We start from the raw sequence: 72,089 nt of genomic DNA on the forward strand, positions 1-72,089 counted from the left end.
ATTTTGTTGATGTTTGTCATTTTTACCAATATTTTCCGCATGCTTTCATCATAGAAGTTATGGAATTGGAGTTGAGGTTAAATAACTTGATATGTATCATGTTCTTCCAATGTAGACAGTTGGAGAAGATTTATTGCATTCCTAATTTGGTTTTATAATGTGTGCACTCTTTGAAACCAAACTAATGGGAGATGTTGTGGTCTAGCAGATAGTGCACTTTGGTTACCAGTAGAAAGGACAACAAGAACTCACATAAACATATGCAACATAAGGATAGAAGAAGAGACACAAAGTAGTAAAGAACCAACAAAGAAATCCTTTATATTATCTTCTCTTGAAAAGTTGATCAGAACCAATACATTGATGCATGCATTATCATATATATACTTTGTCAAGACAGTGACAATAGTTTAATTATCAGAACCAACTCAACCTGTAACACCTTCCACCCACATCTACCCAAACAACGGGCCAGTCGGGGTAAACATGTGGCAAGAGGCCACTATGATATGATTCGACCTCCTAAGTCACATTAAGGAAGTGGAACCGACGGAAACACACCATACAGACATTAACCATCAGTGACATGACCCTCAGGAACCAATCCAATACTTGAGACAGCTTGCCTTGGGGTCCCATTGATCTTTTGGACAACTTAAGTCTCAGTTGCTCCCATGCTATAGGCATGAGGGTGACCAGAAATGCAAAGTTGCTCTCATAGGCTTGTCTGCCAATGACTAGAGACCAAAATTGGCAGTGCTATGCCAGTGACTCCGGGATTTGACCCACTTTTTCAGGCCCAGAGGCCAGGTCATTGCCCAGAATTGAACCATCTCTTCAAATCAGTAAAATAACATGGCAATGATAGTACTAAAGTAAATACTTGTTCAATACCTTGACTGGACCCCTATTAGGCCACGACAGACATTTCGTCAACATATTGCAAATGTGTAATCTACATGTGTAATTAACAATTATGAGCATAGGGGTCTCATACTTAGCTAAGAATCGTTAAGAACCATTGACTCCTCAACACATCAACTGTCATTCCATCCATTAGGTCATTGATACATTGATCATTCAATTACAAGTAAAAATATGATGAGAGCCACACATAGATGCTGTCATAAAACATGTAAATAAACGACATAATATGGACAAAATTATCCACAAAATCACAACCATATAAACCACATATAATCCATCATAATACTCATAGAAATGCAAGGAGAAATAACCTTTCATTAATTATGAAAAATCCAAACCCGGGATGGGACTTCCACATTCCACTCGACCATAGAATGGTTGAGCCAAATCTCTCTTTAGCCATTCACCCTCGTGCTATATTCCAAGCATGAATGTGGGATCTTATAGAAAAAATCAATCAAAACTCATCCAGGGCTTCCAAAGGCCATCCACCTCAACCCATCAAACAGTGATTCCACCTCACAGCCGAACATCACAAAACCAACGTTAGATTGGTCTCTATCCCAGCCTTCCAGGGCTCCAGAGTGTTTGTTCCAACCCAGCTCCCAAGACTAGTAACTCAACCTGCAACTTACACCAGGCTCCAAAGCGTTTGCCCAACCAAGGCTCCAGGACTAGTAACTCAACCCACAACTTTTACCAGGCTCCAAAGCGTTTGTCTAACTAGGGTTATGGGACTAGTAACTCAACCCACCAAGGGCTCCAGAGTGTTTGTCCAACTAAGGCTACGGGACTAGTAACTCAACCCGAGTTGTTATAGGGCTCTAGAGCATTTGTCCAACCAAGGCTATGGGACTAGTAACTCAACCCCAGCCATTACAGGGCTCCAAAGCATTTTTACAACCAAGGCTTCCAGGAACTAATAGCTCAACTCAAGCTAAGGAAACATGAGAACCAACCAGAAAACAAAGCAAATAAACCCACAACACCATGGCTAGCCAGAAAATGTCAAGGCTAGAAAATCTGCTGTCAATCTCGTCCATCCTCCATGCCAATGACAAATCATAACCAAGAAACTGCATGCATGTGCCATGCATGCCAAAACTAGTGAGGAAAACATACATGCAACTCGGTATCTACAAGAAAAATTGTTGTAGCTATTGATCTCGATGTCATCTTGCGCTTTCCTGCTCTTTCTTTACCTTCTTGCTCCAAAAATCCAAGTATGCCACACCCTCTAAGAGTGCTCCAAGAAAACTCTAAGTATCCAAGAGTATGAGAGAGAGAGAATAATGAGAGAGCTCCAAAATTGAACTGATCAAGTTGTCCACTGATATTCAGAAGCATTTTTATTAATGAGGTCTTTTTCCTTCATTTTCCTCCTCACATAAAACATGTGACCGTTCACCTTCATTTTCTCCTAATTTCCATTATTTTCATAAATAAAATTTCAATAAAAGCCTCATGCATTTGCAAAGTCTTTACCATAGCCTTCGCCAATTTCCTTATCCATAATAAACCGAATCAACACCCATTAGGATGTTTCGCCCACCATTCAGCTTGGAATACGTGTCCCATCACTGTAGCCTTATATATATTTTTACATGGAATTTTCACCAGGGTTGTTACAGAACCCTCCCCCTTGGGGAACACCATCCTCAGTGTTCAACGACACCTATAATGTTAGGTCCCTATACTACTAGTGTAACCCCTTATTGCTATTAGTACAATCCCCTTATTATATTGTTGTGCCCATGTAGTCCCATATTGTTATTATTGTGCCCCATAGAAGCCCACTATTGTTATTATTGTGCCGTTACATTATTATTGTTATACCGGCTCTGATTATATTATGACCCCTTAGACTCCTATATATAGAAAGGAGGTCTTGTCATTTGTATCATCCAAGAATTGTTCATTTGTGTAATGTAAAGGAGGTTTCCCCCTCGAAGAGGCTTATTTCTAAGGCGTTCATCTATCTTTTCTATCTTTTTGTGAGCTGGTTTCATAACATTTGGTATCAGAGCTTTGGATTCTAGGGTTTCACTGCTCCAAACAGGTCATCGTCGCATTTGTGCTATAACTTTTTCCCTGTGACGTCTCAAAAGCGAAAAAAAACCCATTTGAGACGAAATTGCGCTAAACCTCGGGTCCAAATTTCAGATCTTGTCTCGCTATATTTTCAGGGATATGATCTGAGGAAGTTAGGGTTTTTGCAAGCTCCAAAATTTCATCTAAAACAGGTCATCATGGAATTTTCGCTATAACGTTTTTGCTATGAAGTTTCAGAAGCTAAAAAAAGCCCATTTGAGAAGAAATCGATCTGAACCTGGTGGTGAGCTCCAGTATTGTAGCAATAATGCTACAACTCCTAGGGCTTCCTGTCTCTTAATTTTATCAACCCGGTAGTTCGTACAAATTTGGAAGCGACGGTGCTGTATGCACAAGTACTAGCTCTTGTCGCAGCTGTCACTTGGTCAGCTGGCACAAGTCCGCTAGGGCTCAAGCCAACTTCTATAGGCTCTCAGAAGAAGCTTGCTAATTGATGGATGAAAGCTATTCTCAAAGGAAAGCTACTTTACTTGACAAAAATGAACTGAAAGCAAATCAAAGCATGTAAACCTAGGAAACCCTAATTTGACTAGTCTAACCTCTACAATGCAAAGAATGTGAATAAAACTTCTACCAATGTTGTCATTACCTCTAATAAGTGAAAATGCATGGATCTAAGCTACTTGCATCATAAAAGACATGTTTTTGTATTTTTCCCTTAAGTGTGTGGAATGATTGTGATTTTTTGCTAACTAGGGTTTGATTGTGCAGATGGGATGGAGAAGGAAGGAAAGCGTGGGACAGGTTGGGGAGGCTAGGAGAGGTCCCTAGGGATCCTTAGCATCCATCCATAGAGGTTCCTCACATTCAGAAGCTCGGCAACCGAGTGAGTGGCCTCCTACAGGAAGTCTGCAGGGGATCCTACAGGATACTCTGGTTTCTACATGATGTCTACAAACGGCTACAGGATTACCTACCGTGAGTGTTTGGCATGATGGAGGAGTGATGAAATGGTAGGGGGAGATGTGTAAGGTAGGAATGAGGCTGGTGATGGCTGTAGAAGTGAAGGAATAGGATGGGGAGTGAGTGTAGGGAGTGGGTTGGAAGATAGAGGGTTATGTCAACGAAAAGGGCTAGAGAATGGAAGTACGAGAGGAGTGAAAGACTTTGGGAGATAACAGAGTGGAGCAGAGGTCAAAGATGTGTTTGCATGCATGATCAAGATGGAGGACGAAGTAATGGAACGAGAGAAAGCAGTGTAAATGGAACAAATGCTTGTGACTATCACCAAACCGAAAATGCATTAACTTAGACTACCTGTGCTTATAAATTCAATGAACAGCAATCTAAACGCGAAGGAGAATGTGCATGAAGTTGTGGTAAAGGAGTGTGGTGCAAGTGTGAATCATGTGGAAGCATCTAACATAACGTGACTGTGTTTGCAGCTTTCATGGAATAAAGAAATGCGTATTTTTGGTGGTTAGTCATGGACTGCACTCCAATCCCAGATGAGATGGCAGTGAGCCTTAACAACCTTTTTGTTGGAGCTCCAATCGATTATACCTATCCTCTGCTACGCTACGCAAGTGGAAACAAATTCACCATAAGCAACTCCTATCTAACTCATGAAAAAGACCAACTTAACAACCTGTAATTCGAATTGCATGTGCAAATGAAAAGCTCAAAGTGCTGAAATGAACTGGAAACAACACTACAGCAGAGGGGACCTATGGCTCTCTTTTAATGCCAAAACCTGGAATCACAATGCATTAGTCACGTAGATAGAGTGCCTACCCTTCTTCCTACAAACAACATGAATAAACTAAGAAATGCATGCATAAGCAGTAAAAAATGAATGGTTTGAGCAAGTAGAATAGGCCAAAATGAGCCCAAATTGTACCAAAATTGGGGCTCATCATCACCCCCCAGCTGAACCATTTGCTCATCCTTGAGCAACTTAGTCAAGATCCTCATCCTTCATGGCTTTCACTGCTCCCCTTACATCCCAAGCTTCTGTGGTGATGTCTTCTTGGTCGATATGAAACCCTGCTGTGTTTTCCACTTTTTCCCATTGTGCCTGGTCATCCTTTCCTGTACTTCCTTCAACCAATCCTAGCAGCAATGGAGGGCTGAGTTTAAGGCCAATCCAGCTGGCCTGAAGTCTTTGCACGGATTTATTGTAAAGGTCCACTCTTGCCAATGCTTCCCTCATTCTGGTCGGGGTATGGTATTCCCGGATCTTCAAATTATGTGCCAAGGCATGCCACCTACGTGCACAAGCTTGGGCAGCAGTTTCTCCCAATAATCTGTCCATGTCTTCAAAGTGGGCTATTGCTTGGGCTTGCTGGTCCATAAATTTCAAGGAAGCTGTGGGATCATTGTATAACTGTTGGCGGGCTGAGATGAGGGCAACCGGATCCTCTGGTTCTGCCCGAATGTACAGTGGCTCACTCACTTCTCGGCTCATGACCGATTTTTCTTCAGTGGCTCTCTGATCCTCATGATTCAGCCATGAAGTAAAAGCCATCAACTGCAGATCGCCCAAGGCGATATTGGGATCCCAAGAGACCTCATTGGGCAAAACTAGATTGTGGAAGTAGAATTCTGCTAGCTTGGCTTTGTCCTCTGCTGAGCTAGTATTGCATATTTCAGCAAATTGCCGTGGGTTATTGATTTGCTCAATACCTCTTTGTGCTAGTGTGTTTATCTGGAACTGTAGCCACTGATCCTTTAAGTACAACCCATAAGACTTTGCAGGATGTCTGCACTGCAGGGCCTCCATGGCCCAACTGGCCATGCAAGCCAATTGTGTTTCCTTTTGTTGCAGCTGTTCCTTTAAGGCTTGCACTTCAATTCTTATCTGCTGTTCTTCTTCTTGTAGAAGTGTCTTTGGCCCTTCAAGATTGGTGGTCAGCTCCTTCTTGCCTTCTTGTTCATTTGTGATGCCCTTGGAGGATGTTTCTGCCCCTGCCTTGAGTTCTTGTAGCTGCAACCTTAACTTCTGGTTTTCTTCCTGTAGAAGTGCCTGCTGGCAACTAGCCACATGTTTGGCCATGGTGAACTCGCTCCTGACCTCCCTGAGCTGATCTTGTAGAGGGCCTATGTCCCCCACCCCCTTTGATTTGGCAATTTGCATCCATGTATGGGAGCGGACTCTTTCTTTCTCTAATTCAAAGAATAGGGGTACAGTAAATTTTTGTGGGATGACCTTGCCCGCCTACAAGAAGGTATAATATGAATTCAGATTGGGCGAAGGGCTAGGTTCGGGTATATGTTCTCTTGATGTTTCTTCAGGTAGTTCTGCCTCATCCGCCCTTGGTGATGAGGGTCCTCCTTCTTCTCTTTGTTCGGTTTCCTGTAGTCGAGCCAAGGTATCCTGTAGGACGTTTTCAGCTTCCTGTAGCCTGGTTTTCTCGTCCAACAGGTCCACTCGGTCTTGCCATGTGCTCTTCTTCGGGCTTCCCTTTTCGTAGGTAACTGTGACCTTTGAGGGGGATTTTTCTTTGGGAGAAGCAGGGGTGTCCTCAATGACAATTGGGCTGCTGGACTGCTGCTGTGGTTTCCCTGTTTTTATCCGAACACTTCTCCGTGCTTTGAAGTAGAGAGGAGGGTCCCTCTTCCTCTTTCCTTTTGGCTTAGGTGGCGTACTGAGGCCAGCTAATACAGCCGCTGCCTCTCTGGCTAAAACATCCACCTTCTGCTTCTCAGATTTTGGTTTTGCATGGCTTCCTGTAGAAGCCTGTTTTTGCACTTTTGTGCTTCCTGTAGAAGCTGTTATCGGGCTTCCTGTAGAAGCCTTGGTCTTTGCTTTTGGGCTTCCTGTAGAAGCTCGCTTCTCCTTTCCTGTAGTGGTAGGTGTCTTTACTTTTACTTGCTTTGCTGCAGGGGTTTGATCCTTTTGTTTGCTTGTGAGTGCTGAAGAGGTAATTGGGCTGACATGGCCTGTCCCAACTTTGTCTCTTCTGCTTTTTGACCTTATTTCTCTTGCTGACAGGATGGGGGAGTCAGCTTTTTCTTCAACCTTCTTTTCCTCAGCCACCGCTTCCTTGTCTTCAGTGCTGGAGGAGCCACTATCTTCGATCAACATTTTAATGTCCCCATCTCGTGTTAGATTCCTAAATGACTCCCAGGAGAGGGGAACTTTATATGAGTGCAGTGCATCCTCCACAAGCAATTTTATTAACCCATGATGGGCTATCTGATCAGGGATGCCCTGTCTTAGCTTTGTAGCACACTCCATTAGGGACTGCAGGAGATAATAAGGGATGCTTAGTTTTTGCTCTACAGGAAGGTCAATTCTGTGCCTTAACTCAGTGAGGAGCCGGAAGTGATATGCATACACGATACTGAACCGGCCTTCACAAGTAATATATTTCATAATGTGCAAACTGACTTCGTTCCATGGTGGTGACAGGCTGGTCCTCCTCACCCCGTTTTTATCCTCAGAGAATTCTTCCTCAGGTGGGAAGAACTCCTTCTTTGCTTGCTGGCTCTGCTTCCGCTCTTCTTTATCCCACGGCAGACCCATGGGCAGTTCTGTGATTCGACTTATATGCTCTGGGGTGAGTTGGAGGCTGAGACCTCTGAAGCTTACTGTGGCCAGTGTCTGGGATTTAGGCTTCAATGCCTGCAAGAATTCCTCGGCTACTTCATCATCGTAGCCCTGTAGTTTATCACAAAAAGGCATCCATTGTGCTCTAGTGAAGAGCTCAACCACTGCCGGGTTTCTCCTTAATGTATTTGAATCAGTGGGCTCTCGCCTGATAAACCCACCAGGCATGATGAACACAGTGGTTTTGACCAAAGGCGGTAGATACAAAGGAAATTCGGTCTTATAGACAGAGCATGCAATGAATTCACAGACCACAGTCTAATTATACTGCTATCCTGTAGAAGCGATAGTATAGGCACGACAATCCAATATTTTTTTATGACCAGACTGTGAATAATGACCTTGCCACCTTTGAAAGCCAATTGCGGAAGGAGTTTCAGGGTTACCTCTTTTCTGCCACCTTTTCTTACGTGAAGACTTCACCTTCCTGTAGAGCTGCGTTCCTGTAGAAACTGCTTCCTGTAGGACTGCGTTCCTGTAGAAACTGTTCCTGTAGGAGCAGTGCGCAGGCTTCGGGGAGAACGGTAGTTGGACTGCGGTTGAGGTGCGCTTCACTGGTGTTCAGTCGGCCGAAAGCTTGGCGTATCAACATGCAGAGGTATTCAGAAGAGTTACTCAAGTTTTGAAGTGGAGGTGGATGGATATACGTGCACAATCTAGCCGATTAGATTTTGAATCGGCGCAGCTCGTGGCGCGGAGGGTGAGCTGTCCCCGCCGGACCGTTGGGTGACGTCACCCATCATCCGCCTGCACATTCACTTGCTGCCGCATTCATTCCCACAGATCTGCCGCCGCCCTTTTCGGTTAAACTCGTTTCTCGGTTGACGGGACTGATCTTCACATGCGTGCTGCGTGTTCCCTTTGTCGTGGCTGCCACCCATCATCTGACTATCCCTTCACTAGCCAACGTGGCCAGTCAACTGGCCTTACGGCCGCTCAACCATTCATTTCTACGCCATGCAAACAAATCAAAGTGATACTCATGCGATTTGATGGAAGGAAGGATTAGAACACTTACCTGCGCGCGTCTGCACATGATTTCCAGTTTTTGGACGACGGATCTACCTGCTGCATGTGGCTTACACAGTCCCGGAGGCTCGTGGTTACAGGATGCTGGCGCTGTAGTGGACGCTCTGGTTGCATGCGCCCGTGTGTTGTTTGCAGATGGCTGGGCGATGAATGGTATCCACTCCTGCAGGTTTGACTGCTACAGGATTCCCGCGGGGTGCCTTGTAACAGTCTCACCTCCTTGGGTGCATGCTACTTGACAATGGAGATGACCTGCTAATCGCGCTCCCGAAGCTTCTGATGCTCGACATGGACGTGGTATGAGCTCTCGGTGCTCATTTTTCTCTGACAACTGATTTTTCCACGAGAACTCATTGATCTGGTTTGCTGGTGCAGGGATCTTGGTTGCATGGCGACGAGGATGGTGGAGCAAGGTATCAGCGTCGTGCATGGGCCCAAAAGAGGCTTGCATGTGTCCACACCAACCCGTAGTCATCAGATCTGCTCATGAAACGCATTCTGGCTCGTTCTGAGCTTCTACAGGAAGTTTCCTGTAGAAGTACAGAGCTTCCTGTAGACAGGCAACTCTTCCTGTAGAAATTTGCACCTTCCTGTAGAAAATCGCACCTTCCTATAGAAAATCTGTGTCTTCCTGTAGGAGACTCAGTTTATAATAAAAGTGCACATACCTTGAAGAACATAGGCATTCTTGGAGGAGGTGCTGGTGAGGTGTCCTGGCTGCATGATAAGGACTTCTGGCTTTGAGTTGAGAGGCTTCCTCTCCTCCATAGAACACCTGCAATCTGCATGCAAATTTCACATAATGACTTATTGATCTTGTTTTTTTTCTTGTTTTTTTTCTTTTTTTTTGAAAGATAGCAGGGGCGCCTCAATGAGGTTTTCACCCCTACCACCTGCCTTAAGCGCCTCAGAGAGGTTTTCACTCAAGGATCTTTATCTCTTTTTTTTTTTTTTTTTTTGAAAGATAGCAGGGGCGCCTCAATGAGGTTTTCACCCCTACCACCTGCCTTGGGCGCCTCAGAGAGGTTTTCACCCAAGGATCTTTATTATTTATTTATTTTTTTTTTTAGATGCTTCAGGGTGTGCCCAAAGCAGGGGCAGGACCCTTCTCTATGACCAATACTGCCTTCTCCATTGTTTTGATGAACTCTTGTCTTGAGGGAGGCTTCCTGTAGATCTTCAATCGATGCCCATTGACAAGCATGGGAATGGCTTCCTCATCAATGGTTCGAATGAGGACAGATCCATTGTCATGACACTTTTCCACTGAATATGGTCCTAGCCATCTGGTTCTCAACTTCCCCTTGAAATCTTTGTATCTGGAATCATACAACAAAGCCCAATCTCCCGGCTGAAATTGCTTGTCATGGAGATGTTGGTCATGCCACACCTTCCTCTGAAGTTGAACCACTTCTGAGTGAAGGAGGGCCTGCATGCGGTGCTCATCCAGTCCATTCAGCTGCAATAACCTTTCTTGCTGTGCATGGCTGAGATCTAGGTCCAGCTGAGCTGCCATCCTCAAAGTGTTATACTCAAACTCAATGGACAACAAAGCTTTCTTCCCATAGACCAGCTCATAAGGTGTGAAGCCGGTGGTGGTCTTCCAAGTGGTGTTGTAAGCCCATGTGGCTTCAACCAGGCGATCTGCCCAGTCCTTTCTGCTGCTGCTCACCACTTTAGTCAAGATCCCTTCTAATGCTCTATTGGTGACTTCCACCTGCCCATTTGCTTGAGGATGATAGGGGGTGGAAGTCCTATGCTTGATCTTGTGATGAGCTAGTAGATCTTCAACCAAGTTGGATGTGAACTGGCTCCCTTGATCGGTCACCAGCTCTCTTGGGTAGCCAAACTTGTAGAAGATGTTCTCTCTTAAGAACTCGACCACCTTCTCTTCTGTTGCTGCTTTGATTGCTTTAGTCTCTGCCCACTTTGTCAAGTAGTCAGTACACACAATGATGTAGGATCTCTGCCTCGAAGAGGGATTGATTGGACCCACAAAGTCCATGCCCCACTTCTCAAATGGCTCAAGAGTCACTTGAGGTTGGAGAGGCATCTCATCCCTTTGGGTCGGTTTCCCCATTCTTTGGCATTGGTCACACTGGCTGACATATCTTCTGACATCTTGATGAAGTGTGGGCCAATAGTAGCCTGCCTGCAGGATCTTGAAGGCAGTTCTCTTTGCTGCAAAATGTCCTCCACAAGGCCCATCATGACAGGTGAGGAGGATGTCAAAGACTTCCTCCTCCCTTACACAACGCCTTAAGATCTGATCGGGGCCAAGCTTGAACAGATTGCCCCCAATCCATGTAAATGAGGCACTCTTTCTGATGATTTTGCTCTTCTCTTTTGAAGAGAGGTGCGGAGGGAACTGAGCTGAAACAAGGTAGTTTGCTATATCAGCAAACCATGGAGAGAGTACTGAGATAGCAAACAGATGCTCATCAGGCATCTGGTCATCCACCGTCCCATCTTCATCTGCAGACAAATCCAATCTAGACAAGAAGTCAGCAACAACATTTTCTCTCCCTGGTTTATCAACAATGGTTAGATCAAACTGCTGCAATAAAAGTAACCATCTAATAATACGAGCATTCACATCTGGTTTATTCATCAAATATCTAATAGCAGCATGGTCAGTATGTACAAAAGTCTGGTAACCAGTAATATAATGTCGGAACTTGTTCAGTGCATGAACCATAGCTAAGAATTCCTTCTCGGTTACAGTGTAATTCAGCTCTGCTTTGGACAAGTTTTTGCTAACGAAGTAAATGGCATATGGAAGTTTTTGCTCAACTTGTCCTAAGGCTGCACCTATGGCTTTGTTCGAGGCATCAGTGTGGATGTGGAAAGGTAGGGCCCAGTTTGGACCTCTCAGGATTGGAGCTGACACTAACTTGTCTTTTAATTCATTCAAACTCTTCTGACAATCGTCAGTCCAATTAAACTCCACATCTTTTGCCAACAGACCAAACAATGGTGAGGCTAACTTGCTGAAGTCCTTAATGAATCTCCGGTAGTATCCTGCTAATCCCAAGAAACTCCGGACATCCCTTACTTTTTGAGGAGGTGGAACCCTCTTGATGAGAGCAATTTTGTTAGGATCCACCTGCAATCCTTGGGAAGAAATGGTATGGCCTAGCACGGTCCCTTCAGTCATTAGGAATTCACATTTCTCAGGGCTAAGGGACAAGTTCATCTCGATGCACTTGGTTAGGACCTTTCCCAAGTTGGACAATGCTTCCTGGAAGTTGGCCCCATAAGGAGTAAAGTCATCCATGTATATTTCCACTGCATCATGGACCAACTCCGAGAAGATGCTCAAGAAAGCTCTCTGAAAAGTAGCAGGAGCATTACATAGCCCAAAGGGAAGGACTCGGTAGGCAAAGGTACCCCAAGGACAAGTGAAGGTGGTCTTATCTTGGTCTTCCGGGCTGATTTGGATTTGATTGTACCCGCTAAACCCATCCAGGAAAGAGAAGAACTTCTTTCCTGCCAGTCCATCCAACACTTGATCTATGAAAGGTAGAGGGAAATGGTCTTTCTTGGTAGCTTTGTTCAGCTCACGGTAATCTACACAGATCCTCCACTTCCCATTCTTCTTGGGAACCAACACTAGAGGGGACACCCATTCACTATCTGAGATGGGGTAGATGAATCCGGCATCCAACAGTTTTTGCAACTCTTCCTTGACAATGTCCTTAAGGGCTGGATTCATTCTCCTCTGGGGTTGCCTAACTGGTTTACAATCCTCTTTGATGTATATATGATGGGTACAGACCGAGGGATGGACTCCTTTCATCTCCTTATAGCTCCAAGCAAAAGCATCTAAGTGGCTGGCCAATAGGCTACACAACTCCTTCTCCTGGGAAGGAGATAGGGAGGAGCTGATCTTTAATGCTCTCTCAGGGCCGAACTCCACACTTTTGACTCTGGGAGTGACAGGGCTGGTTGTACAAAGGTCCACTAAGGTGCTAGCTTGGGCATCCTCCACCAACTTCTCTAAAGATAGTGCACTGGAAGGTGGATTCTGGATCAGGGTCTCAATCAAATCATCCTCGGTAGGAGGGTCTCTTCTAGTGGTATCTAGGGTGCACAGAGGTGCAGAGTACACCTCGTCTTCCTCTCCGTCCTCCAACCAGAGTGGTAAATCATGCTCTAAAGAAGGTTGGGCAGGAGGGTATAGGACTAGCTGCTTGGACATGGGACCATTTTTGATGGTCATGTTTCCTGCCCGACAACTTATGTAAGCATCTGCAGTAGCTAACCAAGGCCTTCCCAAGATGAGAGGATATCCAGTAAGCTTGGCCTTTGGTTGCAGAACCAGGAAGTCTGCAGGGTATTCCCAAGAATCAATAGAGACCAAGACATCCTCCACAATCCCTTCGGGAGTCACGGTGGAGCGATCTGCTAATTGCAGTACTGTCGAGGTCTTCCTCAAGGAACCCTGAAGATTGAGTTTAAGCATGGTATCCCTGGTCATCACATTGATGGCCGCCCCCAGATCAATCAAGGTGTGGGGGATAATGGTGCCATTGATGTGAACATCTACTACAGGACTTCCAGGATCTAGGTACTTTGGGCAGATGACTTGTCCTAGCATAAGGTCAGACAGCTGTCCTATGACATTGATAGTTGAGGCATCTTTCTTCCGTCTGCCTGGGTGTTTGAAACACTTCTCCTTAACCAGCTTGTTATATATTGGCACATCCTTGATGGCTTGGAGAAGTGGGATTTTTACACACAACTGCTTGAGCTCACCCAAAAGCTCATCTTCTTCTGGGTTAGGTTGTGTGGTGGCTGTTAGTCTCTCAGGAAAGGGTGGAATAGGCTTTGGTTCACTCTCCTGATGGTTTTCCTCATCCTCTGGGGGAGGAGGTTGGCGATCTGGAAGAGTCTTTCCAGATCTAAGATTGATCTCCTGGATCTCCACAGCATAGGTAGGGCATGAGGTCTCCCCAGTATATACCTGCTGAGCCTGTCTATTGTTGGGGTTCGGGTTCGGTTGAGCAGGCATCTGAGGTTGCCTTGGAGGAGCAGGAGGTAAAGGCTGAGGTTGAACTGGTGGTGGAGGCAAAATGGCAGGAGGAGTGTTGTATTGGGGCCTCCACCCCGACTGAGGAGCACTCCATTGAGGCTGCGACTGGGTATGTGAGTGATATGGATGAGAAGTAGGTTGAGTAGGGTACTGAGGTGGATAAGACCATGGAGGCGGCATGGACCAAGAAGGATGAGCAGGGGGACCCCAGGAAGGCATGGGAGTCGAGTGGTTGGGGTTGTAATAAGCTTGAGATGCCCCTTGCATCCCCTGCTGATAAGGTCTAGATCCTTGAGGCCTCCTTTGGTTGATGAAGTAGAGAGGTTCAGTGGGGGCTTCGGTTCCTTGGTACATGGCTTTAAACCCAGGTAAGGTTGGACACTGATTTGTTGGGTGGTCCTCCTCACAAACGAAACACACTTCAACCGAATGCAATGGACATTCGTTCTTAGGGTGTCTTCTGGTGCACCTAGGACAGAAGACAGCCAAGGCTCTCTCAGCTTCTTCTTTCTTCTGCTGGATCCTGAATGTGTCCAGCTGCATGGCAATGGTCTGTCTCACCTCACTCTTAAGATCTTCTAATTGGTTTGTAAACTCATGTTTGGAGAAAGGGACACCGGTGGAGAGGAGATTTCCTCTACCTCGTTTTCTAGCTGCCCTGGAATGATTTCGAAACACAGTCTTGATGTCCTCATAAGGCAGTTGGTAAATGTCCCCCCCAGCTAACATGTGAAGGGTGTATAAGAGATCTTCAGGGACTCCTCGGAGTAGAACCAACTTGAGGGATTCAGGGTCAAGTGTGCACCTGGCCCGTTTATAGCTAAGTTGGAACCTCTCCTCATAATCCTCTAAAGACTCATCATTCCCCATGGTCATTCGAAAGATCTCTCCCTTGGTTTCCTTGGACCTACAATAATCCCTATACTTGGTATTGAAGGCTTGCTGCATCTGAGCCCAAGTAGCGATGCTATTCCCAGGTAATCCCATGAACCAGCGTAGTGCTGCATCCTTAAGAGTGGAAGGGAAAAGCTTCAGCTTTTGCTCATCTTCAGTATAGTCATAGGTTCTACAAAGGACAACAAACTCAAACAAGAAGGTATCAGGATCCTCAGTGGTCAGTCCATGGAAGTGAGGCAAGGCGGAGGGGCTAATGTTTTTCATTTTCATATCTCCATTGGTCTCTCGGATGGGGAAAGCTCCTTCTATTCTCTCATCTTCTCTCCTATTATCAGCCATGGCTTCAGATGGAGTGGTTTCTAACTCTTCTTCTTCTATAGGGTCTTGGTATATCTCAGGATGTTCACCTATAGGTTCCTCTGGGTCACTGTCACCAAAGAAGAGAGAAGGGTGACTCAGTGATGTGGTGGGGGTGTTTGGTAGGAATTTGCCTGATCTATCTCGGTTCCTACGAGGCATGAAATGGAAAGGACTTTTCTTTTTTGAGTGCTTTTGCTTTTTCTTTGGTACCTGCAAAACTGAGACAAAGTGATCTACAACTAACTATATTGCTCAAATGAAATTGCAGAATTGGAAAGCTAATCTAGGAAAGCAAGAAATATTAGTCTAGGAAAGCAAGAAATATTAATCTAGGAAAGCAGGAAATGCTAAGCTACTTTTGCAGAATGGAAATGAAATAAACTACTGAGCAGAAGTAAGAGTACGAAAGTAGAAGAAAAGCAACAATTACTAATACTCTGACGCTTCCCCGGCAACGGCGCCAAAAAGATGGTGAGCTCCAGTATTGTAGCAATAATGCTACAACTCCTGGGGCTTCCTGTCTCTTAATTTTATCAACCTGGTAGTTCGTACAAACTTGGAAGCGATGGTGCTGTATGCACAAGTACTAGCTCTTGTCGCAGCTGTCACTTGGTCAGCTGGCACAAGTCCGCTAGGGCTCAAGCCAACTTCTATATGCTCTCAGAAGAAGCTTGCTAATTGATGGATGAAAGCTATTCTCAAAGGAAAGCTACTTTACTTGACAAAAATGAACTGAAAGCAAATCAAAGCATGTAAACCTAGGAAACCCTAATTTGACTAGTCTAACCTCTACAATGCAAAGAATGTGAATAAAACTTCTACCAATGCTGTCATTACCTCTAATAAGTGAAAATGCATGGATCTAAGCTACTTGCATCATAAAAGACATGTTTTTGTATTTTTCCCTTAAGTGTGTGGAATGATTGTGATTTTGTGCTAACTAGGGTTTGATTGTGCAGATGGGATGGAGAAGGAAGGAAAGCGTGGGACAGGTTGGGGAGGCTAGGAGAGGTCCCTAGGGATCCTTAGCATCCATCCACAGAGGTTCCTCACATTCAGAAGCTCGGCAACCGAGTGAGTGGCCTCCTACAGGAAGTCTGCAGGGGATCCTACAGGATACTCTGGTTTCTACAGGATGTCTACAAACGGCTACAGGATGACCTACCGTGAGTGTTTGGCGTGATGGAGGAGTGATGAAATGGTAGGGGGAGATGTGTAAGGTAGGAATGAGGCTGGTGATGGCTGTAGAAGTGAAGGAATAGGATGGGGAGTGAGTGTAGGGAGTGGGTTGGAAGATATAGGGCTATGTCAACGAAAAGGGCTAGAGAATGGAAGTACGAGAGGAGTGAAAGACTTTGGGAGATAACAGAGCGGAGCAGAGGTCAAAGATGTGTTTGCATGCGTGATCAAGATGGAGGACGAAGTAATGGAACGAGAGAAAGCAGTGTAAATGGAACAAATGCTTGTGACTATCACCAAACCGAAAATGCATTAACTTAGACTACCTGTGCTTATAAATTCAATGAACAACAATCTAAACGCGAAGGAGAATGTGCATGAAGCTGTGGTAAAGGAGTGTGGTGCAGGTGTGAATCATGTGGAAGCATCTAACATAACGTGACTGTGTTTGCAACAATCATGGAATAAAGAAATGCGTATTTTTGGTGGTTAGTCATGGACTGCACTCCAATCCCAGATGAGATGGCAGTGAGCCTTAACAACCTTTTTGTTGGAGCTCCAATCGATTATACCTATCCTCTGCTACGCTACGCAAGTGGAAACAAATTCACCATAAGCAACTCCTATCTAAATCATGAAAAAGACCAACTTAACAACCTGTAATTCGAATTGCATGTGCAAATGAAAAGCTCAAAGTGCTGAAATGAACTGGAAACAACACTACAGCAGAGGGGACCTATGGCTCTCTTTTAATGCCAAAACCTGGAATCACAATGCATTAGTCACGTAGATAGAGTGCCTACCCTTCTTCCTACAAACAACATGAATAAACTAAGAAATGCATGCATAAGCAGTAAAAAATGAATGGTTTGAGCAAGTAGAATAGGCCAAAATGAGCCCAAATTGTACCAAAATTGGGGCTCATCACCTGGAGTCCAAATTTCAGATCTTGGCTCGCTCTATTTTCAGATATATGATCTGAGGAAGTTAGGGTTTTTGCAGACTCCCGAATTAAATCCTAAACATATGACCTTGGGAAAATCATCATAACTTTCGTTTTGAGCATCAAATTGAAATTTCGTCAGAAGTTACAGAAAGAGGATGGACTGTATTTTGTTTGGGTATAATTTTCAGAACCTAAGGTTGAAACAGTGATACGTGGCACGTCGTACAAGTTAACTCTATTGAACTAGTCTATAATTAGGTCATCGCGGGAGATTGGAAATACATCTTTCTTCAGGAATCCAATTGTGATCAGACTTGTGGAGTTAGAAAGAGGATTCAGAGGGCTATTGCAAACCAAAATTTCAGAACTTAAAGATCCGAAAGTACAGAGTTACAGTTGTTTCAATATCGAGCTCTTAAAATCAAGAAAAAGCGAGATGAGGAAGTTTGATGGCAAGGATCTGGTAAATTGGATACTACAGATGGAGAAATATTTTGATCTACATGGTGTACCACTGTTACAAAAGGTATGTATTGCATCTAATTATTTAGAATCAAATAAATTTTTATGGTATAAAGGGCTTTTTTCTCGTAAACCACTTGTCACGTGGTCAATTTTCACGGAGGAAATGATAGTACATTATGAGGATACAAAGAGAAACACCTTCTTTAGCCAATTGATAAATCTCAAACAAAAGGGTTCAATGGTACAACATATTGACGACTTCCAAAAATTGAATATAAGGGTAAATGATATTCCAGAAAAGAAAATGGTTGATGTCTTCATAGGGACTTTAAAGGATAACCTTCAACACGAGGTTTGTCTTTGGGAACCTGATTCATTAGAGAAGGCATTCAGGGTGGCAAGAAAAATTGAAAGCGAAATTATGGGAACAAGGAATCCCACCACTCACGACTATAATTATGGAAGCGTTTTTTCTCCTAGCCTTCCACAACCTACAAGGTTTACACCACAACAATTGGAATAAAAAAGATAAAAAGGGCTTTGTTACAATTGTGATAGCAAATACACTAAAGGTCATAAGTGTGCTGAGAAGAAATTATTTTACATAGATTATGAAGAGGAGGAAGAAAAGGATCAAGAGACATCAAAAGAAGAGGATATACACCAGGAACCCACTCCAGAGAAAGAAGAAATGAATCCGACCATATCTTGTAAAGCATTGGAAATAATTACCACTCCTCAAACTCTCAAGATAGAAGGGCATATCAAGAAGAAAAAGGTTCAAGAAGTGAAATTTCACATCAAAAAAGAAGAAATGAATCTGACCATATCTTGTAATTCATTGGCCGAAATTACCACTCCTCAAACTATCAATATAGAAGGACATATCAAGAAGATGTTCAAGAAGTGAAAGATGACATCAAGCATCAAGAAATGAATCCGGCCATATCTTGTAATGCATTGGAAGAAATTACCACTCCTCAAACTATCAAGATAGAAGGACATATCAAGAAGAAAAAGCTAATAGTGTTGATTGATTCGGGCAGTACCCATAATTTTATTCATTGTAAGATAGCCAAGGAATTGAATTGCTTCCTATATCCAACACCAGAGTGTCAAGTGAGTTGCAAGTGGAGGAGCCATAAATTGCTCTGGAAAGTGCCATACTATCAAGCTATCTATGGGAGAATATGTATTGAATAGCCCAATGCTTTCCATTCCAATGGGTGGTGTTGATGTTTACTAGGAGTCTAATGGCTACGCTCTTTGGGTACAATAACTTTTAATTTTCAAGAACTTTTCTTGAAATTTTTTTGGGAAGGAAAGGAAGTTGAATTGAGGGGTATCGAAGGGAAACCGGGAAAGATAATCAACTCTAACAACATGACAAATCTTCTAAATAAAGAACAACGGGGTGTAATTGCACAATTATGTTCACTAGAGGATCCCACATCGAAATCATGTATTTCCCCAGATCTCCAAAAGGTTTTGGACAATCATTCCAAGGTATTTGAGATTCCCAAAGGCCTCCCACGTATTCGTGATCATGATCATGCTATTCATTTGATTCCAGGAAGTGTTTCTCCAAACATCAAGCCTTATAGATATCCATATGCCCAAAGGAGTGGGAACTCATTCAAAAGTTGCAGAAGATCCTAGTTCAAACAGTATCGCGAGAACTTGACAATGAAGGAAAAATCATATTGGAACCTGAAGCAGTCATAGAACCGAGAAATTGATAGCTACGAAATAGATCAATTTCAAAGTATCTCATCAAGTGGAAGAACTTACCCGATGAAGATTCCACATTGGAGGACAAGAATTTATACAGAAGCATCAAGAACTACTCAAGCGTTGAGGACAACACTTGTTGAAGGAGAGGGGCATGTTAGGTCCCTATACTACTAGTGTAACCCCTTATTTTCATTAGTACAATCCCCTTATTATATTGTTGTGCCCATGTAGTCCCCATATTGTTATTATTGTGCCCCATAGAAGCCCACTATTGTTATTATTGTGCCCTTACATTATTATTGTTATGTCGGCTCTGATTATATTATGACCCCTTAGACTCCTATATATAGAAATGAGGTCTTTCCATTTTTATCATCCAAGAATTGTTCAGTTTTGTAATGTAAAGGAGGTTGCCCCCTCGAAGAGGATTATTTCTAAGGCGTTCATCTATCTTTTCTATCTTTTTGTGAGCTGATTTCATAACATATAACCAACAAGACTGCTGAAAACAAAACATACTTCCAATGGAGCTTTATAGCATAGTTCGTTGCAGTATTTACAATGACCACTGTTGAAACATGACAAACATACCGTTTACTGGAGCTTTATAACACAACTCATTACGTTATTTACAATAACTACATATACACATACATGTTTGCTTCAACCAACAAATAACTATACTATCTATGGAACTTTATAAATCCATCTTGATAAAGTATTTACAATAATATACGTAAATGCACATTTGCTCAACCAACAAATAAAAATATACGATCCCTGCATCTGCAACAAGGGAATCCAGAGGCTCACACCTCCACCCTCAAGTAATACCAAGATTCACCTCCTTCCCAGGAAGTCCAGAATCCACTGCCATAGTCAAACTGCATCCATTGTCCAGCGCTATAATCTTGCACCACTTGTCCTCTCAGTGAACAGTTATCAGCTCATTGTTCCAGGGTGCACTCCCAATGTGCATATGATTCCATCTGGAAATGATAATGACCAAAACAAATCCATCCCCGGTCTTCCCTTCTCTGTTACACATTCTCTCAAGAAATTCTGTCAACCCCTTTGAACAGTTATCAGCGCATTGTTCCAGGGTGCACTCCCAATGTGCATCTGATTCCATATGGAAATGATAATGACCAAAACAAATCCATCCCCGGTCTTTCCTTCTCTGTTACACATTCTCTCAAGCAATTCTGTCAACCCCTTCCGTGCAGTCACTCACCTTCCAAGTTCCATTGGCACCCCCATCTCGGGCAGTCCATCCCTTGGCAAGGCTTCCTCGCATCAGAAGATACAAAAACCAAGGCATATCCCTGCCTCAAAACCATCATACTAGTCATATCATGCCCTATTCCTAAATGCTTTACTAGAATACTACTGCATTTTTCGATTCCTTTTGTTGTTGCAAATTCTTGCAGTCGATTTCAATCACCCAACCGGGCATTTCATGCATTCCTGTACCAAGCACATAAATTTCATTAGATTTAAATAAATTGAAATAAATTCACATCATACCTCATTGGTAGCTCTTTAATAAGGTATATTTGCAATCTTATTCACTTCTTGTCACAACAAGTCAAACTAGCATATTTGACCAAATCAACATGTATAAAAATATCTCATCAGGTTAGCTCAAAACATAACCATTATAGATCAAAATCATAAATCATATGTAACCATCATAAACCAGAATCATAATTCACATGTAATCATCATATACCAGAATCATAAATCACATGCATAATAAAACTGAAATAATATACCGATACTTATCCTTTAATCGATCCTTACTTCTGCCTTTGTTCTTATTTTGTACGTGCACTGGATCGGTTGCCACACCTGACAAACACACAATGCCTTCTCCTCAATCAGGTGCACATATACATAGTTTGCATCATACACATATGACCACACACGACATACAACTCCATGTAATAGATGCACTTACACCTGACATACAACACATACACCTACATCCAGTGTATACAATACAATACATACACCTATATCTAGTGCATAACATAATACATACACCTACAACTGGCGTACAACACAACACAATACATCTATTCCCGATGTACAACACCACAAGATACATGCACCTACACAATGCACATATATAGTACCACGTGCCCTCAACGCAACATGTATGACATGCACACAATACCACACGTGCATGAGTACCATATGTACAACATGTACACAATACCACTTGTACACCACACCACCTGCACAACGTGTACACATCATTACATGTACACAGCGCCACCTGCACAACGTGTACACAATGCCACATGTACACTACACCACTTGTACAATGTGTACTCAATACCACATGTACATAGTACCACATGCACGACATGTACACGATACCACATGTACACAACACCACATGCACGACATGTACACAACACCCCCTGCACATAGCGCCACTTGTACGACATGTACACATCACCACATGCACACAACACCACTTGTACAATCATGCACACCACACCATGTACATAGCACCACATGTACAACATGCACGCAACACCACATGTACATAACATTGCATATCCAACATGTACATAACATCATATGTACACATCACTACATATCCAACACGTGCAGAGCACCATATGCATACAACACCGCATATCCATCATGCACACAGTACAATATGTACACATAATCGTATATCCAACATGTACATAACATCATCTATACTCAGCACTGAATATGCAACATTCATACAAAACTATATGTACTAACACATTGTACATAATACTGCATAAACAACATGTACACACACTACATATGCACAATATTGCATGCACACAATCATCACAGGTATGACATGTGCACAACATTAATACCACACATTTGAAATTGCACTACCTCTACCAAGCAACCTTGCTTCTAGCGTCTTATCCTTACTTGTCCTAGCATGTCGCAGACCACACTGCTTTCATTTTGCTAATGTATCCCTTGGTATAACATAGACATAATATAATCACATAATATCAACTCATAACCACATGATATTAACCTCATATATTTTCCATGACTACTCTTCCCAATTGATTCCTCGTAAGACCAGGAACCTCTAAATGTCATTTTCCTACGTAAACAGTCATTCCTCCACAAAAATGATTCTTGATGACCTTGTCGGACAATGACATAGATACATAGACACATACATACATATACATAAACATTAGCATAAAACAATCATGATCCATGATGACCCTGTCAGATAACAACATACATACATACATATATGCATATAATCATTAGCATAAAGCAATCATGATCACAACATAAATACTAGATATCAAGGTCAAGGTTAAGAGAACTTCCTTTATTCATGCACAACATTGAGAACCACCATTCCCAACTTAGTCAAGCCATCCGACATCTCAGGTCCATTTACTTTACCTTTTCTGGTTACCTTTCTCTTGCCTATCCTGCCATTGTCCATTTACACCAATGGACCCAACCAGTCCAACTGGTTGTCATAGTCTTACCCTTTGCTCCGCTTACTCATATATAGCTTCATCAGAATCTTACATTAACTTTTGGGTACCACACATCTCTCTCGAGCTCCATCAACGTTTCTCTTTCCAAAACAATTCCCAAGACTCGAAACATAAAAGGAAAGACAAGAAACAACTAAGAAGAAAACCATGAAAATAAATAACAATATGACACCACAAAAAAGTGGAAGGCCTTGCACTAGACATAAACAAAACCACAATCAAGCTCAACAATTCATAAAATACCAAAAGCACAAGACTAGCAACAGACACCATGACTCAATCCCCATGGTTCCCAAGGAAAGCTCAACCTGAGCCTTCTTCAAAATTTCATGGCAATTTCTTTTTCCATGCAATCCCTTGCATCATACTACCATAAACACATAACTGTTAGTGTATATATAACATAACAATACACCAATTACCTTATCTTGTTATGCCAAGCACGTTGCCTTGTAGTTGAACACATTTGTGCCATGTCTCAAGGGACTCCAATTCCCTTGACAGATCTACCTGTAACTAGAAACTAGTTGATATACCTGTCAAATACATGTCCATGAATATAACACATATCCACATAATGTCAGATGAGATTAAGGTTAAGAAGACTTCATGTACGCAAATCACTCATTCACTTGGAATTAGGGTTTCCAAACATAGCCAAAGGAATTCTTGCCCAATTCCTTCCTTTTACCTTTTTACCTTGTTGCAATTGAGGCTTACTATGTGTTGTCACATCACCCAACTGTTAGTTATGTAAACACATCAATTGATATCATGTCACGCTAATACAAAGCATGTTTCCTTCAATTGTTTACACTTGTCAACCACATGTTCCAGATATCAAGACAATCATATCTAACAATTTGAAATCAACCTTTATCAAGACTAACCATCACATCATAATACATAGTCAACTCAAAGTTATTAGACATAATGCGACAATTATCACCTACTATACTCTAGTACATATCAATTTTCTTGACACATATGTGTTAGTAAAATCATCTTCAAACAAGATCATTGGAACACATACTCGTATTATGCAACTCATCAAACTTTCAACCAACTTGCAAACATACCATGTTAAATAAATCAACTAAATGACATAATAGACTCCAAACACTCAACACAAAATAAACGACATAATCAAGAAGGAAGCACCAAGTATACTACATAAGTAAACTCATACCTTATTGTACCTCATAGGAGGCTATCTTGTTTGCATAGTCAATCTAGTTAGCAAGATATAAATTTACAACATGTCAACTCAAACATAAATAAGATCATGATATCCATAACACTAACTAACTAACATGTTCTCATCATAAACTCATAAGAATTTATCGTTCATGCATAACAACCACGTGCTCAAATTCATCACAAATATGTTGGCTCATACCTGAATATCGTAACCATAAACATCTGCATAGTCTAATCCAATTTAGCATGACACATTTAACATCAAGATATTAATGTTATAACCCTAATCTTCAAGTTAACTAACATATAACAATAATAAGTTGACCTATAGCATACTCATCAACAACATATAACATGATCATCAAGTTATCTATCATAAACAAAAATATCAATGCATACAACCATGGGTTACTATGTTTCATGACTATCTGACACATGTGCATGACTATACTAATCAATTATCATCTATCATGAATGTAACCATAATATCAAAAGATATGTACATAAACCTAATGTATATAAACCTAATGCATATAGAAATCCTTGGCTTACATAACTGCATGCCAAACATAGAATACCTGTATGATGATATGCTCTTACCCCAAAGTCCAATGTTTCAACCTCATTATGATGATCTGCATCTCCTGTTTTATCTCATCCAACACATTAGCATCATAAAAACCAATATCACCATGATGACCTAAATTGCATATAATGACTTCACAAGGCATGTTTGCGCTACTATTCATGCATAACTATAGCCAAGATCATACATGCATAACAACTTCATAATCAACCATTCACACATGAAGACATACCCCACGTCAACACCTTCAACTTTCACATGGAGACATCACTACAACCATGATCAACACCATGAAAATTCAACAAGCACATGGATTAAAAGCATAAAGAACACGTATGCAACCAACATGAAAGCATGATCATCACACAACACAAGGAGATTGCAACCATGCTCTGATACCACTCTATAACACCCTCCTCCCACATCTACCTAAGCAACCAAATAGTCGGGGTAAACATGCGACGAGAGGCCACTATGATATGATTCGACCTCCTAAGTCACATTAAGGAAGTGGAACCAATGGAAACACACCATACATACATTAATCATTAGCTATAGGACCCTCAGGAACCAATCCAATACTTTAGACAACTTGCCTTGGGGTCCCACTGATCTTTTGGGCAACTTAAGCCTCATTCTCTCCCATGCTATAGGCATGAGGGCGACTAGAAACCCAAATTCGCTCTCACAGGCTTGCCTGCCAGCGACCAGAGACCAAAATTGTTAGTGCTATGCCAGTGACTCTGGGATTTGAGCCACTTTTTCAAGCCCAGGGCCCAGGTCACTGCCCAGAATTGAAACATCTCTTCAAATCAGTAAAATAAGATGGAAATGACAGTACTAAAGAAAATACATGTTCAAGACCTTGAGTGGACCCCTACTAGCCACGACAAGCATTACGTCAAACATAGTGCAAATGTGTAATCTACAGGTGTAATTAACAATTATGAGCATAGGGGTCTCATACTTAGCTGAGAACCGCTAAGAACCATTGATACCTCAACACATTAACTACCATTCCATCCATTGGGTCATAGATAAATTAATAATTCAATTACATGTAAAAACTCGATGAGAGCCACACATTATTGCTGTCATAAAACATGTAAATAACCGACATAATAAGGATAGAATTATCCATGAAATCACACCCATATAAACCACATATAATCCATCATAATACTCATAGAAATACAAGGAGAAAAAACATTTCATTAAGGATGCAAAATCCAAACCTGGGATGGGATTTCCACGTTCCAGCCGACCATAGAATGGCTAAGACAAATCTCTCTTTAGTCATTCACCCTCGTGCCATATTCCAAGCATGAATGTGGGATCTCATAGAACACATCAATCAAATCTCATCTAAGGCTTCAAGAGGCCATCCACCTCAACCCATCAAATAGTGATTCCACCTCATGGTCGAACATCACAAAACCAACATCAGATCGGTCTCTATCCTAGCCTTCTAGGGCTCCAGAGTGTTTTTTCCAACCCGGCTCCCAGGACTAGTAACTCAACCCATAGCTTACACTAGGCTCTAGAGCGTTTTTCCAACCAAGGCTCGAAGACTAGTAACTCAACCCACATCTTTTACCAGGCTCCAGAGCATTTGTCCAACCAGGGCTACAGGACTAGTAACTCAACCCACCAAGGGCTTCAGAGCGTTTGTCCAACCAAGGCTACAGGACTAATAACTCAATCCAAGTTGTTACAGGGCTCTAGATCATTTTTGCAACCAAGGCTACGAGACTAGTAACTAAACCCAAGCCACTACAAGGCTCCAAAGTGTTTGTCCAACCAAGGCTTCTATGAACTAATAGCTCAACCCAAGCTAAGGAAACGTGAGAACTAACCAAAAAACAAAGAAAATAAACCCACAACACCATGACTATCTGGAAAATATCAAGGCTAGGCAATCCATTGTTAATCCCAGCCATCCTCCATGCCAATGACAGATCGTAACCAAGAAACCACATGCATGTGCCATGCATTCCAAAACTAGTGAGGAAAACATACATGCAGCTTGGTACCTACAAGAAAAATTGTTGTATTCGATGATCCTGATGTCGTCTTGCACTTTCCTGCTCTTCCTTTGCCTTCTTGCTCCAAAAATCCAAGTATGCCACACCCTCCAAGAGTGCTCCAAGAAAACTCTAAGTATCTAAGGGTATGAGAGAGAGAGAGAGAATAATGAGACAGCTCCAAAACTGAACTGATCAAGGCTTGCCCACTGATCCTCATAAGCCTTTTTTATTAATGAGGCCTCTTTTTCTTCATTTTCAATTATTTTTCTTCATTTTCCTCCTCACTTGCAGCTTGTGACCTTTCACCTTCCTTTTCTCCTAATTTCCATTATTTTCATAAATAAAATGCCAATAAATGCCTCATGCCTTTCCAAATCCTTTGACATTTCCTTTGCCAATTTCCTTAGCCATAATGAACCGAATCAACGCCCATTAGGATGTTTCCCCCACCATTCAGCTTGGAATACATGTCCCAACACCGAGGCCTTATATATATTTTTACATGGAATTTTCACCAGGGTTGTTACACAACCTATGCGACTTAGACCGTCGAATTGATTAGAGAGTCAATTGATTGTACAATATAGATTTCCGACTCAACTGGGATAGTCGACTAAGTCGACTAGCCCCTCCAACATCTCCCCCACCCTCAATACCTTCTTCATCCCGAAGAAGGGGAGATTTGGAGTCTTACAAAATGCATACAAAAAATATTACAATATAAGGAAAATAAAAGAATTAGTTAGAAAAGAATTAAAGTGCTTCTTGGTGAGTGGTTGGTTGATTAGCGGATATGGTTGCATGGTCAACTAGTGTTTCTTGAACTAATTTTTTTTGGATTTATAATGTGAATTCATCTTCTTTATCTTTCCCGAGGTGACTAGTTAGAACCTTCAAATTAAATTTCCTAATTTTCAAAGTGTTGTTCAGAGGTCAAACCAAATCCTGAAAAACTTGGCTCAAAGAAACTAAATATAGGCTATGGCAGAAAGGACGAAGATATTGAGCTAATGTAGGTGCTAGTTTTGGAGTTTCACGATTTTTTTTTTGATAAATATTTGGTGCAAGCACCTGCTGATGTTGATAAAATATATACCATTCTCATACAACTAACCTTTCTTGGGCATCAACTGGTAGTTGTTGTTCCAATTATTGCACTTTACTGATAATTCCCTACAAATATTCAACATCATTGGAGGCTTATATTTGTGTTTTCTTTCCTTCTCTACACCATTGTCTCTCCTCCTGCAATAGTTGAGCATGAATATTTTTCTCTTGTATAACTTGATTTTCATGGGCGACCTTTTCTCGAGGTTGTCACTTGTCATGAGCACAATTAACGGATTATAATTTCTTGAGTCTTTATTTAGTTACATGTAGATGCTATATATGTTGTCCAATTATTAAGAATTATGCTAAGTGTAGCTTCGTGATCCAATGTTTTATCTAACTCTTGCTTTGCTTGGGAAAATTCTTGATAAGTCTTCTGAATTACAATGGGATAATTCCTGATTTCCTTGAACTGTCACCCTATCTTGTATTTCATTTACTTGGGCATCCACTTTCTCATTGTGGCCGACTAGTTGATGGACTAATATTTGAATTGTAACAAGTGGATCATCAACTCCGGTTGGAATGTTGATATTAAGTTTTTATGTTTCCCGGTTTTGACATTCCATCCATATCTCCCTTTCTTTTTGCTAGCTTTATTGAAGCTTGTTTGTGTCCATTTTCCATCTTGTTAATCTTTTCTTAGTTGCTCTCACAAAATTTTCCAAATCTTCAAATATTTGTTTATCAAAAGCATGCATCAGGTTGGGTGTATTTCTGGGTGTGTCTGTCAATTCTCACTTTATCTCTGGAGCATAAGCACTAGGTGTAATCGAGTGTGCTAGTGGAGCTTGTTGATGATTTTTCGATGCAGTTAAAGTATCTTTTGTTTCTGGATTAATTTTACCCAACATTCCCTTTATTATATCATTTGACCTCGTATGTTTTGACAAGAATTCATGTGTATAATTCTGTTTGAGCGAGGTTTTATCCTTCCCCTCCTTTTCTTCTACAATTGTTGTTGGGGTCATAGGGGGTGAATCAGAATTCAAGACGATATACAAAACTTGATCCTTCTGTTTTCTGGTTTCACTTGACTATCCTTGGTCCTGTGTTTGTATTGAACTTCCATTTTCTATGTTGATCTTTGATGGAGTCAATTGTTGATGCATCTATGTTTTCTGATCTACCATCAGTTTCTATCTTACAGTTTCAATAAATACATCTTTAGCATGTCCATACGACAACAAGATTTTTGGCCCAATAGATGATGCTAAGAATTGTTGCGATTTTATGGGCTTCTTTGTTGTTTTACCCTTTGCTTGGGTATTCTCAAAAACTTCTCGAGAAATTGTGTCTAGCTTTTGTTGTTTTTGTGGTTCCTCAAGTCTAATACCTGTCAAAATTTCTTGCCAATTAATACTAGATGTTGATGTTCCAGTCAGATTCGTACTTCGCAATTCTTTACTTGAAATTTTCTTGGGAGATTTTGTGATCGATACTGTGAGATCGAATTTAGCTGACCTTGTATATAATTATGCTTCCCTTTATTCTTTGTATTAAACATTTGAAAGGGATAAAACTATATCTCTCGACTCTTCTTGAGCCTAAGGTGGAATTGGGAATGTTGTGTTGTCTTGTCAACTTAGTTTTGTAAATATCTAATCGACTGTAGGTTGGTATGGAAGCTTTTGAGGGTATACTTCCAAAGAGTTGACACACCAAACTTTGGTTATGTCGAGGCACAATTGAATGTGTGGTGAAGGAGGAAACATTCAATGAATTTGTTGAGGTACCCTCCATCTGTTTGACAATGCTTTTATTTTCAACAACCAATTTCCAAAGATTTCTTGGGGGCTAACCGACTCTAGTTTCCCCAACCAAGCACGAGAAAATATTTTGAAGTTTTTCATTAGGGGATTGGCCTCTTGATGGATGTTTTCTCCCCAATTGGTGAGGTTTCTTCCATGTCTAGCTGAATTAACAAAGAGGGGAACCAAATGGACTTACCTGAATTTTAACATTTGCAGCAGTTCATTTTCACTATGTCAACAACATGCTTCTACCCAATTGTAGACTTTCCCCATCTTAGTCATTTGTCCAATTTCTTCTATCATATTTAGTTTAACGTTGGAGGCTCTCTCGACTAGAGTAAGACATCATGCGACAATGATTCATGCCCATTTCACCGTTGGATTCTGAACATGGCCAATAATCAAACCCTTTGAGTGTTTGGTGGTTGTTCCTCCTGTGAATTCTTGGATCCAAGTGGTAGTATTGAATGTCTTTGGGATTTTGTCGCCATTGTAGGGGAGTCCAGTGATATTGTATATGGTTTTCTATGTAATTGGAACCAATGTTTTGAGTTAGAGAAAGCCATTATGAAACCAAATGACAAGAAATTTGGCAGCTTCCTCTTTGAGGCCATGCATGTCCACAACTAAAGGAGCATTGAGGATATGAAGAATAATAATTGGGTTTAGTATCTTTGTCTTTGGAATCCACTTTTTATTTACTTTTCCCCAATTTATGAAAGATTCGTTATGCTTTACCCACAAGGGTTCATCCATCTTTGCTTGTTTTATGTTGTGAATTTGAATTTCCAGTTCTATTGTAGACAGCAGGTTGAATATGGCTTTTGTTCTTGGCTCAATGATAATATCTTCATATTTAAAATGAACTTGCTTCCTAGACATTTAAAAATCATTTTTGAATTATTTAGTCCTTAAGTAATCGAGAAATTTAGAATTTGAAATAATAGGGCTTGGCAAGTCTGCAATTTCCTCAAGATCAAAGTCTGTATTTAGAGAAACTTCTGGAAGAATGGTGGAAATTCCAGAGGTTCACTCAAGTTTATGGAATTGAATTAAATGCATCAAAATTTTCGTCCACTGCCACCTTCCTCAAATATCTCTTCGTGTAATTAGTCAAATTTTCCATATTGTTTAATTCGTGTGATCCATGTGGTCACCAAAGGAATACTTTTCCCTTTTATCCCATTTATTTGTAGCATATTTCTTTATAATCTCTTGTAATGGTTTGAAAATCTATGCATAGCCATAGATGAACTTGTGTAGGAAATTTATCTTCCCCAAGAAATATTGCACTCCCTTCTTGTTTAGAGGAAAAGGGCTTTGAGAAATAGCTTTGACCCTTTCTAGGTCAACCTTAATTCCACTCTTAGCAATGATATGTCCTAAGAGATTACCTTCAAACACACCAAAGTTTCTCTTTTTCAGATTCAATGAAATTCCATACTTGCGACGTTGCTTAAAAATATGCTTAAGATGACGAATATGATCTAATCTCTTCTTTGAAATACTGTTACATCATCCAAGTAGGCGACTGCACTTTGACCGATCAATCCACAAAATGTGATTTCCATGGATCGTTGAAAAGTAGCACCAACATTGATAATCCCAAATGACATGCACTTGAAAGCAAAATTTCCCCACTTTTTCCTGAACGTGGTATTTAAATGATCTGGTTTGCTACTAGCAACTAATTATATCTAGAAAATCCATTTAGCAATGATAAAATTTCCAACTTAGATACCATCAAGAGTATCTGCTCCATAGATGGAATGGGGTAATTGTCCTTATCCGAAGCCCGATTGAGGTTGTGAAAGTCAACACATAGGCATATATCTTTGGACTCCTTCCTGACATGAACTAGGTTGGAAACCCATGTTGAATGTCAAACTTTTAAAATGATCTGAGCATCCAACAATTTCCTTAATTCCTTTTGAATCAAGGGCTCAAGCATCGAATGGAATTTCCTTAGTTTCTGTTGAAACGACTTTACCCCTTCTTTGATAAGAACGACATGTTGAATGATGCATGTATCATAAGTCTTTATATCATCGTACATCCACGCAAATACATCTCGGTATTGTTTGAAGAGATGAATAAAATACTTTCGTTATTGAGGATAACAACATGTACCAAGATTCACGTACTTCAGATTTTCAGTGGTTACCAAATTGACTTGTTCATGTGACAACGTTGAGTTCTAAGTCTTTGTATTTACTGGTCCTCAGAAACAGTTTTGTAGGTCATAAAGTTTCTCAAGAGATACCACACTTTTGGGCATAGCATTCCCCCTTTATGCTTTAACTACTTCCTACGAAGTCGTGTCATGCTCATCTTCTTTAATAGCCACATATTTAAACACATCTGCATTGGCCATGGAATGTAGTATTTTGTGGTCATCATTAAACACACAAAAAATAGTTACATTGTCAACATATGGCTTATACATAATTTCAATAGAAAATCCATCTTTTAATGGTGACATCCTAACATCTGGACTGGATAATGTATTTGCGACAAAATTATGAATTCTAGGAACATTATAAATAATATTAAATGCTTTGAAGAATGAATTGAGTCGCCATACCTCTTGTTGGTAGTTTTTCAGATGAGGTGAAACACAATGATTGGTATTTCGTACCTGACAGGTAACGATCTCTGAATCACCAATTACCTTATGTGCCTCTACCTTGAGGTCTATGGATTTATTTAACCCCAAAGAGAGTGCTTCATATTCGGTAGTGTTATTTCTACACTTGAACTCCAAGCGACATGACAAGATATACCTTTTGTTCCAAGGGTCGATGAGAATACAACCAACTACAAAACCATCCTACGTCTTAGAACCATCAAAATACAAAGTCCAAATATTAGCAACTACTAAGCTAGTTCCTACATTGGTATTGTGTAAATCTATATTACAAAGTTAATTTGCACTAGGTGGACTGCAAGGAAAGAGATCCAAATTTGTATCCGATGGTATGGGTGATGTCTGCGCTTGATAACACTTGTGTTCAACCTCTAAGAAATAATTTCCAAAAATTATGTCTGTAAAGCTTACTGGCTCATTGTGTCCCTCAAGTGGTGTCATGATGTACTACATGTAAGGTTCACTTTCCATTCAAATATGATTGTTTCTTCCCTTGCAAGGAAGCCATAAATGTGTCTAGTCTGTTGAGAAATATCCTTACAGTTTTCTAGACCAGTCTCTACTCAGAAGTAAACCATAGAATTTCGGAATGTCCACAATAACAATGTTAATGCATTGGTGAAATTTATCGTCCGATGATAATTGGATGATAACATTATTAAGTTCACCAATTTTCTAGACCAATGATCTATCCAGCTGTATGATTTAGGCATCGTTATTTTCCCATTTAGGATTAATATTTTTGGAAACAAATAAAGGCATAAAATTTGTGGATGCACCCAAATCAACAAGACAAATATGGAAATTATAATTAAAAATTTCAAAAGTTAAAAGGAATGGGGGCAAACAGGGTTAGCACTTAGATTAACAACATTAACTATAGACTCGAGAATATCATGAGACTTACCAGACATAACTTGAGAAGCATAAACTTCATTACATGACAGAGGTTGCGATGCAAATGCTTGGATTACCAATTCATGCTATCATGTTATATTTGCAAGCTCGAAGATTGAAATATTAGCATGAGATCTCTTCATATCCTTAATACTATTGCAATCAATACTTTCATTATTAATAGGATGTGTTGAAGTATTGGGTGGTGTAGCTTTGTTATAAAATTTTGGAGTGATGGACTTATTCTTATTGTTTGTGGAAGTGTTCTTAGGAGGGGTAGCACTTCGAGACTTATTCTGAAACTCTGAGCAAGATTAGTAGGTGGTAAAATCCTTCTCAACAATTGTTTTTTAAGATCTTGCTCAAAATTAGGTCTTTTTCTCCTCAAATTATATCGACCAGTTGTTTTCTGAGGAGGAGATTCACTCACTGGTGGTTCATCAACACTTTGTTTATCAATTCTATACATGACACCAAACGCATTAAATAAATGTCCAACAATTGAATTTTCCTCAGTCATGATAGATTCATTTGCTTCTTCACTCTACTTAAACTGCTCATCTGCTAATAAAGTATCTACATAATTAGTCATCATAACATTGTTGTGGTTCCATTGTGGACATGTATTATCTGAATGCTTCACTTAATGGAATGTACAAAAGTTATCCATGACCTAATTTTCAATATTAATCATAACATTATAACTCTAAGCATATTTAGTTGGTTGATTATTATTATTCCTCTTATTGTTGGTAGTTTCCTCAATTGACCTTCTCTTAAGTTCATATACTTCATTAGTAAGCAACATCAAATATTTGGACAAGATTTCCATATCCAAATAATCTTTCTCTTTGGGTTTAGTAGAAGAGGCTTGATTTTTTTTAATAGTATCTTTGGAGTCTTTAGAACCTTCTTTGTCATCAATGGCCCCAATAGAACGCAAGTATTTCTCAACAAAAATTGCTTCTGCAAGGTTTAAAGCCAATGTATCCTTTGCAACTCTTTTAACAAACACAAAAATATTGGTATGCAAGGAAGTTGTATAATAATATTTGGTGATAGAATCATGCAGTTGAACATCAGTGGGGAACTTATTCAATAAACAGGTAAATCTTTGATTGAAATCCTTTACTTTTTATTTTCCCCCCATCTTAATATTCTTGAGTTCTTTGAGCAACATGGTGGGAGTTTTGTCATCAACAAATTTATCTAGAAACAACTTCTTGAACTCCCTCCAAATGTGGATTGAATTAGGTGGAAGACTGTGATACCACACCGACACTCTACCCTCTAGAGTGTACAAAAAATTCTATAAGAAACATCATCAAAACATACCTCAATCATTCATAAATGCATGTATAATTCATCAATATGGTCTTCAAATTTCATCATATTATCATGATCAAAATTTGAAAGAAAGGTTTTTGGGTGCTTAGGCATGTAGTGAAGATTGCTCGGAAGAGCAAGTGGCCCTTGGGCCATCCAATCCAATTGTTCATCGGCCATGTCCTCTCTTTCTTCCTCATCCTCGCCTACTGATTCTGAAGATTCTTCTCCTTCACTATTCAAATCTTCGTTATAATCAGACTGTTTATCTTCTCTCAACAGTTCTTCATCAGAAAAAGGAAAATCTTCCCCGTCACTGTCCAAATTCTCCTCAATAGGTGTAAGGTCCCCCTGTTGGTTTGTTCTTTCTATAGAATCAAATAACTCTTCAAGGGTTTCAATAACCAATTCTTCCACCGAAGAAACCAATACACCATTGTGGGTTGTTTCTTTCTTTATCGACTTATGAGGAAGAATAGAAGCAATAGGAAGTAACCCAAGATCTCTTGCAAACTAACGTGTAATAGTGTTATCTCCCAAAAATGTTCACCTAGCCATTTCTTACTAGGTTGATCAAAATACACCATGTAGGATGAGTTTTACCATGGTAAAACCCACTTTCATGATAGGTAATAATTTAGTGAACCATTTTTCCTAAATTATTTCTCATTAAAATGCAAAAACCCCATGAGAATAATTAAATAAATCATTATTTAATATTCTCTAGAAATAATTATTAAATCATTATTTGATGATTATTTCTGATGATTTTTGACTGAGTCACATTGGAATAATTAAACAAATCATTATTTATTTATTATTCCTGATTTATTCCCTATTTTCATTTTGAGATAATTTTTAAATTATTATTTAATAATTATTTCAAATTCATATTTTCCTTAATTCTCACAAAGTGATTAATAAATAAATTTTATTTGTTAATTACTGCGACCACTTTCTAAATAAAAATATTTGACCATTTGAATATCTTTTCCCTCTCAATAAATATAATAAAATATTCACAATGACTAGATTTTGATTTAGTCAATAATATTTTATTATTTTCCAATTCTCAATCTATTCCAATATTTTGTTATAAATAGAGGATTTTCTCTCCATTCTTCACCATGACCATTTTCATTGTCCCCGTTATCGTCTCATAGCATTTTGAGCTCCCACTTGAGTTCAAACATACTTTTTTTTCCTTTTTTCCCATTGCATACCACATATTTAGAAAGAGAAACATATTGTTGAAGTGCAAGGTCAAGAAGGACCCATTCCACAGAGGGGGATCTACATGCCTAATTCTGTAATCACTCCTCACCAGGTGTTATATTTTCATCATTAATAAAATTGATCTTTTACATTCTCCATTGGGTTATTACACTTATATTTTTGTTGTTATATATTTCTATTTGCATACTATATTTTTTTGTAGGGTTTTTCTAACATTTTGTTGCAGATCTGAAGCATAGACACAACCATATTTTGTTGTTAGGGTTATAAGTCACCTATAACTTAAGTAAGGGATTTTGGTACACTTCTCCAAAAACTTTACACTAACAAATGACGACTCCACTCGTGTAGTAAATCATATGCTTGGTGACCTTTGTTTCATCTATTTTTAGTGTTTTTCCAACTATTTTATTTCTCTCAATTTATATTTTAAATTTCTTCTATTTTTTGGAATTTTTTCGTTTATGTTGGGGATTCACATCTTTCCACTAGTCACATGTACCAACCAAGCAGGAGATGGCACAATCTGGAGCAGATCTGCCAATCAGAAGAATCGGGAACATAACACACTTTTTGGCCCATTTTATGTGCCCCCAAACACACTTTTCAACCCAAAATTTGCGCCCGGACACACTTTCCAGATCATAAACTATGTTTCATAGTTTTCCAAAAAGAATTTCAGCTTTTTTTTTAGTTTTTGCCGAGATTGTTGCTTGCATGTTGGGAAGAGATTCTATTATTTTCTGAGTCACCTCTAGGCCTGGATCCTCTTAGTATTTTTCTCATTAAGGCAGGAAAAATCCCCCTAGGGTTTAGAGTACACCTCTATCATTTAGGAAGAGAATTGCTGAGTTGAGGAGTTTAGTGTGCAACATTTTCAGCCACTATTTTTCAGTACTTTTCTCACAGTTTTGCAACCTTTTTAGATAGGTTTTTGCAACAATTCGTTCCCTTTAGAATATTTTGTTGTCTGTCCTCTTAGGATCCCCTTGTGTATCCTTATTTTTGCAACTTATTTCCTGTCTTTTTCCAACATTTTCACTTCTATTTTTTGTTTGTTTTCTACATCACTTTCAATAGAGTTTTTTCCTTTAGATCCCAGTCCCTTAGCCATTATATCTTTTAGCCTTATTTTTGTGTCTTTGAGTTGCTTTTTTTCCATCACTTTTGTTGCTTGATTGCCTTCTTGGGTGGGGGATTGTGTGCTTGAGTTTGTTGTTCATTTTACTATTCATTTTCAGTACTATTTACAATTTATGCACTTTATTTTCAACAACATTGGAATCATCAAAACATGCTTAATTAACTCATCCAATTGACACATTTTTCACACATGCACACCCTAAGCGAACGTGAGCTTGGTTACAACCGCCAAGCCAAGACTTGAAACACTCCACATTAATAATAACTTAACTCACATAGATTAAGCCCACTTGGGCACCAGGGCCAAAATAATATTTTTAGTTAGGTGTAGGATTAGTGGAATAGGATTCCAATAACACCCATTGATCACTTACATTGAGACATAGAAAGTTGAAATTTTAGGGAGCTTAAAATCTTTCACCATCCCACGGTCCAAAACCACAGCGTGTCAGAAACCTAATTCATAGGGGTTTAGGCTAGGTCACGGTGCGAGTAGTTCTGCTCGAGGCTACCTAACTTGTGGTAAGGAATCCATGTCATGGGTGATCATCAAGAATCTCAAGACTCGACCAACCCCATGGGATGAAGGTAACCTTAGTGGCCAATCTTAGGAAAACACCCTATAGGACTGGTTATGGGCAAGTAGTTGGTCCTCTACCCCACCTTTCTCTAGACAACTATACTTGCGGAGATCAATTTCGTCTAGTAGTATGTCTCTTGGAAGGCCATCTAAAATAGTAGAACTAAGAATTGTTTGAGGATTTAGATCACCTTTAGGATAGAGGTCATTTTTTCTTTGAGAGGACGTGTTTGGTTGAATTAGAGTAACATCTCATTATAGTTAGTTTACACTTGGGACCACTACACTAGGTGTTTTCTTGTTGTTTGTTACTCTTGTCTCCCATGATTCCCCCTTAGCCTTTTAAGTCCTCTTTGTTTTGACACCATTGTGCCCCCTAGGCGTTTGTCATAGAGACTTTGTGGCCTTCGCCCCCAGTTTCCTTTAGGACATCCTCTCACCCCTACTAGTCGAGTAAGGTTCCATATACCCAGTCCTCCATTGAGTCCACATACAAAATCTAGTTCTTCTAATTCTTATAGTTCTTCCTATGATTCCGCATTTTCCCAACCCCGCATTACCACCATGTCAGATACTAATGTGAGTGTTGGTAACCCACGTGGTAACCAAGGTCCTAACCAAGGTAACCCCGTAGGCAAAACTGTTGGAAATACTGAGGGGGGGGGGGTGAATCAGTATTCCTTAGCAATTATCACTTTTAAATCTTTTCAGAGCATTAGTTAATCTTCAATTATTATTAATGTTTATGCAGTGATAACAGTAAATAAAAGAACACACTAGACACGATAATTTTAGGTGGAAAACCCCCTCTGGGCCAAAAACCACAGAACGCTTTTCTAATAAGTTCTTTAATCATCAGCCCGAACTAAAATGAAAGCAAAAAATTCCTAGAATTCTAGAAAAGCATTCTTCTCCAGCTCCCACTAGAAGGACGCCCCAATGCCCTAGTTTCTTTAGTAGTCAACTGAATGGATGCCCCAACATCCTAGACCAACTTACCACCCTGAAGTGTTCACAGGCTCCAACCTGTAGGTGACTTCATGCACCAGCCTAGAACCTCCCGCCACCTTATAATGACTGAAATGAGACAAGAGTGTGGATTCCTGTACCAGGGACAACAATCCACGATACAATATGATTTACAATGATGTTGACTGAACACCTAATCACTCTATGACCTGCAACCCAACCATGACATCATCCCAAAAGAGGCTCCTATACCTCCTAATAATGCCTTTTCAACTCTAGGCGGATTGACTCTTTTACAATAATGACTCTTCCAATGATGACACTTTTACAACTTTACAATGATGACTCTTAGCCTTGACACTTCTTTACAATATACAAATGGTTGTCATGTCTTCAAAGGATGTCCTGCTGCAATGCTTACTTTGATTTGATACTTTTGCTCTTGAATTCTTGCTTGAAGTTGTACTTGAATCTTCTTCTACTTGCATGCAAAATTTTCTCGTCGAAACCAATCCCAAAACAAAACAAAATACCCTTCAACTTACCTCTGCCTGCAAAACACATGTAAGTGCATAATAATGAATAAATAAAAATTAAAATTACAATGCGTAAGTGAAGTGTGCTTGTCACTTTTTTTGTTGACTTGTTGCAGCAGTAGACAAAGATTCCCACTCTTGATATATGCTTGGACTCTATGCAAGGCTATATCAAAAACTGACCTAAAGATATATACAATAAAAAATGATGACAAAGCCTAGACTTGTGATGAACCAAGTTCTAAGTACAACAACAGAGACCATTCTATCAACTATGAAAAGACAAGTAACATGAACTTACAACATCGTATAGATTTAGCAGACTTGGTGTAGCATCAAATGTGTAGTATCAAGAATAGAACATGTGAAATGTGTTATCAAAATTAACTACGACATATAGAGACATAGACATATAACCGAGACCCTGTATATACTTATGTTGTCCTACAAAAACATATGTCAGAGATGATACTGAAAATTCAAATGTAAACACTTAATCATACATACCTTGTTGTAGGAGACTTACCCTTTACTCTTGATGTGTGGTCCTTACTGCAGTGATCCTTGAATGCATGATTTTTCTTGCCTTCTAGGAGCTTGATATTGAATCTATTGTATCTATGTCATTTCGGATATCCAGGGTTTGAAATTTCGTCTTGTGGTATCCCTCTGAGTCCTTTTTACAACCCCACAGGTCTGATCAAGATTGACTCTTCTAGAAAGAGTTATGCCCAATCTCCCATGATGACCTGATTATAGCCTGGTTCAGTAGAGCGAACTTGTAAGAAGTGCCATATGTCACTGTTGCGACCTTCGGCCCCGAAAATTCTACTCAAAAAACTACAATCCGTCTTATTTATGTTTCTATTTATGAAATTTGAATCCAATGCTCAGAGATAAATTTATGATGATTTTCCCAACATCGCCTGTTTGACATGGAATTCGGGAGCCTGCAAAAATCCTAACTTCCTCATATCATATCTCCGAAAAGATAGCGAACCAATATCTGAAATTCAGTCACAAGGTTCATAAAGATTTCGGCTCAAATGGGTTTTAATTTCATCTTCTAAAGCTTCTCAGCAAAAAATCTATAGTGAAACTTCCACGATGACCTGTTTGAAGCCACAAAATCCCTACAAGAGGAGGATATGAGAGTGATTATTTATATGAATGTCTTGAGTTGAGAGGGTCCTTAACAAGTGAATGTTGGAGGGATTTTAGGAGAAATTTTTCTTATTAATTATTGACTATTCAATGACCACAACCAATTATGAGTGCCATGCCACAACCCAATAGGGTTTTAGCCCACTAACTAGGGTTACTAACTTCAAACATGAATATCTCTCAAACCGTGAAGGATTACTTGGCGTGCCATATATCAATGGAAACATATCGATGATTAGAATCCATATAGAAGATCCTTGACTCAGAATAGAGTAAGTTTTCAAGTCAAAATTCCCATGCAAGATCGAGGTAGCCCCTGGTGTTGCTTGGGTTGACATCAATGACAACCACTAATCAACAGGAACTAGGCTTCAGGTATGGGCACTAATCCTCCCTTATTTCCCTATATGGATGGTTTGAGCCTCCTTGACTTAAGTTAACTCATCAAAAATCCTCTTCTTCATGACCCATGTTGGCCTCCCATGCCCACCAAACTCCCCTCGAAGATTCCTAAGTTTGAAGGTAATCCTGGAGAAGACCCCACCAATCATGTTCGCTCTTTCCATATGTGGTGTTCATAAAATTCCATTACTGATGACTCCATTCATATTCGTCTCTTCCAACATACCCTAACTGGAGTTGCTGCCAAATGGTATGTGTACCAACTACATGCCTATTATTTCACTTTGCGACACTTGCTAAAGAATTCCTTTCATATTTCCAATTACATCTTTGCTATGACACAAGTACAGAACTTTTGACTGCCTTTGTCAAAGTTCTGCCACTCGCCTTTATGACCATGTGCAAGAATTGAGCAGAAGGAGGAGTCTTTGTAAAGCCTATGAGTTTGAGGAACGTGTCTATATGAAATGGTTTTTGATAACCATTTTGGTCCCTATAGGTAAATATGTCACTTCTCACTTCCCTCAGACTAATGAATAAGCTCTCCAGGTAGTCTGGAAATATGATTTGATATATGGCCAATCAGACTATGTTTATATTGTCCTCCCCGATCTACCTCGGCCTGGTGTATCATTGGATCTCTTTCTCACCCCCACCCATCACCATGTCCTCAACCTCCTATGAGTTATGGTCAACCCTAGGGGAGAACCAGTTCTGCTTACACCTATCCCCCCTCCTGATCCTTCGCATGTCAGCTCTGACCAAGGTACAATCACATCATATGCATTTTCCCATTCACATCAGCCGATACTAGGGCCCACTTTTTCTCAACCTGGTTACCAAAATGTTGTCTCGAATCCTTATTATATCTATGCACCTCCTAGCGCTCCATCCTCACTGGAACCAACACCTCAGCCTTCCATGCCTCCTCCTCCTCTTCCATAACAACAACCACATCCACAAAATCAAGTGTATGCTCAACAGTGTGTTACTAAACCCTTTGACCCCAAGAAAATAAATAAGTGTAAGGGTAGCTATAACCAGCAATCTCAGTGTAATCAAGTCAACTAAGGTTGACAACCTAATGCCCAACAAAATCCTATAACCCAACACTAGGGCAGACAAGCCAAGCAGAACAATTCTCTTAGAATCAATAAACCTTGTGCTTGTTGTGAAACTTTTGGCCATTATACTCATGAATGTCCCCTTTTAACTCATATGTGTCAGGCATGGGAAGCTCAAACAACTACTTCTATAGGACCTCAGCCCATAGATCCACCTACTCCTTGTTGAGAAATCTAGGGCATAGTAATTGTGTGATTTCTCTTCTATTAGTAACTGCTTGTGAGTGATTTTTACTTCTTTATATTAGGATCTTCTTTTACTTAAGTTATTAGTGTTCTTATTCATCAAACAACTACCAATGCATAAACCATAAAGAGACAAGAGACACAGAATATAGGTTATCATCTAGGGCCAAAACCTCTCACTCTTTGAGAGGAAAACCCGAAACAAATTCTTCTTCTTATAGAGATTCCAATTGACGAATACCAAGACCAAGACCCTTGACCTATTAGACCTCTCCAAGACCAAGACACCAAGCTTCCTATCTTGCCCTCTTGAATCAACGATGGTCAATTTCCTGCTCCTTCCTTCTACTTCGACTTCCTTTCAGATCTAGGCTTCCTTTCCTCTATTTTCAAGCCTGCAACATTTCAGCCCTAAATCAGAACCCTTGCACGTGTAGATAACAATCCTTGATCTCCTTCGCTTGAGGTGGAGGATACTTCTTTGGAAACTCGGCCTTCCTTGTGACTTCAAACTAGTTTCCTATGAAACTCGACCTTACTGTAGTAGATGATTACTTCTTCCTTGCACAAGTGACAGCTACAACACCCAAAAAAAGACCCAAGGCTTCCTTTTCACTTCATGTATTATTAGGCCCCTTCTTTGATCACCTTCTAAATATTTTTCTATACCTCACATTTTAGACTTGATCACTGAAAATCCTATGACTAAATGAAATTCAGACGACCCTATTTATAATGTTTTTCCTCCATAATAATCCGCCTTGGATATGATGAACCGACATGACTATTTGTAGGAGTTAATTAATTTCATTTGAAGCCAACTTGAAGAGGGATGCTTGTTCTTGGTCTTAGAGGGCTACTTGACATTTCTATTTACTCATACATAAGTGTAATATGCCCAGGAAGGGTCTTTCATACATGACATAGACTCAAATTTATTTTTATGACTAGATGAGTGTAATATTCCTAGGGAAATTTTACAATAAATATGCAAAGCAAACATAGACAAAAGCCACAAAATTAAAACACACAAATCAGATCACAAAAATGCACCAAAAATGCACAGCTGATACATTTTATTAAATTCTGAAGAGGGTACAATTAGGTGATGGAAAGAATGCACCTGGGTTTGCTCAAGGCAAGCTGGATAAGCTTAAATGAATAATAGGAAATCCCCTCAAAAACATTGTTGCTCTGTCTCCTGGCTCTGCGCTGAATTGCCTAGAAATATGTTGTTGGGTGATAAGATCTATTGCTAGGGCCTCTTGTAGTGCTCAAAATATTTCAAGAAATTAACCCCAAACTCTCCTCAATAAACCCATAATAACCCATGAAGGAATTGGGCTATGGTTGACCCTGGAAATTCAACCCTCTTTTGTCTCTATGGCTCTTCTGCTGGGAAATTCAGCCCTTTGTCTATCCTGCTGTAAATACTCCCAAAAATGGCTGAAAACTCCTAGAAAATGCTCTCTGAGACTCCACCTCAAACTTCAAGCCCAAACTCCCTTCATAATTCAACTCCCAAGTGAACCTCCTACAAACACTGTGTAGTCCCTATGTTGATGGCTAAGTGTCCTCCACGTAGAGCTCACACTCCACTGTTGGACTAGAAAATGATGGAACTCCCTCCTTGGGCTAGCACTCGAAGTCCATCGAAATAACGATTAATATCTCCACTCAAAGACACTCGTGTTCTAAACAACACTGCAGACTTGGCTTCAGCTCAAGTGTGCTATGTCAAAGACAAAATTTCTGAATAGATTAATGAATGACCAAATGAGTGCCTTCTCGTCCTTTTCATCAATATGCCTCAAATGCCCTCATGTGGTCCCTCCTCGATTTCCTCCCACTGAATTTCCCACAAAGGCATATGTATTCTCCATGTGGGTCGAAATTCCCTTGAGGTGGCTCCCACGCTCCACTAAGGCCACAATTTCCCCCACAACTGTAATGTTCAGAGTGCTTCTAAGTCAAAAATCATATGCGGGGACTCTAATCCCACATTTCCTAAGTGCAACCATGCATTATAGAAAAATTGGCCAAAATTGATATTTCACTTAGAAAAATGCTAAGTGGGAATATCACAGTCATTCCCACCAAAATGTTTCTTGTCCTCAAGCAATTGCAACGAAGGATGCTGAAATATCTACTACCCCTCCCAAGTGCCATCCTAATCTGACAGATTCCTCCATCTCATAAAAAATTCCTTGATGACTTGGTTTCTCAAGTTCCTCCCTCGGGTATCCAAAATGGCCTCTAGCTCCAACACTAAATTCTCCTCATCATCCATAGGGGGTAGTTATGTAGTTGTTGTCACCTGCTGCCCCAACACCATTTTCAAGCAAGACAAATGAAATATGTTCTGCACCCGACTCCCCAGGGGTAGCTCCATCTCATATGCTACCTCCCCAACCTTCAGAGTGACACGGTACGATCCATAGAAGCGGGGTTTGAGATTCTCGGCCCCCTTCTTCTTGATCAAAGACTGTCGGTACAGTTGAAGCCTCAAGAAGACCAAGTCCCCTACTTAGAACTGCCTCTCAACTCTTCCCCTGTCTACATAAAGCTTCTTCTATTTTGGGCCATTTGCATGTTGTCTTTCAGAGCCTGCAAAATATCTTGGCTCTCTTGCATCCAATCCTTGGCCCTTGGGGCCTTGTTGTCTCCAAACATAATGTCAGTAAAAGACAATGCATCATTACCATACAAAGTTTGGAATGGAGACATACCTATGGACATGTGGTATGTGTTGTTGTAGCAATATTCACCCAAGTGAAACCACCGTACCCATGCTTGTTGTTAACATCTTACATAGTTACACAAGTAGCACTCCAACCACTTGTTAACTATCTACATTTTCCCCTCTGTCTGAGGGTAATAACTAGTACTCGGAGTGAGCTTCGTTCCCACCAATTGAAATATCTCCTTCCAGAACCCACCCATGAACTGGTTGTCCCGGTCACTGACAATGGTCTTTGGGAGACCATGTAACCGAAACACCTCCCTAAATAATCATTCGGCCACCTGTGAGGCCGAGTACAGGGCTAAGGTGGCAAAGAAATGGGAAAATTTCGTCAGGCGATCCACCACCATGTAAATGAAATCCTTGCCCTGTACTGTGGGCATACCAGTAATGAAATCCATCGATATGCTCTCCCATTTCCCCTCATGGATAGGAAGCGGCTGCAACAGGCCTGAAGGGTGTGACTTCTCACCCTTGTTCCTCTAGCATGTGTCACACTCCCTGATATGCCTCAGGACATCCTCCTTGAGGCTCGTCCATGAAAAACACTCTCTAATGGCCCTATATGTCTTCGTGAACCCTAGGTGCTCGGCTAGTGGTGAGTCATGGGAAACCTATAAAATATTCTCCCTCAGCTAGGAGTCAGGCACCAAGTAAATCCAATCTCTCTAGTAGATCACCTCGTTCATCACCCTGTAGCGGTCATCTGTCACTTCCCCATCAAGTACCTCACATGCAAACCGGCCCATGGAGTACTCCACCAGTAACTTCCCTCCAATCTGGGGCCATGCTCATCAGGGAAAAGGTATCTGGTCTCCTAGAAAACACATCTTCCACCACATTGTTCTTCCCTTTGACATACTTGACGTCAAAGTCGTATGCTTGGAGCTTAATCACCCACTTCTTCTCCCTCTCCTGCAACTGCTTCTATTCCAAGAGAAACTTAAGGTTGCTGTGGTCAGTCTTGATTCGGAACTGATTCCCCACCAAGTATTGTTTGAACTTGGCTAGAGCATGCATGATAGCTAGCATCTCCTTGTCATAAATAGAGTACAACCTATCATGGGGCAATAGCTTCTGACTATCGAGAGCTATGGGGTGCCCTCCCTGCATCAAAATTGTACCAATATCCTCCCCAGATGCATCACACTCCAACACAAAGGGCTGAGTGAAATCTGGGAGTGCCAATACGGGACAACTTCTCATGACCTATATGAGGCTATCAAAAGCCTCCTGCATTGTAGTTGTCCACTCAAAATACCCCTTCTTTGTTAGATCGGTGAGGGGTGCTACCAAATGAGAGAAGCACTTTACGAACTTCCTGTAATAAGTGAATATGCCCACAAATCCTCATAACTCTATCACATTCTTGGGCTCTGGCCAATCCCGGATGGCCTTGATCTTCTCCTCATGGACTCTAACTCTGTCCTCCCCAATAATGTGCTGTAGGTAGAGCATCTCAATCAATCCAAAATCACACTTTGACAACTTCGCATAGAATTGTTGCTCCTCCAGTATGCGCAATATTGTCTCTAAGTAATGCAAGTGCTCCTCCCATAGTTGCACCTGAAAGTGGTCTTAGGGACATCCTATTCCCTCATCCTGATTTGGTGGTACCCTGAGCATACATCAATCTTGGTGAAGAATTTTTTCCCCCTCAACTCGTCCATCAGCTCATCTATGCATGGGATAGGGTAGTGATTCTTCATGGTCTTCTTGTTAAGGGCCCTATAATCAATGCACATCCTTAGGGACCCATCCTTCTTCTTCACCAGGACAATTGATGAAGTAAAAGGGCTAGAGTTGGGCTTGATGTTCCCAAATGCCAACAAATCAGGAATAGTCCTCTCTATCTCATCCCTATATGCCTTGGGATATCGATAAGGAGTAGTGATAACTACATGTACCCCCATATCCAACTCAAGGGTATGGAAAAAACCCTGGTCAGGTGGTTGACCCGACACTATGTCTCTAAACATTACCAGATACCTGTCCAAAATGGATTGTATATCTAGGTCTGTGGCTTCGCTTGACCTACAGCCTGTAAAATCATCAACTCCAAAACCCACTAAATGTCCCCATTTCTCATATTCACCTCGATCCTATGGGCCGAAACAGTTTGTGGAGGAGTAATTCCCAACCCCCTTTCTCTACTCATGTACCTTTGTCTCTGGTACGTGATGTTCTATCTGTCCTCTAGTGTCATATACTACACTGCTCCGATAGGCTGAGCCAAGTCTATGAGATTTGATACCAATCTAATATTCCTAAGGAAAATTTAAAGTAAATATGCAAAGTAAACATAAACAAAAGCCACAAAATTAAAACACACAAATCAGATCACAGAAATGCACCAAAACTACGATGTTGATCCATTTTATTAAATTTTGAAGAGGGTACAATCAGGTGTTGAAAAGAGTGCACATGGGCTTTCTCGAGGCAAGTTGGCTAAGCCCAAATGAATAATAGGAAATCTGCCTCAAGTATGTTGTTGCTCTGTCTCCTGGATCTATGCTGAACTACCCATAAATGTGTTGCTGGGTGATAATATATGTTGTTAGGGCCTCCTGTAGTGCTAAAAAAACTCTGGAAGTTAACCCCAGACTCTCCTCAATATACCCAGAATAACCCACGAAGTAATTAGGCTATGGTTGACCCTAGAAATTCAGCCTTCTTTTGTCTCTATGGCTCTTCTACTAGGAAATTCAACCCTCTATCTATCTTGCTGCAAATACTCTAAAAATGGGCTGCAAACTCCTAACAAAGGCTCTCTTGAACTCCACCTCAAACCTCAATCCTAAAATCCCTTCAAAACTTAGCTCTCAACTGAGCCTCCTACAAACATTGCACAATCTCTATGCTCCTGACTAAGTCTCCTCCATGCAGAACTCACACTCCACTGCTGGAACAACTAGAAAAGGATGGAACTCACTCCTTGGGATAGCACTCGAAGTCCACAGAAGCAAGGGTTGAGATCTCTACTCAGAGACACACGTGTGCTAAAAAACATTGTAGAGTTGGCTTCAGCTCAAGTGTGTTATGCCAAAGACAAAATTTTTGAATATTTGAATGAATGACCAAATGAGTTCATTCTCTTCCTTTTTGTCAAGATTCCTCCAATGCCCTCATGTGGTCCCTCCTTGATTACCTCCTACTGAATTTCCCTACAAGGCATGCATATTCTCCATGTGGATCAAAATTCCCTTGAGGTGGCCCCCACTCTCCACTAAGGCTGCAATTTCCCCCCCAGCTCTAATGTTGAGAGTGCTTCTAAGTCAAAAATCATATGTGGGGCCTCTAATCCCACATTTCCTAAGTACAATCGTGAATTATAGAAAAATTGGCCAAAATTGATATTTCACTTAGAAAAATGCTAAGTGGGAATATCACAATGACAAATCCTAAAGGCTCACAATGGGAGCCATCACTAAAATAAAATTCCTTGCTCATGAAACCCATTAGACAAGCACTACAATAATAATTTTATTTTTCTTCTTTTCATCAATGTTACACAATATTTTGTCACTGTCCCTGTACTCCCCATTCCATGATCCTAGAGGACCTCTACAGTGAACCATACATGCTTCCCCTTCATGAAGAAACTTCCATTGTGTCCCTCTTCATGAGTAGAACAATTCCCTTCTGCATCATTTCCCATAAATCTTCTGTTTTTCCCAGTTTACAAGACCGGCGCTAATGAGAAGTGTCTTCCTCGTGCCGATATGCAGGGATTAACACTGTCCCTAGCACCGACCAGAGCGACTGAGCCTTGTTCCAGTCGCACCGATCCTCTTTTGGAAAGTTTTTTAAATAAGGAGTTGAAGCTTCTAGCTTTAGAAGCTTCGTAACAGAAGTTTGGTAAATGGTTAGGTTGGATGGAGTCGAGGATGTCAGTTTGGACTACTTTCCCCTATAAGGATGGAACTACCTCAAGAGATAATACCTTCTCCCATGAGAAGAGGAACCATCTCCCATCCATTCATGCTATATAAAACTCCCTTTTTCCCAAGCACAAGCTAGTGTTAATGTTGGTGTGCTAGTGCTAATTAAGTTTGCAGTGATCAGCAAGTTATCCTTAGTTGTAGCTCTCTAGTTGTGTGTGAGGGAGAAGTGTGAATTTGGTTTGGTGTGAAGACTAAAGGGAAGAGCCTTAAAACTATCATTGTTGAGGTCACCATGGAATTCTAACAGAAGTGTGTGGGAACTTGGTTTTGTCGGAGGATAACAACAACGTCAAGACAATGGTTGTAATCTCTTCTTGATTTAATATATATGCAACTATCGATTGATTTCCTACATAATGTGTTAGCTCACATGTTTATGGCTTAATGCTTCTTGACTTGTTAAGTAGGTTGAATTACAATTTTTCTATTATCACGGTTGTTGTTTGTTGTTGTTTACTTGTTTCAGGTGTTTTAAGAAGGAAACGAGAGATAGTTGGAGCAAGCAAGCAAGGTCATCACCAAATGGGATAAGTGTACTAAGAGGTAGGCCCTCTTAATTGGTTCTAACCTAAGGAAATCTTCCATAGAATGTCTTGTTTGTGGCTAGACCCACTATCAGGATAGAGGAATTATTTGTGTCTGCACTTAGAATTTTACTTCACCACAAATTGGCGACTCCACTGTGTTAGCGCTTGAAATTTCACCTCAGGCTGAGAAAGGCAAATTCCAAGGCAACATCAAACCACTTAGCCTCATAGCTAGCCCTACAGGGCAGGAGAGGGCTCTCTCCGGTCTATCTCAGTAATGATCTTCAATGGGCGAGATGACCAATAGGGAAACACTGATTTTAGGCTAGTAAACTGATCAAGAGGTTTGATTTGGGATTTTTAGGTTTTTGGTGGAAAATTGGGGAATGGCAATTTCGGGTGCGGGGATTGGACACAGTTTCCGCAGGGGGTTCTTTGGGGCAAGGTAAGAGACAATATTGATGCCTTTGATAGAGGTGGATGGATGAGAATGACTGGTGAGGAGTTAAGGAGAGCAAGCAATAACCTTGAATTCCCCTTAAACAGTTGAAAACATTGATATTAAGCAAACTTAAAAGCAGAGCATGACAGTCATGAATTCTACTTTAACACTTCATTTGCCTAATTTGCAGAAGGAAAAGTAAGGAAATGATTCACATAACACACTTACAAGTACAAAGAGAAACACACCATCAATACATGTGACCACAAGAATCCCAAAAAGGACTTCAAAACCCTGGTCTTCCTTTGCCAAAAATTACAGAGATATAGTAAGTAATACAATAAGAGCTTCTCCCTCAAGAGTCCAACGCTCCAACCCCTGAAAATGACTAAGAAAATACATAATGTAGGCAAGCTAACACCTTTCCTTGCCTCTAGGGGTCGAGCTCATCCTTCTAGGAGCTGTTTCAACCAATTTTAAACTGAGCACTAAAATCTAGGCAGTCAAAACAACTTGCCTCTATAAGCTAGGAAACCAATTCATTCATTAAATTTTTGCCTATCTTATGAATGAATCTTTTAGAAGAGATAAATAACTGTCAAAATATCATAAAATTACATCATTTACAACAAGGAGGATGAAAATCAACTCCAAAAAGTCAAATCCAGTCAAAACTGCGTTTTGCTGAGCTGTAGGTTGAATTCCTGTGCAAACTGTCTGATGGGTCGCGCGCAATTCCTGAATGGGTCGCGCGCCTTTGGAGGCACTTTTGAGGCACTTCCAAGTGTCCAAATGAGGCAAAAGTGGGCTTTTTGGAAAGGTCTGGATGTCTACTTTCCAACCCAAGTGGAATTTCTGAATTTGGTGGTCATTTGCCCCTCCAAAATTGCAATCTACCAAGACTGCTTCCTGTGTGTCAAAAATGTGGCAGAAAGTCATTTTTTGCTTGTTTTTTGACTTTCTGGAGGCCCAAAACTTGGTGAAATTTCTTGGTAATGGCTGAGAAAGTGTAACTTTTCATGAAAAATCCAGAAATTCTGAGTTTTCCCAAAATGGAGTTGCCAAACGAAAGGGTCGCGCGCGGCGCGCGACCCATTGGTGGAGAAAACCTGTGTTTGGCACAAAAAATTCACATTTGACAAAATTTTCTCCAAATTTCTTGAAATTTGGGCTGGGAGTCCCCAATAAAGTACCATGCTCAATCAAAGAGGCTTTGGCCAAAATTTGGAGTGGATCGGGCCTTTTCCATCGTTTTAGTGCCTTGGCCAACCTCCTTGGATCTGGCGATTGCAATTTTGACATTTCTCTAAAACCATGACACCTGTGCAAAAAGTGAAGGATTTTTTTCTTATTTGGCATGTTATGGACAAAAACCTCTCTCAGTTTTCCAAAATTCATCTTTTATTGCTCTGGAACATCATTTGAGTGCGACTTGTCCCGATGTGTGAAACAAGGAATTTTGTCGAAATGGAGCTAAATGAAAGGGATAAGAGGCTTCTAAATTCTTGGGGAAATTTTTGGGTGTGGGGAGGGATGTTAGGAAGCAGGGGAAAGTGGAATCTCAGAGATTGAGTGAGGGGAAGGTGTCCAAAAGGGCAAAACACAGGCCAAACCTAGAAAATTGCTAGGTTGTAGCTAGAAACTAGGGTTTGTGCAAAAATGAGGAATTTGGGGGATCTCAGTGATGGAAAGCATTTGATAAGGTACTTTAAGGATAGGGGAAGGTGTATGAACATCAGGATACTATTTTTTCTAATGATTTGACCATCCAAGAGAAATTAGCTTTCAAAACCCTAGGAGAGGGAAATGACCTTACCTAGGCGCAACTGAAGCATGAATAGGGTGTAAAATGACTCATTAGACACTGAGATGATAATGACAACCCTATGAATGATGATAGACTCAGCTGAATAGTGACATAGATGGGCATTTGGGCAACTTTGAAAAGAGTGAGAGCAAACCCTAGACCTAATGCCTAGTGACCAAATTTTGCTTGAAAACTCTTTGAAATGACAAAATTTGACCTTGACAATCTGAGACCACTTTGTAAGAGCATATTTGATCACTGGAGGAAGGCTGGAAAGACTGACACTAACACACTGGGGACCCAATCCTTCTTTTTGTTTGAATATAATTTCATGGTTTTGTGTGAACTTTTCTAGTTTCCCTATTTCCCTTTAGTTCTGGCTACTTTTCTTTGCTTACTACTCTAGGTTTGAAATTCATAGTAGCAAGTTTGGTACCAACGTTTCAAAAATTTTATTTTTTTCTTTGCATCCTCACTCAGTACACTTATTTCGCTGACAGTTGCGCCAATCAACGCGATATGATGATGAACAGTCGTGCCGACCCCCTTCTGGTGCTTGTTGTCAGTTAGGCAATCACGTCGATGCCTGTAAGTGAATATTAGGGTTCACCCCAGATCTTGGTCAGTGTGTCTTGCTCTCTTTATTTCTACCTTGTAAGCTGTTTAAACCGTCTTCTCCCTGACTAGAAAGTTGATTTTCATTTGGTTTATTTGCTTGTTTATTTGCCATCTTTTCGCTTTATTTCTTGGGTCATTGGATGGTTTGTGGCACTAGTGCGTATAGGTTTTCATCCATTCAACCGATTGTGAACTCAGTGAGACAAGTTGTTGGTGCATTTACTCCTTGCATTTCATTTAAGGTCCTTCTACGACTTTGACCTCCATTACACAAGTTTGAAAAGTTTCGTTTGCTTGTCTAAACGTCTCTTTTCTGGCATAGATCACATTACTTGTCTTGTTTTTAGTAAAGTCATTGCGTCATTAGTTTGAAAGAGATTCTCTTTTCGTGTTTTTCATTTGCTTGAGAATCGGTTGTCTTGAAACTTTTTCATTGAAGTGTTTTATGAGAAATTGATTTTGTCATTTCATGAAAAGTACAAAATTCTAGTTTGCTGCATCAATGTGTTACCAAAGTTAGCATCATTGAAGACTAGGATTGCATTGGCATATGAAAAGAAAAAGAATTCTCTTTACTTTTGAAAGGACTGTTCGAGTGTACTTATTAGGAAATTAGGAATTGGAATGTATTTTTCATTAGTTTATTTTCTCAAAAAGTGAAGTAGTGAAAAATCATTTTTCTTTTGGTTGCTTGGTTGTTTGCATTTGATTGTATTTCCTACCCTCTCTAGTGTAGACAATTCATCAAATTGAAAGGGTCTTGTCTCATTTAGCTACATTTAGGGCTTTTTTCGAGTCACATCGCTAAGGCCTGAAAACCGAGACATAATTCAAGATAAACTTTAAAATGAACTCAATTAACCTAAGGCGCATTTGAAACCTAATGATCACATCTAGAAGGTCTAGGCTAGAGATGTGTTCCAGTGTCTTTAAACCTAGCAATTGTCGTTAGCTTCGGCACTAGACAGCACTAGTACGGACTTGTGCTCCCCGTACTGTCGATTATATAGTGGGATACCCCTCTAGGCTGCAATCTTGTATCCATAGGAAGTTGATTCTACCACCTTGCAAATGTGATACACCGAACACAACATTCAGGGAGATTCCATGCCCGTACTTCTCAGTTCGCTGGGAGGTATTCTGCAATTCACGGTTGCCTGGTAATCCTTTTTACCTAGATCATTCAGAGTAGTCATTCGATCTTTTTGACTCATTAAAATTAAAATATCATTCGATCTCTTGTCATTTCGAGCTCGTTTCCAATCGAAAGTGATAGAGTCATCTTTACTTCTTTCTCGACTCTTAAAACATGAAAGAGCACCATTTTATTTATGCGTCTTAAAAAATTGTTACCCATGATCTTATAACATCCAATTAGTCTTTTCTAGACCAAATCGTGAGTTTCCCTAAAGTGAATTTTAAAGCCTTGAAATTTATCTCTCTTTTCCTGTTAACTAAGACAAGGTCATCGTGGTTGAACCATCTGATTCACCTAGTTCCTCTTCCTCTCCTCCATCTGAAAGATTGTCTAAGGAGTCTTTTCCTAAATTACCAGAGTCACTCAAGGACCAAGGTGTTAAACTCAAAATTGTTCTGAGCATTCAGCCTTTGTCATATCGTCCTCCGCCTACTTTAGATACTGGGTCACCTACTGATATTGGCCTGGAATCTCTGAACAATCTCGTCTAGACTCCTAAGAGTTCGACGACTACTGACGGTGAGATTGGACTGGTTATATTGAATGCTTTGATCGACCCTGTTGTGATATCACCACAGCGTCCGTACAGTCCGTACGATCATCCGGGTGTTCCTTTGGAATTATCCCCTCGTACATCTTCGTTCGTTCGTCGTCATTTGTTCCCAGCTATGGAACCCGAAGGCGACGCTCCAATTACCTCTCTGGATCAATCGGAAGTTTCTACTCCACACACTGTCAAAGAGGAAGAACATCAATTTCCTCCTAAAGGTTTCCCCTATACGAGGAGCATTCCCATCAGTGTATATCGGGATTTGCCACCTAATTATGTGACTTTAGCACAATTGGTCTCAGGTACACCTAGTGCCTCATCACTTTATCACAACCCTATTTGGGCATCTAGCGCCATGCCTACTACAGGTCCGTTCATTCTGAACTCGACCTCCCAATAGGCCATTACCTCAGTCCCAGTGCAACCCACCGTTTGAACCCTCTTGTCTCATCCGTCCCAGTCACCCATCCGGTTCAACCGACAGTCTCGAAGAATGTTACTGTCAGTTCTTTGATCCCTCCAGTAAGTGGACAAGATGTGCCACCGCCTGGGGGACAAAATCTGAGTGTTTCTATGGTGTCAGGCACAACCAATGTGAGTAGCTCACAAGCTCACATGGTTGGGATGAACCAACCTTATTTTGGTGTTATCCAAAACCCTGTTGGTCCTGCTAGATTAAGCAATGTCTAGTACCAACCGGTCCAAAATCCCGTTGGTCTGTCTGGGTCAAGCAATTTCCAGTGTCAGCAGCCTTATGAGGCTCAGGTTCAGTACCAAGCTCCTTATGTTCCATATGGTTCTCAAGGAATGGTCAATCTGCCTTACGTCCTTCAATCTGGGCAGTATGTTCAGCCTAGCCCATCCACTTTTCAGGGTGGCTATGGCCAGATACAGTTTGGAAATTTCCCGAGAAATGTTAAAGTACCCTTGCAGCAGCAAGGATAGCCTCTGTAGCAACAAGGGTAACCTTTGTTATAGTAAGGGCCGTCCATGCAATAGCAGGGGCAGATGATACCGCAACAAGGACAACTGCAACAACCGCAGGGGCAACCCTCGCAATAGCTGCAGCAAACCATGCAGCAGCAGATGCAGTATGCTCCGCAAACCTCCCAGCCTATGTCTTCATAGGGCCAACCTCTGCAGCCATAAGGACAGCCTTTGCAGCCACAAGGTCAATAATTGTAGTAGTAGAGCCAACCTGGGTAGTAGCAACCCTTATATACATATCAACAGGTTCAGCCCTTGCAAGGACAAGGCCACGGTCAAGTCCTGTAGTAGCAGGCCCAAAATCCTAATATCATGGGGCAACAAGTACAGAATCCTTTTGTCCAAGGACAGCAGGTCCAAAATCCCTATGTCCAAGGACAACAAGTGCATAATCCTTATGTCCAAGGACAACAGGTCCAAAATACTCTTGTTCAGGGGCAGCAGGTTCACAACCCATATGTTCAGGGACAACAGGTGCAATATCCATATGTCCAAGATCAACAGGCTCAAAAGCCTCTTAACTCCTATGTTTCTTATCAGCAACCTATGGTTGGACAATTCCAAGGTGTTCAAGGTCAAAATCCTCCCTACAGCCAAGGTAACCTACAATGAGGGCAGAATCAAATGCCATATGGCCAGAACCCTCCACTATGGGGGAAAAACCCTTACCAGCAGGGATGGGATCCTCTGGTTGGACCTGCTTATCAACCTCCAATGCCTCTCAATACTCAATTTCCATTCTTGGCCACACTAGAGTTGACAGATGTGTCTCGACTCACGAATGATCCAATTCTTCATTTGCCATACTGGCCTCCGGTTCCGTCCAAGATCCCAAGCGATTGTCCCAAGTTCGATGGGAAAGAAAAAGAATATCCTCAAGCCCATGTGATGACATATCACCTCTAGTGCTCTTCGAATTCCTACGTTGATGATTCTATTCATCTCCATCTTTTCCAACAAACCCTCACAATTGTTGTAGCCAAGTGGTACATCGAGCTCCCTTGAAGTACTTACCATGACTTCAACTCTTTAGCCATGGCTTTCCTCACGCATTTCTAGTTATCGGTTCGCTATGATACTGGCACCTTTTTTTCTACATCGCTTAAGCAAGATATTGCGCACACACCTCTGATCACATCCATGAATGGAGATGTAGACGTCACCTGATCAAATTCGAGATTGTTGATCAGTTGCTCACCGAATGGTTTACCAAGTCATTCATCGCTCCAATTGCTCGCGATCTTAGATCTTGTTTATTCTCAGTCTTTCACTTTGTATGAGTTATTACCCGATGCTCCGCGGCCATCATTCGATCCAACGGCATCAAAGTCATAGGCTACACCTCCTGTTGATGGAGTAATTGGTTCAGTGTCTGAGACCCCTACCAAATCTTCTTCCAAACAGAAGTCGGTCTCAAACACTACTTCCAATAGTTCCTCCCAGAATCCACCTAGCCCTGGTAAAACCTTAGAAGTCCATGATGTCCAGTCTACCACAGTGGACAAATCCTTGAAAGGTAAGAAGAAGGCAAAGGCAAGGCTAAAGTCGATACCCCAAAACAGGGTCCTCCCAAGTCATCTACTGGTGATTCTTCACAATGGAAGCCTAAGTATCTGTGCCTCATTTGCGAGGAGGATCACTATACTAAGGATTGTCCCCGATAGTCTAAAGTTAGTCATTTGCTCAAAGGTACCCCAGTTGTCCTAAAGGAGTCCTTTCGGTCTCAGCAGACTCAAATGGAACCCTAAGTATCTGTACGCCTATTAATGCGAGGAATATTATCAAACTATACTAAGAAGATTCTCCCCGAGTTCTGGTCTTCATATCGAACCCTAACTCTAATTCTGCCATTTGCCCACCTTCTCAGGTGTGCTAAGGATGTCCTTGTACAATCTCAGCAGCACTATAAATAAGGATCTGGCTCAGGTGCCATCAATTATCTTCTTCCTTAGCTATCTGTCTCAGTGGAAATCCTTGATGTCGACTATTGGGGGTATTGATCCTACCGATTCCAATTTGATATGTTTTGATCTATAGAACCATGTTCCGCAACTACCTCATCAAATTTCCTTTCTCATTTAGGTAATCATCAATGAGAAAACCATTCATAAGACTTTCATCGATAAAGGGGCTTCTACCTGCGTCATGTTAGTCACTTAGAAAAGAAACCAATCCCCTAACAGCTTGGAAGCTTTCAACGGGCGCGATTCGCGACCCTTCGGTGGCTTAGCTAACCTTGTCATTACTTTGGAGGGCAAGACAGTACACGTCGAGGTAGAGATTGTTGATGCTAATCTCAATTATAATCTTCTACTCGGATGGAGCTGGACCCATGCCATGCATGTTGTAGCCTCCTCCCTATTTCGCGTGATTCATTTTCCCCATCAAGGGAAGATCGTCACAGTCGACCAACTATCCTTCTTTGCCTCTTCCTCCTCGGATGGCAATGTTTCATATGTCAAGCACACTGGTGCTCCTTATGAGAGTGTGGGGGCAGGTCTTTTTAAATATTCTGCCTTAATGGGAATTTTTCTGCTCCCACCTCCTCATGTTTCCCATGTTAACATAATCTCGGTCAAGTCTGATCCTTGGTTCATACCTTCACCAGATCTTATTGATACCTGGGGTGAGGTTATGCCACTTAGTCCTGCCAAAATCAATTACGTGGAAATTGTTTCAGCCTAAAGTTTTGTATCCTCTGATTTTCCTGTTTCGATGACTTCCCTCGACACGTATTCTCAATCCTCGTGGCTTGGTGCTTCAGAATCTCCTGATCCCTTAGCCGAGACTTTTCTTGCTGACGAGAGTATCATGGAATTAATGTCTCTGGAGGAACCACCAGGGAATGATACTCATCATCGTTCCTCGTTCCTGCCTAGCCCGACGGTCATATCTATGTGTCTTGAGAAGTTCTCTTCTCACCACCTATTGACATGTCAGTTTCATCTTCCATTGTCAAGATCTTTCAATTGAGGGCACCTTTATCTTTTCATGGATTCAGGTTTTTTCTCCATCCCCAAGTTTTTACCGATTGCCCATTATTGCAATGGGGTTGTCATCTGACTCGTAATCCTCCCTCTCCCTGGGGGCATCTAGGCAAAGCATTATATGAGTTCTACTCTATTATTTGGTAAGTCGATGCTTACTTATCATGTCAACGGTAAAAATCCAGTGTTCATCTATGTTGATTGATTACCCAAATCCGAGCATGGACTCTCTCAAAAAGTACTATGCTTAGGTCATCTTGCATGGTTACTTGTGTACATTAGTGTGTCATTCATTTTTGTACATTGTGGTTTGGTGTGTTAGTTTTCAAACAACTTTCCTGTTTACTATGATTTTCCCTACTTTGCAGATGTCTGTGACTCCCCACATCGGTTTTGCTAATGGTTCTTGTCGTAGTACCCGAAATCTATCCTCCACAGCGTGGGCCATTTATGACCCTCATGGTGAGTTGATTGATCTTCAAGGTATTTGTTTAGGTCGCACAACTAATAACATTGTTGAATACAGCGCAGTCATCGAATTTTTGTTAGAAGCCATCGCTCTTGACATTTGGGAATTGGTTGACAACCTGGATTCACAACTTGTTGTCCTTCAACTCAACGGGAAATATTCCATCAAAAACCCTCAAATATTGAGAATGTATCTACTTATTCTTCTACTGGAAAGAAATTTTGATTACATTACATATCATCATATTCCTAGATGCATGAATACTTTGACAGATGCATTAGCTAATTATGGGTTGGATAGACATTTACGAAATGTGTGAAAAGCCAAAACAAATCATTTCTACCATAGTAAGCAATAAAATACAACATATATATATATATATATAGATATATATATATATATGGTGATAATGTTTGATACATCAAAACCCTAAAAGAAAATACGTGTGTTGAAATAACATCGGCGGCTTGCAAGCCTCATATATTTGTGGCATGAAGGCCTTAAAATTGTAAATGCTAGACCTAGGAACTAATCAGCATGGTGATCGTGGTAACATGAAACTGCTCGAGCAACATGAGTCAACAATCGGTGGATCCGGTCTGATACTCCCACGATATGCCTCTGGTACTAGCGTGGGATGTCTCCCACCCGGGCATACTCTAGGATACCACAAGTCAACCCCTCAAGGTTCCTCACGATCTCCTTCTCATTGTCACTCCCATCCTGATAAGGAGCGGCATCAAACTGGCGAGCGACGCGCCTGGCTATCGGGGACATCCCGACAGGACGCTTTGGTCCAACATCTGCATCGATAAAACAAAATGTTATGAACACATATATATCAAAAACAATTAAAAATTTATTTTTTACCTTCATCGTCGAAATCGTCCCCATCTGGAAGTGACATGTCTGGATCTTTGCGGAAGTCAATATCGTTGTATGGCCAATCCTCCATTACAATCAGCTGTCATCGTAGCCATGAAAAGAAGGCGGGCCTATAGGACATATGTTACCCCCCTGTGATCCTAGGCATCAAACGACTCCAACAGACCATCTGTGGGTCTCGTGGCATCGACAGATCTACCTCAGTCAGCTAGTACTAGAACAGTGGAACTCGTTCCAAGAAGAACGTCACCAGTACAAATCTAAAGCAAAATTGCTTCAGATTCCCCGCGTTAACTTTTTTCATCTAGCATTTCATGTTGATCTTCATGGATTCCACCCAATTGAATATTGTCGGTGTTGTACAGTCAATAGAATATAGAAATTTCGACTTATCAGTCTCATGCTCTGCTTGGGACCCAACCACTATGTTGATAGTCAACAGTAGCACTCTCAATGTCATATCTCGTACAATGACAATCTCAATCTTGCCACTCTTGGATTTGAGGGCTTCTAGGCAATGTTCGACAAGTAGCATGGATATTCTTGCCCCAATCGGTCGTGACCCATATAGGTTGATTGGTTCCCCTCTCCGGGACAATCCTGTAATGAAGTAGATGTCTGGAGTTTCCAATTCCATCTCCTAGTCACCAATGATGAATATTTCCCGATTTATGTACCAGAGACTAATCAGGTATCGAAGTAGCTCAGGTTGAGCCTGCATCTATAGTGTGAGAAAGAACTTGAGGAGCCCATAGTTCCTCAAGGCATTCAAGTAATTTGGATCATTCATTGCCTAGGTGTCCACATCTTCATGCTCACGTTCTTTCTAGTCTACCATTTTTGACAATTATTTCCTGCAAAAACCATGTATTCAAGTCAATAATCATTTTTGGCAAGTAAAATTTGGATTCAAACGATGGATTTGAGAGGAAAATGGCTTTTTCCTTGTTCATGGTGTCAACGCGCTTGTTTTAAAAACAGTTGCACTGGCGTGGTTGGGCGTTTTAACAACCCTCGGCCGGCGCGATTTGGTGCCTGGAAATCACGTCGACCAAGGGCAATTTTTTTTTTCCAAAACCTCCCTCATAAATCCAAAAAATGGATGAAAACAGGAATAAACAATATGGAAATGGAGCTTAGGGACTTGGCTCTTACCTGTAACTGGCGGCTCGGTGAATTACCTCCCGGATCTCTCACAATCTGCTCCGGAAAAATTAGGGCAAAAGAGGGTAAAAAGTTTTTCACAGCAAGGTAAAATGGTAAATGGTAAAAAACATTTACTTTTCTCTCCTTTTATTTAGTTTTTCATGAAATATTAGGGTTTTTAAGTATTTTTTACCTATTTTGCCTCAAGAATTGGATAATGCACTTCACATTTTTTGTGCAGCAATAGGTGATGGATGTTCGACGATGGTGTCGAGTTACGTTTCAGCTCTTTTCTCTACTCGTAAAACTAAAATGAAAAGATTGCCAAGCATTTTTCCCTTTTGACTCATAAAAGAGAGTAAAATGGGGGGTCCACTTTCAAGATCTTTCCCAACCCTTTAAACACGAAAAGATAGTCGAACCCTTGTCGTTTTGAACTCGTTAACAAGATGTGAAACGTCGTGTGCCCAGTATATGTTTGCCCCTTTTTTGGGTTGGGATGCACTATTTACGAAAAAGGTACTCCTTGACTGAAATGGTCAAGTAGTTCTCTCAAGTGTTGTTTTCTACCTTTTCAAGCTCGAGAGACACAAATGTACGAAAAGGGACCATGTGGAGTTTTCTTTTCCGTGTCTTTTTCAAACTCTCTAAACATGAAAAAGATATCGATTTGTACCTTTGTCGAACTCGTTAAAATATTAAACGACATCGGATTCGTCACCATGATGAACATGAGCTTCTCCTTCCTAGGGCTCGTTAAACTTACTAGGTCGGATTCGTCCGAAGGATGAACTTACAGTGCAAGCATATGCTATCCCCTTCAAGCTTGCGATTAAAAAATAATTGGGGTACCTGCCAGGAATGGTGGGGGGAAATTTGGAAATCTAATCAGTTGTGTCGGCAGCTCACTCTTGAACATGACACTTTCTGTTTTGTGTTGGGTTGGGATATCCTCCTTTTTATCGTTGACCTTCCTGGGTTGGGCTATTTATTTTTGCCTTCCTTTTATCTCTGCCATGTCATCATGACCACAGATCTTATGGATCTAAAAGCTGCCAAACTTCTAGTCGTGTTTTCGATATGTTCAAGAGTCGTCCTTCTGCAGTTACACTTACCCCTGATTCTATGTATCATCCAAAATCATTTTGCATCCCTTTATCTCATGTCGATGATGTGGGATACATTATGGCCCTCCTTCGACATGGTCACTTCCTGTCAACTTTAGCTCATTATCCGAGAATTTGACCAAGAGACTCCCTTCCAATACCTTAGAGCTTGCATGCCCTAATGGCAAGTTCTTCACACTCGATGACAAGTTCACATCATTGGCTTTCGATTAAGTGATTTCACGAGTGTTCAAATACAGTTTCTTTATTCACATTCTGTGAATTGTGTTGATAGTACCTTGAGACCATTGTCATTATTAGTGGTTTCTCTCGCGCTTGTTAACAGTTTACATCATCGACTAGTAATCAAGCAATTTTCTAGCATGTTTGACGTCAACACATCTATTCACATGTTAGAATGTGTACTTTGATCGGGTCATGTTGGAGCGTAAGACCCTCGGCTCTGATTTGACATGATTATGTTGATATACATGTCTCTCTTAGATGGATGCCTGTGACCATATCATGAGTTATCATATGTGATCCTTCTCATTATTGGATGGCTACGACCATACCTTGGTTTCGATATGATCCTATTTATCGGATGGTTGCACCCACGCCTGGATCCATTTACATGATCATTATCTGGATGGCTGCGTTCATACCACAATTCATGTATCATTTGACAGAGTTTTTCAGTTATGTATATGTATCTGTACTTGCTTGCAGGTTTTCCGACGACAGACTCTGGTTCCCTGCACTGATTCATAAAGCATTTCATCCCTCACTCTAGTTCGGCCTTCACGCTTTAGGGGGCATCTGTTACACAACATTTTGTCACTGTCCCTGTACTCCCCATTCCATGATCCTGGAGGACCTCTACAGTGAACCCTACATTCTTCCCCTTCATGAAGAAACTTCCATTGTGTCCCTCTTCATGAGCAGAACAATTCCCTTTTGCATCATTTCCCAAAAATCTTATGTTTTTCCCAGTTTAGAAGACCAGCGCTAATGAGCAGTGTCTTCCTCGCACCGCTATGCAAGGATTAATACTATCCCTAGCGCCGACTGAAGCTACTAATCCTTTTTCCAATCGTGTCGATCCTCTTTCGAAAAGTTTTTTAAATAAGGAGCCGAAGCTTCTAGCTCTAAAAGCTTCGTAACGGAAGTTTGGTAAATGGTTGGGCCGAATGGAGTCGAGGATGTCAGTTTGGGCTCCTTTCCCCTATAAGGATGGAACTACCTCAAGAGATGATACCTTATCCCATGAGAAGAGGAACCATCTCCCATCCATTCATGTTATATAAACCTCCCTTTTTCCCAAGCACAAGCTAGTGTTAATGTTGGTGTGCTAGTGCTAATTAAGTTTGGAGTGATCAACAAGTTATCCATAGTTGTATCTCTCTAGTTGTGTGTGAGGGAGAAGTGTGAATTTGGTTTAGTGTGAAGACTAAAGGGAAGAGCCTTAAAACTATCATTGTTGAGGCCACCATGGAATGCTAACGAAAGTGTGTGGGAACCTGGTTTTGTCGGATGAGAACAGCAACGTCAATACAATGGTTGTAATCTCTTCTTGATTTAATATATATGCAACTATCGATTGATTTCCTACATAATGTGTCATCTCACATGTTTATGGCTTAATGCTTCTTGACTTGTTAAGTAGGTTGAATTACAATTTGTCTATTATCATGATTGTTGTTTGTTGTTGTTTACTTGTTTCAGGTGTTCAAAGAAGGAAATGGGAGATAGCTGGAGCAAGCAAGCAAGGTCATCACCAAATGGGATAAGCGTACTAAGAGGTAGGCCCTCTTAATTGGTTCTAACCTAAGGAAATCTTCCATAGAATGTCTTGTTTGTGGCTAGACCCGCTATTGGGCTAGAGGAATTGTTTGTGTCTGCACTTAGAATTTTACTTCACTACAATCAATTATGTAAAATCATAATTACACATATCATTATGAATATTGAACCTAGTTACACGTTTCAACACTCCTCCCTCTTATTCATAGTCGCTAGTTCTTACTAAACCATTCCCTCATCAAGGATATGTGGCTGCCCAACCTGCACAAAATCTTTTATCTCCTCAACCTTCACAATATGGCAATAGTAATTACCAGATTCTCATGATGAACTCCAAAGACATCAACCTCTAGACTTGGTCATGCAAATATGACAGTCCTCCTCACAAGTCAGCCACAAATTCCCAACCCAAAAGTTCCATTGAGCCACTGTCATATCCAAATGATACCTTACAGATCCCTTCGCCTAAGGTAGAGGTTCACCCTCAGATCATTAAATGTTCATTATGTCAAAATACTTCTTATTCTAAAGTTCCCCATAGAAATAATATAGTAGATGACTTGGCATAGTCTCTTGCTTCCATGCCAATGTTGGAAGTCCTCTAGACGTGTCCATCCCAACAGAAATCTATACTATCTTCTTTGGGCATTATGGATCCTTCTGACAATCATTTGATTGTCTTTGATGTTGACAAAGTGGAACATCCCCACTACCTTCATTTGTTTCCTTTCGAATACCAGTCTCCATAAAAAATGCCACTGTTCAAAAGTGTATAATAAACGAAGGTGCCTCCACCTGTGTGATGAATGCTAGTGTTTGGAAGCAACTTGATTCCCCTGACTTGTCACCATCCACTATCACTCTGTGTGCTTGGGATGGTCACCCTCGCAACCCCTCAGTTTATATCGCCCCATCACTATTGCTAGCAAGACGGTGTTGATTAATATTGAAGTTATTGATGCCCCTTTAGATTATAACATCTTGTTGGGTCGTAGTTACACATATGCTATGTCAGTTGTCACATCCTCCGTCTTTTTCAATATGTGCTTCACTCGTAATGGAAAGATCGTCACCATTGATTAGTTGACTTACTATGAACTGATGAGCCCCAGAAATGGGTAATTATATGGGCTCATTTTACCTCCTAATTCGACTTAATCCACCATTCTCATTAGTTTATTGCATGTTTTTTATTATATTTATGTTAATAGAGTGAACTGGGTTAGTCATTATGCCAAAAAGTCTATTGTGTGCTTTATGGAGATTTTTGGTCAATTTTGAGACAAAATCAAAGGTTTTAATGAGCACTTGGCAGCCAAATTCGTGGAAGAACAAGGGAGAGGATTTGTAGGAAGGTTTCCCCTTCATTTATGAGCCCTTACCTCGAATTCTCCACCACTAGCTCGGAGTTCAAGGGCCACCACATCGATGACCACAAGGCAGCCGAGCCGGGCTAGTAAAGTTGTTGTTAACTGCAAGTTTTGGCAGCCGAGTTCCTAAAGTTTAGGAGGACTGTTGGGGTCCTCAATTTGTATAAATAAGAAGGCTTACGGTCTCAGTTCAGTTAGTCAAATTTTAGTCAGATTGTAGTTAGATTTTATTCAGTAGGTTAGTCATTTTGTTAGTCTATTTTCGCACTTTAGTGTAGCTCTGTATCAGCACATTTTCGAGCTTTTTCTTGTAGACAGTGTTTGGGATGTAACTATTATTTCTTGATCAATAAAGATGAATCCAGCTTTTCACTAGCTCTAATATTTCTTAGGAGGTTGTAGCTCTTGGGGTTGGGCCCAACCCAAGTGCCAGTACCTCCTTTGTGTACTTTTATGTGTCTTCGCTGCATTCATAGAAAAATTTCTGTTATTTAGGTTAAAATCTTGCTTTGTTACTTAGGTTTTTTTTATGGTTAAAGTATCTTTTCATGCTTCAGGTTGATTTGACAGTTTGGTAACAGAAAAGATCTTCAAAAAAGGCCATCAAACAACCCTTGATCTCACCTCTCCCTCCTTGGGACCATGAGCTGAGACCAAGGCATCCTTGCTGCCACAAAAACATTGTTTTTGCCTCTTCATGCAATTGCTAGTGTTAGATTTTTAGTTAGGAAAGTTGATACCAGTTGTACTTGCATGTTTAGAATATGTTCTTGCTTAGTTTCCATAGTTATCTTGCATGATTTTCTGCCAATAAACTTCTGTTCATCATGTTTCTAGTTTTTAGGTCAAAGTAGTTCAAAATAGCTAGATCTTTGGCTTTTCTAGTCTTTCTTCGATCAACTTTGAGAAATAGTGTGCAGAGCATCTGTAATACCTCCCTGTTTATCCCCCCTCCATCATACCACCTGCTCCAACCCCTAATTCCAGATTCCTTTGCTTCATTCGCCACCCTTTTCCAACTTGACCTAATTTCCATATCTTTGTACAACCTTGCTCCCTCTATCCTTGAACCAAATCCAACCACCTTCATCACTTATTAGCTTCATTTACTAGGTCTTAGACCCCTTCACATCCTCATCCATCCTCCATTTCCACTTTCCCACCATTTTTCCACCATTAACCCTCCAAAATCCTCTCTCGGCTCTTCCTATAGAACATCCTGTAGAACCCCTGCAGACTTCCTGTAGAAGTTCACGTGAGCAGTTTCTTGAGATCTGATCATTGTGAAACTCTCTGGAAGGATGCTAGGGACCCCTTAGGCCCTCTTCTCACCTTCCCAAGCTCTTGCAAGCGCCCACTCCATTTCCTTTCGCCAATCAACCTCTGCACAATAAAAAACAGTTAAAGCACATGCATAATAATTCTGCCAAATTACTCAAAAATACAAAAGATGCTTTTTCCATATTTTCCTTCAGAAGTAGCTTAGTCACATGCATTTTACTTTTCCAAGAGTCAATGGCATCCATTTCAGCAGCTTTCATCTCTTTCCTTGCAGTAGTAGGGTTAGTCAGTGAAACTACTAGGGTTTGCATTTCCTTTCAGCTTCTTTCTGCAAGTAGATTAGTCTCTTTTGAGTTAGCTTTCGTCCATCACAGTTAAAAGCTTCTTCTAAGAACTCATAGAAGTTGGCTTAAGATCCTAGCGAACTTGTGCCAGCTGATCAAGTGACAACCTGCAGTAAGAGCTAGTACTTGTGCATATAGCACCATCACTTCCAAGTTTGTTACGAACTACCGGGTTGATAAAAGTAAAGAAGGGATTCCCACGAGTTGCAGCATCATTGCTGCAATACTGGAGCCCACCATCTTTTTTGCGCCGTTGCCGGGGAAGCGTCAGAGTATTTGTGATTGCTACTTTTCTTCTATTTTCTACTGCAACCTTTTGCTAAGTAGTTTATTTCAGCAAGCGTAAAGTAGATTGTTTCATTTCCATTCTGCAATTTCATTTCTACAAAAGTAGATTAGACATTTCCTGCTTTCATAGATTAGCATTTTAATTCTGCAATTTCAATTCTGCAAGCGTAGATTAACATTTCAATTCCGCAATTTCAATTCTGCAAGCGTAGATTAACATTTCGATTCCGCAATTTCAATTCTGCAAGAGTAGATTAGCATTTCAATTCCGCAATTTCAATTCTGCAAGCGTAGATTAGCATTTCAATTCTGCAATTTCCATTTTGCAAGCGTAGTTTAGCATTTCATTTCTGCAATTTCATTTCAGCAACATAGATTAGTCATTTCCTGCTTTCATTTCAATTCCGCATTTTCATTTCAGCAACATAGATTAATCATTTCCTGCTTTCATTTCAATTCTGCATTTTCATTTCAGCAAGATAGATTTTAGTTAGTTGCAGTTCAATCTATTTCAGTTTTGCATGTACAAGCAAAAAAAAACAAAAAACAAAACAAAACAAAACAAAACAAAAAAAGAACAAAAAAAAACAAAAAAACAAAAACAAAAACAAAAATCAACCAAAAGGATTTCCTTTCATGCCTTGTAGGAGTAGAGATAATTCAAAAAAATGTTTGCACAACACCCCCACTACTTCACACAGCCAACCTTCTCTCTTCTTCGATTGCTATGATTAAGAAGAACCCCTAGGTGGAAAGCAAGACACATTTGAAGAACCTATAGGGGAGAAGAAGAAGAAAACATTCCTCTGGAGCAAATGGCTGAAAACAGAAATGTTGGAAGCAGTACCTTTTCTTCCAACTCATCTATTGAAGGTGAAATTGGAAACATGTGGGAAGATTTCAAGAGCGAAATGAAGCAGTTTCTTGCCATGCAAATGGATACCTTGCGGATCCAAAGGAAGCAAGAGGAAGCCGAGAGGGCTTTGGCCATGTTTTTTCCTAGGTGCACTAGAAAGCATTTTAGGAACGAATGTCCATTGCACTCAATAGAAGTGTGTTTTGTCTGTGAAGAAGACCATCCTACGAATCAGTGCCCTTCCTTGCCCGGACTTAAAGTTGCATATCGGAGGGCCAAAGGCGCCACTGAACCACTCTATTATATGAACCAAAAGAGGCCACATGGACCCATACCTTACCAACAAGGAATGCAAGGGACATCCCAGACTTATTACAACCCTTATCAAGCCACTTCCATGCCTTCTTGGGGTCCCCCTACTCATTCTTCCTAGTCTACACCCCCTCCTTAGTCGTATCCATCTCAATATCATGCTCAACTAGCTACTCATCCATTTCACCCCTATGCTCAGCCACAACCTTAGTGGAATGCACCTCATCAGGGGTGGAGGCCCCAGTACAACTCTCCTCCCGCTCCTTTGCCTCCACCACCTGCTCAACCGCAACCATCGCCTCCTACTCCACCAAGGCAGCCCCAAATGCCTGCTCAACCGAACCCGAACCCAAATAACAGGCAGGCTCAACAAGTATATAGTGGGGAACCACCTGCCCAACCACAACCCCATCCACATCCATCTCAAATATACACCCCCACTCGACTACCCATACCACCATTTCCAAACCCGCACATTGGAGTAACTCAACCCAATTACAATGCTGAGGCACAACATGTCCAAATGAATCCTCTTGAGCTCAATGATATTCACCATAGCTGAGGAAGAGTATTGAAAAAAAGAGATTATATTGATATCATTGAAGGACCACATCCAACATAAGAAGATGCAAAAGAGGAGATCAAAGAACCATGGGCCACACTTGATGAAGAGAAGACATCAGAATCAGAGATCGAGAGAGCTCCCTCATGGTTACCATCAAATCCTCCATGTATTCAAAAGAAAAATTAGCAAAAAGAGGAAGATGAGAAGGTCATGGTAGAAGGTGACATGAAGAATGATCCAGATCAGCAAAAGGACCAAGGATATCAGAGCTATATTGAGATATGGTTCCAGACGGTCACTAAGTTGCAGCAGTACTCTCTTCCTCAACTATGCTTGATCCCTTCAAAGTCAAATTATTTGGTCTCTGAAATCCGAATACCTGTCAAAGCATGCATTTCAAGCCTCTACATCAATTTGTCTCTAATCTTGATGTGCACATGGCTCCATTGGAAGTATTCCTATACTTGAAAATGATTTTGTTTTTCAAGTAGGGTAGGGTAGGAAAAAAGAAAAAAGAAAAAAATGAAAAATAAGAGAAAAAATAAAGATCTAAGGTGAAAACCTCCTTGGAGGCGCCTCAAATTGGCTCATTGATTGAAAACCTCTATGAGGCGGTCAATGGGTTAGGAAGAAGAGAAAAGAAAAAGGGAATAAGATCCCTGGGTGAAAACCTCCCTTAGAGGCACCCAGGGTAGGCAATTAGGGTGAAAACCTCCTTGAGGCGCCCTAGTTGTTTTCAAAAAAAAAAAAAAAAGAGAAAAAGAAAAATAGACCTAATTTCTGGTGAATAAATTGCAGGTTGCAGGAAGGACATTGCAAGTTAGGAGGATCGCACAAAACAAAGAAAAAGGTCAGCACCAGGCTGCAAGCATCCCTCACAATCCATTCCTCGATGACCACTACCCTTTCCCAAGATTTTGTCTCATTCGGAGTGAGATTTCACCTTCTACAAGAAGTTTTGTGTCTTCTCCAGGAAGTTCTGTGTCTTCTATAGGAAGATCCTGTAGAGCCTACAAACAAGCCAAGATCGATCTCTGAGGAGGACCCAAAGGTTGGGAATCTGTCCATGAGGCCTATAAACATCCCTGCTTCCATCCATCGCCATATGTCACCTTTTTCCATCTCCGTACACCTCCATTGCACTCATTTTTTTCTATGTTCCTGCACAGTCACACACAGAAATCTTGTTTTCTTCATACTGCCAGCAAAAACTCCTTAATGAAAAATCAAGCAGTAGTTTTTCACTCACCATACCTGTTACCCTCCATCTAGATTCCTCATTAGTCGAGACCCAAGTCTGCATTATAGCCCAAGCTCATTTTTTCCTTACTGTGCAAAAACTGCAGAATGCTCTGATACAAAAATACATAGAGCAGAAATTTGTTTTTTTTCCTAACTTGAAAACCATGCATCCATTTAAAAAATTGTTTTATGGGGAGTTGTATAGGGATGATGGCAACATGCCCAAGCAATTTCAGCCAATTCCAGTGCATGGTTTCCAAGAAATCAGCCTCCATCACCTTCAGCCACTCCATATCCGTTCATCCATTAAAAAACTTGTTTCAAGCGGAGATGCATATGGGTGATAGTAACATTCCCAAGCAATTTCAGCCAATTCCAGTGCACGGTTTCCGAGAAATCAGCCTCCATCACCTTCAGGCATTTTCTGTTTTTCTCGAAATCCGTGCATCCATTGACCACAATTTTTCTATGGGAGGTGCATAATGATGATGGAAACATGCTCAAAAAGTTCCAGGTCAATCTAGTCTATCGTTTGGGAGCTATGGACAAAACAAGTTGTTGTCCTGCAAAAATCTAGCATCAGCAACATGAGGGTGCAAATCTGAACATTGAAACAGACTCTTGCAGCTTAGATCCAGCCAGAGGATACCTTCACAATAAAAATAGCCACATATCAGCAACCAAACTAGCATGCATCCATAGAAACAAAGGCATGCAACAGAAGGAAAGGCCACAACACCTAACAACAAACGCATTCGACTTCCAGGTACGTGACTAAACCCGTTCCTCTGTTGCATGAATGTAATTTAAGAACTGCGTGGACAGTGAGATGGTTGTGATTAAACAAGATCGGTGGCCAGCTAAATGGCCACCCTCATCCATTTCAGACAACGCCTCGTCTAGTTCAAACACTGCTCAATGGATGCAATCGGCACGTGTGCTCAGCCATCTCGGGAAGAAAACTGAAAACAAGTAGGGGTGGCTATTTAAACTCCAACGTAATTGATGGAAGTGACTACGGGCAAGCAACATACAGTTTCATAATAGCACTGCAGTCTGCATGGGGCCAACGTACATTCGGCCACCTCATCTCCTCACCATGAATCACGCTAGCAATTAAAAGACAGCTCAGTTAATGCATTCACAACTCTTTGTTCATTGTGCCTTCACGACGTTCTTGACTGGAGTACACATCTACCACTTCCAGAGTAGCTAACCAGTCGTCCTTCGCCAGATTTCTGCCTGTTTTTTTTAAATCTCCCGCCTATCGGGCTCTACAGGAAGCACAGTTTCATTCTACAGGAACATTGTCTACAGGAAGATTTCTACAGGAAGGGCAGATAGCAGTTCTGCAGCCAGAAAATTTGAGATTTTTGTCAAAATTCGAGCTTCAAAAGAGGTAGGCTCGGGAAACTGCTCTGCATAGGATATATTTATATAAGGTGGAGGATTAAAAACACAGTATTGGGTTGAAAGAAAAGAAAGTGAAGCTTAAAAGTCTGCATGTGTTTTTCTTTTCCTTCTCTAAGTTCTACACAGTCTCTCCATTTTTTTGCTCTGCATCCAAAATCTGCCTTTTTCTCTCTCACATTCTTCTGAAAAAAAGGGATGAAACCATAGAAGCCAACCTATGAAAAACCAAATTTGCAAGACTGTCCACTCTCTGAAGAAAAAAAACATTGTGTTATAAATATTCTCTGTTCTGTCAAAAGTATTGATTTTTCTCAAAAACTGAGAAGCAAATTCAAGTTGGAAACAGTTTGAAGAAAAAATTGCAAATTGATGTTGTGAAAAAGAAGAACATGAGAAATTCCTGATTCCAGAAAGACAAACCTCAGCCATTTCTCTATTTCCGGTTTTGAAATTTTGTTTCCTCCCTCCTCACCTGAAATTTCTAGAAATATGGCAGGGGAAGATGAGGAGGAAATAGAAAAAGAGGAAAAGACCAAAATGGAGAAAGAAGAACTTGAAACAGAGGAGGAAATCAAAACAGAAGATGAGAAGGAAGACCCAGAATAGAAAAGAAAAAGACTAAAGCAGAGAAGGCAGAAACTAAACAAGATGAGAAGAAAACCAAAACAGAGCTTGAGGAAGCAAAGCTAACAAAGGCAGAGAAGACAAAAGAAGAGAAGAAAAAAGGAAGAAGAGACACACCCTGAGATATCAGTGGCACAAGCAGAAACAGTGGGCATAGAAATTTCTACAGGAAGTGAAGAAAAAGAACAGCAGGAAGAGAAATCCCCTGAAATGTTGGCAAGGGAGGCAACAGCTGGTCTCACTGCCCTGAGCACACCAATTAAGCCAAAAGAAAGAGAAAAAGGCAGGCCTCCATGTATTTTAAGGCCAAGAAAAGCACAAGAATTCAAACAAGCAGAATAGGAGGAGCAGTGGAAGGACATGGACAAGAAGGCAGAATTTTATGGCACACATGAGTAGACCACATCAGAAGCTTGGGATGATAGGGAGGCCACCAGGACCATCAAAGATGAAGAGATAGATTATTTTCTCAGAGGATGAGCAACACTTTCAGTAGGGGGGTGATGATGAGCCCCAGAAATGGGTAATTATATGGGCTCATTTTACCTCCTAATTCGACTTAATCCACCATTCTCATTAGTTTATTGCATTTTTTTTATTATATTTATGCTAATAGAGTGAATTGGGTTAGTCATTATGCCAAAAAGTCTAATGTGTGCTTTATGCAGATTTTTGGTCAATTTTGAGACAAAATCAAAGGTTTTAATGAGCACTTGGCAGCCAAATTCGTGGAACAACAAGGGAGAGGATTTGTAGGAAGGTTTCCCCTTGATTTACGAGCCCTTACCTTGAATTGTCCACCAGTAGCTCAGATTTCAAGGGCCACCACATCGATGATCACAAGTGTAGCCGAGCAGGGCTAGTAAAGTTGTTGTTAACTGCAAGTTTTGGCAGCCGAGTTCCTAAAGTTTAGGAGAACAGTTGGG

Source organism: Pinus tabuliformis, chromosome 8 (genome assembly GCF_031772625.1).
Source record: "Pinus tabuliformis cultivar Carrire ecotype Pingquan chromosome 8, CPIR1, whole genome shotgun sequence".
NCBI lineage: Eukaryota > Viridiplantae > Streptophyta > Pinopsida > Pinales > Pinaceae > Pinus > Pinus tabuliformis.